Here is a 72,089-nt window from a genome sequence, read left to right as displayed (position 1 = left end):
TCCTACAATCCATACAATACCCTTCAGTATTGCATAGAGTAGCACAAAGAACTTGCGTATACAGTCCCCTTTTATACACAACAGAGGGGCTCATAAGTGGGTGGATACAGCATGAGGCAAGGAATGTTACCTTTTATGGACATTTTCGATACAAGATCAATATGTGGGCGGAGCTGACATACTCCTTGAGCCCGCGAAAACATGGTCAAGCAAGGGCTAACTGATGACAGATGTGGTCAAGCCTGGGCATGCGCCAGGCGGACAAAGGAACTATTTATAGACTGTTACTAGGCAGATTACAAGAGCAACTAACACGAAGATAGGACTCTTCTCGTGTTGAGCACGTGGAGACATGACAATACAAAATGGAGTCCAGACTTTAGTCAACATCACGGAAAGAGACATGTTCTATGGGAGGAGAATTCATGTCTTTAGTAAATGCTTAATCACATCGTAGTTTCAATTTACAACAACTGGCGCATCCCTGATTATCAGCAGGGATGGGCCAGTTATTGTGCGCCACAGCTCCGCCACCATAGATGTGCCGCATTTACAATGCGGCGCACCATGGGGCAAAAAGAGCACAGATGCGTGACGCATCTGTGCCGTAAAAGTGGCGCATTGCTGGAGTTGCGTCGCAAGCACGACGCAGCTCCAGCAATGCTCTGGGGGGCCCTATCTTGTTAATGCTGCGTCAATCCTTACGCCTGCTTCAGGCAGGCGCAGGGTTTTGACGCAGCATGGGCCTAAAAGTGACTGAGTGAAATCTTGTAGATTTCAATCAGCCACTTTTAGGAGGCGTTCCTGCACCGGAACACTCCCCTCGCGCAGGAACGCCTACATGTGGCGCAGGGCTTTACAATGTGACGCATCTCCCAGATGCGCCACGTTGTAAGTACCCCCCACCATGGCGCAGGATTTGCGCCGCCGCAGCGTGACTAAAGTGACGCAACGGTGGCGTAAATGAGGCGCAAGGGGCTTATAAATCTGCCCCTATATTTCTCCAGTGACGCAGCTCGATGGTGACGCGTATGCACAGTGGGCCTTGCCTACGGTCCTTCTAACTTTGATAAATAGACTAGCATTGCATTTGCCAAGCTCGACACCTTGGGCGGAGTGTGCAGTGTCCACCAGTGTAAAGGATAATTCTGGATTACTGAGATCGCACTAATGCTGGGTAGTTTTGGAACAGCTTTGCACTGACATTTGAACTGATTTTATTTTTACACTGGTCATTTGGTGAAAATGTCCTAATTGCACCGATTCAATTGTGCAAATATTGGCGCAAAATGGTATCAGCAGTAGAGCAGCACTCTCTGTAATCTGGAAATGTGGATGCTAAATGACACGGTATATAGGGCCATATGTAGATAATTTCTATTCACCGATTCATAAATACCGAATTTTACCGATCCGGTATTTATGAACCGGTAAATAGAATGTAGGTAAACATTCGGTAATTATTACCGAATCGGTAATATTCGGAACTACTGATTTGGTATTTACCGAATCGGTAATAATGCATCCCTTCCAATTCATTCCTATGGGCCTGGAGGCCCATAGGAATGAATGGGAAGCCATTCGCTATTACCGATTCGGTAAATACCGAATCGGTAATAGGGGGAACATATTCATGGGTGGCAGGGTGTCACATTGACACCCTGTTGCACCCCTGAATCGTGCATGTGTGCACATGTGGCGCACATACATGCCCTAAGGGCATGTATGTCTGCCACATGGCACTTTTCAAACAGCACAAAATTGCTTTTTAAAAGGTATTCGTTATTTACCATCAACTTGTAGTTGGTGGTAAATAACGAATCCAGAAACCAAAAATGCGCTCACTTGAGTGCCCCCTACATAGGATTTCAGGATTCGGTAATTTACCGAATCGGTATTTTACCGATTTCTTAAAATTCCGATTCGGTAAATTACCGAATCCTGAAATCAAGCCACCTACATCTCAATTGCCTAAATACCGGTCGGTAACGGGATATTTACCGATTTTCGGCCGTTACCGACCGGTATTTAGGTACCTACATATGGCCCATAGTGTGCTGCACTTGCAGCAAGCACAATACAACAAGCGATGCTAGTATCCATTCGCTGTTCTACAAAATGATGTGATTCTAGCACACTTACATCCGAAGATTTAAACCAGCAGTATTGAAAACGTGTATTGCCAGTGCTTAATAGCTTTAGCAAGGAAAGATTTGACTCCATACATGAAGACGTTGCTTTGAGCTAAGTCTGCCCCCTAGTGATTCTTGGAGCTCCAGTGTGCTGTTGTCTCGGAGTTAAAAGCGAGCGAGCTTTTAACTGGAGCGGCAGGCAGCGTGCCAAACCTTACACGCAATAACCCGTGCGCATGTGCTCATGTGGTGGGAATGGCAAACTGCCGTTAACGCCATACAGAAAAGAATACCCACAAAAAGCACTTCTGTTGTCTTTGGTCTTCAGGCATTAAAGCGAAACAATGTGTTAGTCCCGCTGTATACGTAGAACAACAGTGCAAGAACACTACCTGGCCCACAATAACGTTTTAAAGACTGGAAACAGAAAGAAGACGAAGATGCAGGCAGCAAAGTCGAAATAAAACAAAAGCAAGAGGATTTTAGATTGGTTTATAGAAGATATTATTCCCCGAAATGGAAGAAGCAATGGTATTTCGATGTTAAATAGGAATAGGTATCACAGAGAATAGATAAGCACTAGCAAAGCCAATAAGTCTGGAGCTGGCTGCTAGCCTTTTGTCTTTGTCAACGCTTGTTTGGTTTTAACATTTTTTTTCCATACGATGCTGTTGGCAGAGCTGCCAGGCCCTCACGAATATAAAAAAGAAAAACATTGACTTCATTACAAAAATATTTTGGGGTCTCAGCAAGCACAAATTGCGTGGTTGTCCCTAGAGGGAACTCATTTGTGTGTGGATGTGCTCCTTTGGAAAGGTACACGGTGAAGCCACTGCACACAGTGAGGTTAGTCAGTGGCTGAAGTGTGCTGATCCATTGCCCCATATTGGATGCACTACAACATTTTGACCGTAACTAAGGGCGAATTAAATTAACGTCTCTAACTTGACGAATGACTGTACTATTTGATGAAATACCAGAGCCCCAGCTTGGAAGCACCCCCTCCAGTTCTACCATGGAATGGGCTTTACAGTCCATACCGTGCTGGACCGCGGTGTGGTAATTCACAAGATTATGTAAGCACCCCTCAGCTTGGCACTTGTGAAAGTCTTCATCTTTTTATATGTGTTCTTATCACCTAATGTACAAAGCATAAAACATGCAGAAATGTATGCATCTATTGGGCTCTGTGTGTGTATGTGTGTGTTTGCACGTAGCATGCACAATTTCTCATGTATTCATTACACACATGCAGTGTGGAAAGTATATTAGCACATGTGCCATTTCCCATTTCCCCCTTTCGGTGCTCATGATGGAATGGTTCCATCATGAGCATCAGTGCTCGTTTGCTCATTACAGAACCATTCCGTCATGTGCACAAGCGCACTGAATCCGTCTGCTATAAACAGCAGAGGGACTTCCTTATTTTTTGGCTTCAGGAGGGGGGGTAGAGCTTCCCTAACCTCCTGAGGCATTTTTTTCTTTCAATGTAATGAGGATCAGCGCATGGCGCGCTGACATCATTGCATTAAAATTGAAACGGGAAAAGTTTCAGTTTCACTGTTTTGGTGCTATCTTAGCCTCCCCCGAGCAACGAAACACAAGGGAGAGGTATCATTTGAAAGGAGAGACTCTCCCCTTTCCAACGATACCCCTGCCTAGTGGATCCCTGGTTGGGGATCGCCCCAGGAGGCTGATTCCCGAGCAGGGATCTACCCACTAGGCGTCAGGGAGGGGGGAGCAGCCCCTTGGGCAAGACCCTCTGCTCTACCCATTTCTAATGGACAAATTCAGTATCTCTGCCCCTCCCTGGGGGCAGATGGGACAGTACCAATAGTCTGCCCCTCGGGGGGGGGAGAATGCACCCCAGACACCAGAGATTTCTTTTATAGTTCAGGGGTGGGGGCTGACCAGAATGGGCATGCTAATGACCCCACCCATCCTTCTGAAAAAATGCCAAAATCTTTCTGCCCACGAGGAGGCAGGACAGATGGGGGCCATAGCCCCTGATCTGCCCCCCGTGGGGGTCAAAAAGCCCACTAGGCACCAGGAATTAGGTTATTTTTAATACGTAGGGGTGGGGGCTGCCCAGAATCGGCATGCCAATGCCTCCACCCCCAAAAAAATTGCCAGTCTTTCCGCAGATGGGGGCAATAGTCCCTTATCTGCCCCCAGGGGCAGAAAGCCCACTAGGCACCAGGGATTTTTTCAAAGTTCAGAGGTGGGGCTGCATAGAATGGGCATGCCAATGCCCTTTAAAAAAAGCCACAGTCTGTCTCCCCCCCCAGGAGGCAGATGGGGTCAATAGCCCCAGATCTGCCCCCGATGGGACAGAAAGCCCACCAGGCATCAGGGATTAATATTTTTTTATATGTAGGCGTGGGGGCTGCCCAGAATGGGAATGCTAATGCCTCCACGCCAACAAATATTTGCCAAAGTCTTTCTACGTCCCCTCTGTAGGCAGATGGAGGCAATAGCCCCTTACCTGTATCCCTGGGGGGGGGGGCAGAAAGCTCACTAGGACCAGGGAGTTTTTTTATAATAGGTAGGGGTGGGGTCTTCCCAGAATGGGAATACCAATGCCCCCACCACCCAAAAAAATTAGCCACAGTCTTTATGCCTCCCCTGGCTGTTTAGCTGCTTTTATGGCTGTACAGCCAAAATAAAGTTTTCTTGACTGACTGACTGATTGACAAAAAGAACAATTGACGGACAGAATGCAGAACAATGTCATACATTCATCCCAGTACAGAGATCTGGGCCTAAATCCATAGTTTTTTTGCTCACCATGCCCTTCCAGTATGGACCCAGCCATATGGAAATCAGTCTTGACCCTGCGCCCAATGGGAACAGTCCAGCCCAAACTGCCAGGCCAGGTTTTCCCTGGACTGGAAACAAGCATCCTAGGACCGGTTTGGGGCTTTCAGTCCTCATCAGCCAGGATAGCTTGACTCCAGTGGCATGGAGAGCACGGGACCCACGTCTGGGTATACCCATCCCACTCGGGGTGACAAATGCAAAAAGAACAATTGATGGACAGAATGCAGAACAATGTCATACATTCACCCCAGTACAGTGATCTGGGCCTAAATCCATCGATTTTTTGCTCACCATGCCATTCCAGTTTGGACCCAGCCATATAGAACAGCGGGGCCAGCATCGGCCACGCCAAAGGTATGGCGGTCGAGCCGGCCCCCTCCTCTACAACAGGGGGCGTGCCTCTCGCGCATCTCTGTGACGTGGCAGGCACGCGCCCTACCCCCATAGGTCCCGGTCTTGAGGCACGACCGGAAGTGATTGGAATCACTTCCGGGTCGCGCCGATTGGCAAACGTCCGGCCAGTAGCTCCGGCCGGGCTATCTAGGGTAGAAAGGGCTGGGGAGCCCAGGAATCTGCCTCTTTGTTCCTGGCTACCCAGCTTGCCCCCAAGCCTCGCTAGGAGGCTTTAACTTTTTGCTTTTTGCTTTTTCTTTCAGGTCGGCTTAGATCCCAAGCTTCCATTGTTGTAATCAGAGTCGAGGGTTCAATCCCCAGGGTCAGCTGTTTTGTTGGTATACAGCACATGTTAAATACGCTGATGTCATTCAATAGGGGCCAAATAATAGGGTGATCGATAGAACAAGTAGAACACAGTACAATCGGCTTTCAAGGGCAATTATTTGCTTTATTGAATTGCTAATACGTTGCCTCGTTTATTAGTTTGTGTGGGGTCTCAGTACTTCGTTGTGTCTTTAATGTGATTATCAGCCTGCTTAGCCTGTTATCTCATTCATCTTACAGTAAAGGCCATTAAATACAAAGTACCCTCCATTCACATCGTTGCTATCGCTGTAAGATGAAGGTTGGGGCAAGGGTTGTATTTAGTGGACGTTTTTGTGGTTTTATTAGGTTCTATCGCATAATGGCGGGGAAGGCTAAGAGGGGAGAGCAGGGCTCTCGTATGGAGAGGCTGATGGAGGATATGATGAGGAAAGTGACTGAGATGGGGCAGGATCTTGCTAACCTCAGGGAGAAAGATGAGGTGCAGGAGGGACAGGGTGAGAAGGCTAAGCGCCCCAATGTGCCCCCCAAGGCTGCTTTTCCACCAATCCCTAAAAGGGTGAGTACTAAGAAGTGCGTGGCGAAGGGACTAGCTCCACCCACTCCCCAGATCCCTAGTGGTAACGACCCTGTGCCACCTACCCCAGTGACTGTCCCACCTACCACAGTGCCTGTCCCAGTACCAGGACCAGTGAGCCCATTGTCACCAGTCCCGGCAACAGCCCCACCAGTACTTGCACCACCAGTGGCACCACAGACCCCACCTCTGCATCCAGAGCCACCAGCGATCCCTGTGGTCCCAGTGCCACAAACCGCCCCCCTAGGGGCGCCAGTCACGGTTATCCCGGTCACCGTTCCTTTACCAACACCCGCTGGGGAGACACCGCCGGGGGTCCCTGAAGATATAGGGTCACATTTGGCGGCAATTTTGCCCTGGTTGGTGAAGGCAGGCATTCTCGCTCCGGCGGTGGGGGTAAAAGAGTTGGGTACCAATGCTTTAGCAGAAGCAACGCAAATTATGTCTCAGTTTAATGCAGGGCCCCAGGAACAAACCACTGCTGGGCCAGTTGCATCGTTACCTATCATTTCAGGGGGTGGTACCGGCACTCTGGAGAACAAGGGGGTGTCAGTCCCCAGTGCGGCAGCAGGGATTCTGCAGGAGGCACCTGGGACCGCGTCAACAGGTAAACTGCCAACATTACCAATGTTGGGCGTGGGCGAGTCCTGCTCTGAGTGGGAGTTTTTAGGCAGGCATGTGTCTCAGGAGTTGAAAAACAGAATATGGGCTGGTGAATATATTAACATGTTTTCGTTACTGATCTGCGAAAGGGAGAGGGAGGAGGCAAGGAAGAACAAAGATTATATGCTTCCCAGGGAATGGGCTAGTGAAATGTTGAAGTACAGGGTGGAAGAAAACTTACTCAACTGGATCAGAGCCTTTTCCATATTCATGGCAGTCACAGCGGAGTGTTTCCCAAATTTGCAGGCGCAGATGGCTTGCTACCAGAACAGGATAGTGCTGGCCCATGATAAACTTGCAGGCGGAGGGTGGTTAGAGTATGACAGGAATTTTAGGGTGGCGAAGGCATCCGACCCATCGCTGTCAAGGGACCAAATTTACACAATATCTTGGTTGGATCTTTTTGGGGGCGAGGGGCATGGTATCACAAAGAGTCAGTCCCCGCAGTCAGCTCAGCCCTTTCAGCCCTTTCGGTCACAGGGTAATACAAGTTACACCACTAGTACAAACGGTATTGGGGGGAGGAAAGGGATGTGCTGGGAATTCAACAGGCAGACTTGCACCAGACCACAGGGTCAGTGCAGATTCAAGCATGCGTGTTCCATCTGCGCCAACCCATCCCACCCCGAATCCAAATGCCTCAAAAGAAATACAGGGAAATACAGAATAGTAGAACAGATGTTATTATTTTTTGCATTTCTGCCTTCCAAATGTAAGACCCAGTGTAAAAAACAAGACAAAAGTTAAAAAAGAAGTCATTTTGAAAGATGCCGCCTAATTCACATGCTTGTATGGGTACCCCCAATTTCGGAGATGTGCAAATAACGACTGCTTCTAAACTCTATATGCTGTTCCCATTTTGGTAATAAATTGTTTCCTTGGTAACTATTTTTCACTCTTTATATTTTACCAAATGAATTACTATATTCCGGTACACAATAAAAAACTATAGCAAGATGCAGCTCAGTTAATGGCTCTGGGTACCTCGGGTTCTTGGTGAACCTATAAGTCCTATATATGCCCACAACCAGAACCGTCCAGCAGACATAACGGTATAATGCTCTAAGAAATCTGCCATAGTTAGAAGAAGTTTACAGGTGAAAATGTTGGCACATATGGCACAACTAAATTTCAATATTTTCAATTATTATTTTCGATAGAAAAACCTTAAAGGGTCTACACAAATGACCCCTTGCTGAATTCAGAATTTTGTCTACTTTTCCTAAATGTATAGTTCTCCAGGACCCATTATTGCTTTTATACCCATTTTTTACCACTAAACGGAAGGAGCTTGAAAGAACAGGAAATAGGAAAAATAGGCTATGCCCAAGTAAAATGCCAAAACTGTGTAGAAAATGTGGGTTTCTGATATAAGTCTGCCTGTTCCTGAAAGCTGGGAAGATGGTGATTTTAGCACTACGATTGCCTTATTTTGGCCAATTTTTAGATCCCCTCCAGGGGAATACACAAACCCTGGGTACCTGTAGAATCCTCAAGATATTGGAAGAAAAGGATGATTATTTGGCGTGGATACCCTATCTTGACAGAGGAGGGGTCATGGACCCGCAAATTAATATGGGATGAACACACAAATATTCATAAATGTTGTGGTCAGTTAAAGTCTGGTGCGAAACGGGGCACACAGCACAAAACACATTTGTACCAGGTGTTTTTCTAAGTCTGACTCCCTTTTTACTTACCATCATAAAACATAGGGAATAATGTGCCAGTTCTTTTTGCTGCTATTTTGCAAGCATTCCTTCTACATTTTTTACAAATAACTGGTGTACACAGCTGTAAGAGGCCAATAGTGCTTAAGTAGGTGCAAATATTGTTTGTCTCTTTTAGCAGAAGTGCCAGTGTCCAAATTACACCATTAGTGCCTCGGTCTCAGAACGAGACTGAAGACAATCAGCTTTATTTTACCCGTAATTTCAGCCTCTCCCTTTTCAATTCCATAACACACTGCACTTCCCCATTGGAACATTTAATGAAACACAGCTTGTAAAATCAAAATACAATCAAAACTGAAGTCATTCCAGAGGTCTAAATGGATGCTTGATTATTTCTGCTAGGGCATATTACCACCACTACACAATGGATATTTTATGGCTTGAAAAAGTAATCACAATCATGGTAATCCAAATTCTTTGGTAGACTTCTTTCCAAAGGAAGGACTAACTGAAGTCAGTATTAACAATCACAGCCTCCGGTGTTTGAATAGCTGACTGCAGACTGAGAACTGTTCTCTTTCGCCTGTGTTTCATATCGATCAACTTTTACATATGGGTTCTTGTGATGCACCATTCCAGGGCTACCGGAGCCCTAAGGTTCTATTGACCATCTACAGGAATTACATGAGAAATTGTGGAAGAATAAATAATAAATCATGGAATATTTCCAACTTTACCAGCAGTGCTAAAGAAGGCCTGGCCTCTTCTCTTGGCTTTGCAAAACTTAGGAACAACAAGGGGAGTTTGGCAGAGCTGGAGAGAAGCTACCTTCTGGACTGGTAACAAGTAAACACAGACCCAGAATTTATGTGCAATTGGGAAGAAGAATTCAGGGCTTTTTTGCAAAGGCAGAGGGTCATTTTTACAAGCCCCTATCACCACAGAAACGTCACTTTTAAAGACTTATCTGTGTCGATTGGGTCTTTGCCCTAATTACAAGGCAGCGTTAAGCCATTAAAATAAGGCAGCGTTAAGCCATTAAAACAAGGCAGCGTTAAGCCATCAAATGTGGCTTAACGCCACCTTGTAAATCAGGCACCCTTTCACGTTATACTTAGCGTTAAAGGGGTGGGCAATGGGCCCAGAATGTATTCTTTTTGTGATTTGGTGTAAATTCGTTCTGTTGTCTGAAATTAAGGTTAAAAATACTTGTATATCTGGATGGTTGGGTTTGCGAGACACTCGCTTGGGACTCAACTTAAAAAAATAGAGTATATATTGCAAGGGGGCTTTTTTTCCCATGGGCCACCTCGCACCCACGGAAGTGAGGGCCCCTCAGGAGCAAGCGCTCTGATAGGCTGGTCACAACATGGAAACAAATGTTGCAGTACCATAACAGGGACATCAGTCCTGAAAATGATTCTTAAAAACACAATATAAGAGGGCAGGGTAGCGATGCTCTATCCCCCTAACTATTGAATTGGGGATTCGAAATTAAATCAAAAGCTTTTTTGCCGCTATCCTGCTGGGTATCACGGAAAAAAGGAAAATGGCGTGTGCTATTGACCCCTGGGATAGGGGGAACATGGCGGCCGGCTAAGCGGCTAGGTCGCGAGCTCCGCAGTTAGGACTCTGAGTGGAATGCTGAAAACGTCTCCCGGATGATGCAATGAGGAGCACTTTCCATCGGTAAAAACTTTGTGAATACGTTTTTTTAAAAAAAGGAACTTACGTGGAACAGTCTCCGAGTGGTTCGAGTCTCCGAGGCTCCAGGGGTCTGGGGTTTTTCCTGATCTGAGCCACGGCCGCGAGAGTGTCTCTCGGCACAGGCGGAGCGGAGGCAGCGTTCAAGGCTACTGAATGCAGCACAGCGGCCTGGAGGCAGCAACCAGAGGGTCACACAGTGCTAGAAACACAGAAGAGGACAGGAAGCTTTTGGGAAACCGCTGCTGCAGAATTCCAACACCAGTGTGGGGTTGTCCTGAGAGTAAGTTTTAGAGGCCCCTTGTGTAACTCCTCTCTCTCTTCTCTACAACTGCTTACTGTATTAGAATTACCCAGGTGAGTTAGAGGAGACACACACTAACATTCACAGAGGAAGTTCAGAAAGGGGAGCCAAGCACTGGGAAGCGGCTCTCATGCTACAGACGATACAGATTGTAAAGACAGTGCAGGACTAAATGTCTTTAATTCCATCTGTATGAGTTCCACAAAGAATGAGGGCAGAGGTAGGGGAGCCTCTACCTCGGGTATAGCCTTAGGGGCACCCTGCCAAGATAAATTAGTACCATCGGCACCATTGTCCCACGCCTCCACAGACATCAAGATAATTGAGGATAGTACTAATGAGCCCAAAGAACCAGTATGCGCTTTAAGAAATAAGCGTCTGATCGGGGCCCCCCCCTCCAGCATTAACCTCCCAACAGAAACTACACTACAAGAACAGGAGCTGGACTACTTGGGTGGGAAGGAAATTGCGATACAGGTCAGTGGTACAGAAAGACCCACGAACAGACCCACGAACAGAAGACAGAGAAGTCAGAAAACTAAAGGGAAAACGACAGCAGTAATCTCCACAAGAGCAGCAAAGACGGACAAAAAAGAACAGCTAAAGAAAGGATCCTATCTGAAAGTGACTCCTTCACTACGCTCTTTTTTAAAGTGCAGGAGAAACCAGTCCTGAGATACGGGTCACCTGAACCCGGGAGAGTCACAGAGAACGAGAACGGGACAGTGAGTAGTCAACCGAGAAAGTCCCTTCTAACACCAGCAATAATGGAATCCCCTAATAGATACCAGGTACTCTTGAATTTAGATGCAGGGCCAAACGAGGAAAACTACACTGGAGTTACCGAAGTCGAAGAGACGCCAGAGAGAGTAGGATACCAGTCACAGGGCACTAAAATGAAGGGTCAAGATCAAGAAGTATCTACGCAGGCAGGAGTCAGCGATTTGGTAGGGTCATTGTTTAAGGAAATGAAGCTCAGTTTCGCTAAATCTGAAAAGAACCAAGAAAAAATTCAGGCCACCTGCGAAGCCCTGCAATGCCCTGGAATCTAAGGTCAACGGTCTAGGTGATAGAGTCGTGGCAGTTGAAACCGCCGTGGAACAGACCAGGGAGGAATTGAAACTCTGCCAGATAGGCATGGACAAGCTCTCGCAAGCTGAGAAAGAACTTAGGGACAAAGTTGAGACCCTAGAAAATTTCTCCAGAAGAAATAATCTATGCCTGTTGAATATCCCGGAAGGACAAGAAGGACAGAACATAAGGGGTTTCATAGTCAATTTGCTAAAGGAGTTTACCCCAGGCCTAGACGAAAAAGCCCTGGACGAAGCTATACAAAGGGTACATAGAGACCCCTTTAGGCTAAATAAGGATAGGAAAAACCCTCGAAGAGTGCTTGTTAACTTTAAATCCTATTCCTTAAAGGAACAAATCTTGAATAAGGCCCTGAAATCTGGCACTCTCTCAAAAGATGGTTTCAACTATAAAATCCGTTCACATATTTTCAAAGTCACGGCCGACAGGCAATGGGCCATAGGTAAATACACGCAAGACCTGAGGGCGGAAGGTGCAACTGTCCAATTGAAATTTCCAGCTCTCTTACGAATAATGTGGAACAACAAAACTCATAACATCAGAGAACCGATGGAAGTAGAGTCGCTCCTGGGGCAAATGAGAATACATAGTAAAAAATAGCAAATTGTAAAATTCATAGAGCCATGACGGGTAATTTGTAGGAAAATAGTCCCAAACTGCGGACCTCTAATAGGGCAACCAATCTTGCCCAAATGATGTTAGGGAGGGTTCTCCAGGGAAGGGGTTGGGGTTGGGGTAGGGGTGGTCTTAGGGGTGGTTATAGGGGTTTCACTTTTTCTTGTGCAATTTAAACACTTTTTTGGGTGGGGTGGGGTGGGGAGCTTTTGGAAAAAATCAAAAAAATCAAATAAAAGTCCGATATAAAAAAAGTATTAGTAACCAGGGTCAAGGTGTAAGGGGGAGCAATAAACCATTTAGCTAGATGAGTAATCTCAGGTTAGTAACATGGAATTTAAACAGGCTAAGAACAAGGGCTAGGCGACAAAAGATTTTTGAGTATCTAAAGTTAAAAAATTGCGACATAATTATATTACAAGAAACTCATCTTATTAAAGAAGATGGTTCAAAATTATAAAACAAGAAAAATGGGTTGGAGGGAGCGTTTGTACAAACCAAACCTGTAACATCAAAGGAGTAGCAATTAATTTAAAAAAGACCGCAAATTTAAGATTATTAGGGGAAGGGTGGACTCAAAAGTTAGGTGGGCCATAGCCAACATAAAGTCGGCCAACATCTCTTTATCGGTGGTTGGGTACTATGGTCCACTACCTCTATGGTAGCTTGATACCTTTGTCTTACCCAATTATACTAGGTAGAGATTTTAACATCTTAATAGACCCCAAAAAGAATAGAGATCCCCCTGGTAGGGCCCTAAACGTCCCAAAAAGGAGAGAATGTCAGAATAGACTCAAAGATGACCTGGGGTTAACTGACATCTGGAGAGTTAAAGGAGACATGATTAATAATTTTACTTATAGAAACTAAAAATACGGTCATGCATCAAGGATTGATTTCTTCCTAATTGATAAGATCTTAAGTAACAATGTTAATAAGGCATCTCATATGCCTGCTCAACTTTCAGACCATTACCTAGTATATCTTGAATTAGTCACAAACCACATGCAGGGAGAGAAAAGATGGACTTTGGACTGTACATTATTACTGGACCATCAAGTAATAGATAAGTTAAGTGCTATCACGTTAAATAACTTTATAGAAAATATCGACGGGGAACTCTCTAAGATGGTAACTTGGGACGCATTTAAAAGAGTTCTCAGAGGAGCCTTAATTAGCCTCGCAGCATTTAAGAAAAAAGAGAAAAAACTTAAACTAGCACAGCCAGAGGCTGATATATTAGGGAAACAAGGGAGGTTGGAGGTCACTCGCAATGAGGAAGACCAGAATAAAATAAAGGAAGGTATATTAAAAAAGAAACAAGAATTAGCTTCTTATCTGGAGGATAGGGTATGGAAGAGATGGCAGGCCAGTTCCCTATCGAATTACAAATTTGGAGAAAAGAGTGGTAAACATTTAGGTGCCGATTACGATCCGGTAAAAACCGGGTACGAACCGTCGGTCGGAGCGTATTCTCCGTCCGACTCGTACCCGGTTGTAAAACATTACAAACATGGAATTACGATTCGCACGGAAACACCATTTCCTTACGAATCGTAAAAAACACAGACCGACGAAAATATGCATACGAATGTGATCCGGGAATGCTGCGACGTGACGTCGGGACGCTTCCAGGCAGCGTTTCACGACCCAGGAAGTACGATTCGAACCGACAGCAGTGCGGACGGCAATATTTTTACGGCACCCAAAAAGTGCCGGAAATGCGAAGTACAGCGCGAAACGACCAGAGTAGGTGGCCCGGTAAGCGCCGTACCCCCCCCCAGCCCCCGCATGTATGCGCCGTACCCCCCCCAGCCCCCGCATGTACGCGCCGTACCCCCCCAACCCCCGCATGTACGCGCCGTACCCCCCCAGCCCCCGCATGTATGCGCCGTACCCCCCCAGCCCCCGCATGTACGCGCCGTACCCCCCGTGTATGTACACCCGAGTACGTGTCGAACCCCCCCGTGTATGTACACCCGAGTACGTGTCGAACCCCCGTGTATGTACACCCGTGTACGTGTCAAACCCCCGTGTGTATGTACACCCGAGTATGTGTCGAACCCCCCGTGTATGTACACCCGAGTACGTGTCGAACCCCCCGTGTATGTACACCCGAGTACGTGTCGAACTGTACGTGTTGAACCCCCCCGTGTATGTACACCCGTGTACGTGTCGAACCCCCCGTGTATGTACACCCGAGTACGTGTCGAACCCCCCCGTGTATGTACACCCGAGTACGTGTCGAACTGTATATGTACGGTGTATGTGTATGTACGGTGCGTACCCCCAGCTACGCGCTGGGGGTACGCACCGTACATACACGGGTGGGGGTACGACTCGAACATACATGGGTGTACATACACGGGGGGTTCGACACGTACAGTTCGACACGTACTCGGGTGTACATACACGGGGGTTCGACACGTACTCGGGTGTACATACACGGGGGGGTTCGACACGTACTCGGGTGTACATACATGGGGGTTCGACACGTACAGTTCGACACGTACTCGGGTGTACATACACGGGGGTACGGCGCGTACATGCGGGGGCTGGGGGGGGTACGGCGTGTACATGCGGGGGCTGGGGGGGGTATGGCGCGTACATGCGGGGGCTGGGGGGGGTACGGCACGTACTTGCGGGGGCTGGGGGGGGTACGGCGCGTACATGCGTGGGGGGTACGGCGCGTACCGGGCACCTGTTTGGACGTCTCCATGGTTGCTATAGGAGTTCGGTGCGGACGGTCTTTTAACCATACGGTTGTACATTCGGACGCCCGGGATGGATTGTGATTCCCCGGTCGGACTTCGCTTTTCACGTTTGTACGGTAAATCGTCCGAGGACGTGTCGGACACTTTTTCCGACCCGAGGACGTGTGGGGAATTATTCCCAATGCGACTCGTATGGGCTTTTTACCATGCGAATCGTGATTGCCAGTTTGTACGGCATTTGTACGATTCGTACGGTAAAAAGACCGGATACGAGTCGTACGGAATTTTTTTTACCGGATCGTAATTGGCACCTGAGCGTGGAAGCTCAAAACTGAGTCCAACAGAAACAATATTATGCCAATATATGAGGCTAATGGGAAGGAAAAGGTAGAAGACAGGGCTGATATAGAAGAAGCTTTTGTTGACTTTTTCCAACTTTTGTATGATGAAGATCTCTCCCCTTCACCCTCCCTGGTAGACTCATATTTAAAGAAGTCACAACCTCCGAAGCTGGACTTCGATTCTCTTGAATCCTTATACGCTGCAATCATGGTGGAGGAGGTCTTGCAAGTAATTAAGTGCTTGAAAAGGGGAAGAGTGGCTGGGCCTGATGCAATTCCAAATGAGATCTCCCTAGTTTTGAAGGAAGCACTGGCCCCTAAATTAGCTGACCTTTTTAACTCTATTTACCTAGAGGGATCTCTGATCCCAAAAACCTGGAATGAGGCAACCATCAGTTTGATTTTAAAACCTGGGAATGACCCTTTAAAATGCGAATCTTACAGGCCCACATCACTTCTCAACAACGATTATAAAATATTCACCCAGATTCTGGCACAAAGGCTAGGGTCTCTCTCTAAAAATCTAATCCACCAAGATCAAAAGGGCTTCATGAGAGGGAGACAGTTACACGAGCTTACGCACCAACTCATTGGAGCTATTCATATTGCAACTCAGGCAAAAGTCCCCCTTGCGGTCTGTACATTTGACGCAGCAAAAGCGCTTGACCGCGTAAACTGGTCATACCTGCAGAAGGTTATCCATCATTTTGATCTAGGGAGGAATTTCTTAAGGGTCATCGCGAATATATACTAAGCCCCGGTGGGGAAAATACTTGTAAATTGTAGAGTATCAAAAGGTTTTCAAATTAGACGAGGCACTAGGCAGGGTTGCCCACTCTCCCCACATCTCTTTAACCTATATATAGAACCTTTAGCCAACATGATAAGGTCTTCCGAAGATATTATACCTTCTAGTTGTAATGGTTGGGTCTTGAAAATGGCGTTATACGCCGACGATTTAATGATCTACACGAGTAGTCTGAATTAATCTCTTGCTAGCATAAACAGCTCATTATCAGAATTCGGGAAGATTTCCAGCTACCAGATTAACCATCAAAAAACTTAAGTCATGCACTGGAATATAATGACCCCTCTGATAGAATTTAAAAATAAAGTCAAATACTTGGGGATAGAAATCCTAAGAAATATCGAAGAAACTGCTCAAGTTAATCTCGACCTTAAAACTAAAGAAATGAGGAAATTGTTAAAATCATGGAGCTGCCTACATCTTACCTTCATGGGGAGAGCACATGTCATCAAAATGACCATTCTACAACAATTCACAGTCATATTTATTGCTATTCCCCTAGAGTTCAATTTAATGGGTGTAAGAAAGATACAGAGTGAAATCGATACCTTTATTTGGGCATCTAAAGGGCTAAGAATAGTTTGGAGAAAGCTCTGCCAAAAGAAGAACCGGGGGTGATCGCTAGCCCAGACTTAACCATGTACTACAAAGCCTTTCAACTAAAAAATATTAGGATTCTTTTTCGTGCCCATGAGTTCCATCCCACCTACTGGAAAGCTGTAACTGACCATGACCAATGTCTTTACAAGTTAGGCCACCCTAAATACTTCAAAAAGATCAGACTGAAGGTTTTAAGATCAGCATATAAAACCTGGTTTGAGATACGGAAAATATGGAAGTTTCCATATTATAGTCCTCTGGCTCCGATATGGAACTCGCCGGGTGCACCAGAATGTCTGAAAAACTCCCTAGCAGGCCATCTGAAAAAAGCAGGAATAGAGAAGTGGGGTGACCTTCTCGAAAATGGATATCTTAAGCACTGGGACATTTTAACGGAAAAAACTAATAATTAAGTTATATTACCGGATCCTTGCAGGAAGCTGGAGGAAGATATACAGAAAAATCCAACTCGAAAAGAAGTATCGCTGTGGTATTGGCACCTGATCGAAGGAAACAAGGCCGATTTTGACATACGCCTTAAGGGCGAATGGAAGAAAACCTTTCCGGATCAAGACTTGCAACACTTTTGACAAGTATCTTGCACTTTTTTATGACACATTATTGTTTCTGCACCTCTCAGGAGAAATCATCTCACAGGTCGTACTGGATACCCGAAAAATTGTCCAAGATGAATACACAGGAGATGAAAAAGTGTCCCACATGCGGAGAGATGAAAACTAACGTTTACACATGTTTTACTCATGCGTTTACCTTGACGCCTATTGGCATGCAGTTGGTAAGATCATTGGCAAAGTTCCAGATATTAATATCAAGGTAAGCTCTCTCACTATTATATTTGGCACTTTAGACAACGATGATTCTAGCATTAATCTAAATAAAAATCTGAATTATTTTCTATTTACTGCTATGTTACTAGCAAGACATGAGGTGTGTAAAAATTGGATTCTTCCATCACCTCCTACAGTAGAGGGTTGGGTCAGAGCAATAAAAAAGTTTAGAAACTTGGACGAACTATTGGCATGCAGTTGGTAAGATCATTGGCAAAGTTCCAGATATTAATATCAAGGTAAGCTCTCTCACTATTATATTTGGCACTTTAGACAACGATGATTCTAGCATTAATCTAAATAAAAATCTGAATTATTTTCTATTTACTGCTATGTTACTAGCAAGACATGAGGTGTGTAAAAATTGGATTCTTCCATCACCTCCTACAGTAGAGGATTGGGTCAGAGCAATAAAAAAGTTTAGAAACTTGGACGAATTGAGAGGTAATAGCAAACGCACTAAATATTGGGAACTCTGGGATAAAGCTAAGTGGCAGGGTAGGGAGGGGCGTCCAATGATTTAAAACAACACGATCAAGCAAGTTCTCGAGTTTCTTCATGACGGTACACTGTGGTTTCAAAACTCAATGGAACTTGCTGGTTTTTTATGACTTGGCCTCATCTTGTCTCCAAGGGCGTTCACTCCGTGCACGATTATGAGACGACTCAGTTGCCATAATCATAAAGATCGTATAAATGAGGACAACAACAAAAATATGATCCATGGTGTGGGCCAGAGCCAGAGTGTCATAATATATTAAATTATACCGGGAGGTGGGTGCACCTGGGGCCTCCCTCCCTGATCTGATTTCGGCCCTAGACTCCCCATCCCCTGGGACCCTCCAAATTTTGCAAAGGGGATGGGAGCATGTAACCCTCCTCCTTGAGTCTCTTAAGGCCCTGGGCACCCCCGTCGCTATTTCTCAACATCTGAAATCACATCATTGATGACAAGCTTGTGTATCGCAATGGCTTGAGTTATAATTTTTTTAGGGCATGAGGTGCAGTTAATTGAGCTTACTATAACTCGTGAATTTTTTGGTTTTGCTTGTTTAAACTATAAATATAAAATATATGTTTTAGCTGACGTTTCTCTCTCTCTCGTCCTTTTTTTAATGTAAATAAAAAAACTGATTACATATATTTTTCAATCACTTCTAAATTGTGTAGGGGAGATTAGTCTTATTAAGTGTTCTTGGTGCAAGAACTAGGTACCCATGTCAATGGTTTGGTATATGTGCATAATGGATGTTGTGTAATATGTGTTAGTTGTTTGTTTGCAGCCAGATTTGTGTTTTTATAATGTGTTGGACATTTAATCAAAAATTCTGAGCAAGAAAAATATGCATGCTAATTCTTCCTAAGAAGGTGATTAAAAAAATTCTATAACCCTGAAACACGTCAACGAGCAAAGCAAGCGCATTTCTCACCACATTGGATTTTTTAGCGTCTTTTTAATATTCACGGATCTAATATCAGATGATGTCTGATAGAATATGCTAATAATTTATTATTTATCTGTATTTTTAATTGATGGATTGATTTGGAGTGTAGTTGTTTGTATATTTTTTGCGGGGTACTACGATGTGCATATAAACCTTGTTTTACTATGAGTCTATAATTTTTTATTCTATATTTCATAAATTATATATTTTTGTATATCTGTTTGCGGTCTATGTGGTTTTGCACAGTTTGCACTTCTAGGGATTTATTTTCTACCCAAGGCAATTTTGTTTGTTTGTTTTTAACTGGCATTTCACCTAAAAATAATGTCCCTTTAACTTTTGTTTATTTCAGTCAAAATATATATATACATATATTGTATATTTATTATTTACTTTCAGCCACCAGTAGTTAGTTATAGTTAGGACCATGTTTCCATAGGGTAGTTATAGTTAGGACCATGTTTCCATAGAAAAAACACTTTTTTTGACTTACCTATGTCTTTGGTGCCGTTTGATGAATCTTCACAAAAGTTTCCAAAAAGGTGTCATAATGAGTCTTGTTGTGCATGGAAAGTTCCAGGGTGATCTGTAAAGCTGGGGCTGAGAAAAAGGGGGGGGGGGGGGTGAAAAAAAGTGCATTTCCCATGTTAATTCTCATAGGGAATTTAATTTAGACACAGCTACAGCCCAAACCGCTGAACGGAATTACACCACATTTGGCAGAAAGCTAACCTTTGGTCCCCAGACTGTGCTTTTTATTACTTGGTGTCAATACAGTCAGTAATTTGCGAGATATTAAAGAAAATTCAAATTTGTAAATCTGCAATCATGGCCAATTGATGAAATAATAAGGAGCTTGTGCTAAGAATTGCAGAGCTCTGATTGGCTGTGAGCACTTCAACGAGGAAGTCTTGGCAGCCCACTGGAAATGGAGGTTTCATCCCTTTCCATGCCCACAGACACGCAGGCAAGTCAAAAGATGAAACTATTGCTCCTGCATGGAGGGAGCTGTATTTCCAGCAACTCCCTTCAGGCAGCAGCAATGCCGGCTCCCGCAGGAGGCTGGGAGCTTGCTGAGACTGCCATGGACTCAGGAGAAAAGACCAGGAAGAGGCAAAATGAAGGTGAGAAAGGAGCAGAAAGAGGCAGAATAAAGGTCAGCAACAAGCAGAAAAAGGCAATATAAAGGTGAGAAATGAGCTGCAAGATGCAGAATAAAGGTCAGAAACAAGCAGAAAGAGGCAGAATAAAGGCCAGCAATGAGCAGAAAGAGGCAAAATAAAGGTGAGAAATGGACAGAAAGAGTCAAAATAAATGTCAGAAATAAGCAGAAAGAGGCACAATAAGGTCGGCAATGAGCAGAAAGAGGTAAAGTGGAGAAACAAGCAAAAAGTGGCAAGATAGAGGTCAGAAACCAGCAGCAAGAGGCAAAATAAAGGTCAGAAAGGAGCAGCAAGAGTCAAACCAAAGGTGATAAACCTGCAGAAAGAGGCAAAATAAAGGTGAGAGACGAGCTGAAAGAGACCAAATAGTGGTCAGAAACCAGCAGCAAGAGGCAAAATAAAGTTGAGAAACGAACAGGAATGGGCAAAATGAAGGTCAGCAACAAGCAGAAAGAGGCAAAATAAAGGTGAGATATGAACAGAAAAGGCAAAATAAAGGTCAGCAATGAGCAGAAAGAGGCAACATAAGGGTGAGAAACAAGCAGAAAGAGGCAGAATAAAGGTGAGAAACAAGCAGAAAGAGGCAAATTATGGGTCAAAAGGTGAGCAGCAAGCAGAAGAATAAAGGTCAGTAACGATTAGAACGAGGCAAGAAACATGCAGAAAGAGGTAAAATAAATGTCAGAAATCAGCAGAAAGAGGCAAGATAATGGTCAGTAGCGAGCAGAAAGAGGCAAAATAACCAGCAAAAAAAAGGCAAAATAGAGGTGAGAAACAAGCAGCAAGAGGCAAAATAGAGGTCAGTAATGAGCGCAAGAGGCAGAATTAAGCTCAAGAGCAAGCAGAAAGAGGCAACATAGAGGGCAGGTGTGAGCAGAAAAGAGGCAGAAAAATAAGCAGAAAGTGAGCAGAGGAAGCACAATACTGAAGGCAGCAGAGGGTAGTGGACTGCAAGAAAACCGGACAGAAGCACTGTCACAAGGGGAGGTGGCATGAGTATTTGCTCCTGTGTGCCCTCTACTTTTTGTACCAAGCACCCAATGACAGACACTCTAAGACACTCATGCACGCTAGACCTCCTCCCGGTGATATTTCTCAAAGCTGCCTATCGAGTAGAATGTTTATTGAAGCGCCATAAAGCAGCAGTGCCATTCTTGCTGATTTTACAGTGCAGGACAAACTATCGGCGACACAAATCAGTGCGAGCCTCACAACTTAACAGACTCTGCCACTGGTGGAGCTCCGTGGAGTGTGGCAGAGTTTTTTCGGCCCTTCGCACAGTTCTGCAGAGTAGAACTCTGCAAACTCTGGCCAGGCCTACCAAAATGGTCATCACTGTTGCAAGTCTCAAGACAGCCCAGTGGCAGCCAGGGATATGTAATTTGTCTTGATTACAATACCGTGTTTTATGTACTGTAAACATTACAGCCATAAAGCCTCACACCAAGTGGCACCCACACTCTGCATGCACCACTGATCTCTTCCACAGTGGAAGACAAGAGCAACTTCGAAATTGAGAGGAATGCATCTCTGCACTCATTCAACATACTCATGTGAACGTGGCCCTTAGATTATGAAAGCTGCCTTTCTCAATCTTAATAAAAGGTATGATTTAGATGTGGGTGTTAATGACCCACCAAATGTAGCAATAGATCCATTAAGCCCACTTTTCTATTTCTCCTCTCAGGTTCAAGGACAGTGAAAAATTACCACTGCTAATTAGTCTAATGGGAATGCCACCAGCCAGTCCTAATGGAACTTGTCACTATAGTTATGCATTTTTACCTTCCAGCTCTCTGGAGGCGTCTCCTCCATGGAACACCACCACATAAAACATGGTGTTCTGGCTAACCACTAGTCCCACACTGTCACTCCTCTATTTGCCTGCCACTTTAGAAGGGTTGAGGAATGTTGCCTCACCCAGTTCAAAAACAACTAACAAATATTAGGGGGTCTAAGGGAACATCCTAGACCTTCCTCAGGACCACAATGAAGTATTGCTACTTGCTCTGAGCCGTATACGGCTCAGACCAGAGAAAGAATGACTGTGACAGCTAAGAAAGCTCAGAGTACCATTGGCACCAAGAAAGTGTGAAGGCTCCTGTGACAGAAATATCATATCTAGGCATCAAAACTGACAGAAAGGCAGAAATCAAGGTTGCCAACAGACAAGATCACAGCCTTCAGAATGGCTGCTTCTTCTTAGCAGGTAGCCTAAAGGAAACATTGAAATCATTTCAGTCCCTTCCAGTCAGCTAAAGGTTGCCACCAAAGTGACACCTCTAACCAGGCCTTTTTCTTGTCATTTGGTAAAAGTAACCGTGGGTCTGAAGCACATTATCAATTTTACTCACTGAATAAAGACACTAAATAGGTACTGATGGTGTTGGTTGAGGTCCAAAAGAACATTAGTGAGAGCTCAGTTTGCAAGGGTAGAAGGGGAGTAGCTGTGAGATGTAGCTATGCAAAAATGCTGCTGATTTTAGAGCAATTTTAGGGAGGAAATTATGTAATATGAAGTGTCCTGATTGATGAAAGAACAGTGAGATGGGCATTGTGGAGCTATGACAATCCCTGGTAGTGGTAGGCACTTTGGAGCGAATCATTGTGAGTCAAGACATTGGATGCCATTTACAGAATAGTTGGCTGAATGGCAAGCGGCTGAGCTGGTGGAGGTGCTGTCTCTGTCTAATTCACAGAATCCCAACCACTATATAAAGACTTCAAAGCTGCTCTGAAAAATGTAATGGTAAGAAAGCCCTTATGGAATGGCAGTTGGCTTGACAATTCTTTTTGCTGTATAGAAGCAAAAATAAAGCTGAGGTTTGTTCTGTAAAACAGCTGGTCCATTATGAAAGGTGTTCAATACCCACCGAACATGATATTGTAGAGGTTACTGCTAGTTATGTGATAAACCAGAACATCAGATATTTTACACAAGAATGCAGAAATTGACTTGCAGATGCCCTTTCTTGCCTCAAGATGGATATCTTAGAATGCTTTGTGCCAGAGACTGATGCAGAGGAGACACTGTTCCCACAAGACCTTTGAAGTTTTGGGCGTTCATTTAAACAGTTTGGCTATTAAATCCCTTAAACCCTATGATCTCGGGCAGTACAAGGTTAGCATATGCATGTACACTGGTTGGCCAAGGCAAACTGGTCATGGGTTTTGCTAAATTATATTTTTGTGTGAGGAAATACAAATCTTGAGTGGAGATGAGAATGGCAGTGTTAATGACTAAGGCCACGGGAAGGGGTGAGAGTCCTGTGGGTGTCAAACATTTTTTAGTTGGCTTGGGAAGAATGAGGACTGTGGTACCAAATAGGTGGGGATTATCTCAATATGCTGGACAAACTAGAAGAGGTATGGTCCTCCACTTACGAATAAGCCCATTTTAATGTTGTAACTGTGACCGATTACACTGCATTGAGTATCAGAGGCTGTTGGTGCATTGGAAGGGTGGGGACAACCACACTGTAATCCAAGTAATGCTACGTGGAGGATGTGAGGATGGATTTAAAAATTCCAAGGTTTAGGGCTTATCAATCCAGTAAAGATCTACAGGTAATATTGGAAGCAAATACGAAGGAAGTACGCTGCTTCATATAGAGTAGTGGGTTTTTCTGGGAGAGAAGGGCAAGCATCCATGAGGGCTAGTAGTGCATAAAGTTGGACCTTGTCTTTTAGCAATTTCTCAATTTAGGACCTTGATGAAGGCTGCCATGGAAAATGTTGTTTGGGTCACATACAATATTCAACTGACTACTTTTGAATGGGTGACTTCAGATGTGGTGTCAGCAACAAAAGTGATAATGTAATTAATTGAAGTGCATCACCTAAGGAGAGTAACGAGCAGCAATCAAAAATTGTTACCGTTAAGTGTGGCTGACAAAAGATTTGTTTTTTATAACAGCATCAAGCTTTACCAGGGTGATACACAACTCTACTTGAAATGTTTCTCTGCTTTGGACATTCAACACCTCAAATATTGCATGCAGACCTCAATGTCCAGTGCCTACCTGAAGTTCAACCCAACAGAACTCATGTTATTTGCCAAGAACAATAAGCAAGATACAGTACAAACCTGGCTCAATGACATAAACCTTGATGATTTTGAAGCCGAACTTTCACCAAATGCCAAGTCTTCAAACTCAGGAAGCGACATCATAGCTTTTATTCAAGCCCTCATATTGTCACATGGGGATGGTGGTAAAGTCCTACTTAATGGTTTGCCAAATTCTAGACTGTAACCCCTTAGGCACTTCTTATGCTTCACAGCACATCCCATCCAGAGCCTGAAGAAATATCATGACATCACTCCCATCATGATGCAACTCCATTGGCTACCTTTTCCAACCCCTACCATCTTCAAAACTACCTGAATCATTTACAAAGCCATTACAACTAGGCCTGGGTGTAATGTTGCTTATGTCAGCGTAATTAGAGTAATTCAGAAATTTTGCATTACTCTTGTGACATGTAATTACCAATTTTACAGACATAATACCATTTTCCGTAACCGATTCTCCAATTTGGGGAAAATCGGATAATGAGAAGCACTGAAACAACGCAATAGCATGAACACTCACATACGTCTCCTTTTGAAGAACATGATCAGAATGTTCATAGGTCATTTTGATCATGAGCATCAGTTCTTTAATGCGGACAGTTACCAGTCAGCATTTAAGCTAGATTTTTTTACTCAAGCTGCTGGAAAATCAACTCGAAATGCATTTTTGAGTTCATATTTACCCAAATGGAATGTTTGAGTATTTTTTTAAAACAAAATAGAATTTTTTTATTTTATGTTTCTTTTTAAACAGGAAGGAAGTGCCATAGATACTTGGAGGCTAATCTATCTACGGTAGCAACGTCTTTTTTTTGTCCTGAGGACTCCTCCCTCTGCTTTGTCCTGCCCTGGGTCACTTTAGATTTGGATTTTGGAGGAAAAGTATAATTCTCCCTCTTTGTTAGCAATTTCTGCTGCATGCACAGCACTGGAGTATCAGCTTTGTTAGAAAAATCAAGTAAGTTCAATGCAGCACTTTAGAACAAGTTCGCTATTGAGGAAGGGCATGCACATGTATTTTTGTTCCTTTTTTACTTTGTATCTTTGTTGATGGGTTGCCTTGAATTTGGTCTGAAGTAGGGGGCCATGTGGGATTAACATTTTATAAGGGATAAAGCTTTCAACATTTGTATGGTGACGGCCTAGGGTTACATTTATTTCTCCTTCATTTTCTTGTGTAGGTTTCATGGATTTGTATTGGTTTGTTTCTCAATTTACTGTGATGTAGTTCTACTGTTTGGATCCTAGTCTGTCCTGCACTAGGTCTCGAGTGTATGTTTGATTTATTTTTTCACTTTCTGACTGCTGCTGTGCTATATGTCTTATAAAAACGTTAATGGGGTTGTGGTGGATGATCTTGGGTTAAATGCCAAATGTGTGTTATTTTGTGTCTGCATATACCTGTTAGCTGCTAAGGTTAAGGTGGCTCCCAGAGTCCAGGCCCTTGTTGCCAGACAGCTTCCTTATTTCTCAGCTACCTTCCTCTAGCCCATCATTTTATTGTGAGTTTGCGTATATGTGACATGGCCAATATTGTGATAGGGGAATTTTAAACTTAATTTAATTTTCATTTTTGGCATTGGTCGGTAAAGGGCAGTTGCAAGTGTGGGCCAAGACACATTGTGTAAATAACATATTCACAGTTCTTTCTCTGCAATTCTATAAGATGTTTTTTTCGGGGGAGGTGAAGGTGCTCCAGGCAGGACAGGGCCAGTGTGTGTGTTTGCCATAGTTTGTCATGTATTCCTTTTTCTCCATGCCTCCTTCTTGCTGGCCATGTGGCAGTAGCCATTTTGTGCAACCAATGTTTTTGTTTGCCATAGGCTGCCATGTGCTCTCTACTCTCCATGCCTACTTCTTTGCTGGCTATTGTGCGGTTGCCATTTTGTGTAGCCAGTGTGTGTTTGTGTTTGTCATAGGCTGCCTTGTGATCTTTGTTTTCTAGGACTCTTTCGGTGCTGGTCATGTCGCAGTGAACATTTTGTGTAACCAGAGTGTGTGTGTGCGTGTGTGCGTGTGTGTGTGTGTGGTGGTAACCATTTTGTCTTTGCTCTTTACACCTCATTCTTTGCTGGCCATGGGGCAACCACCATTTTGGGGAGCCAGTGTGTGTGTTTTGTAACCATTTTGTCTTTGTTTTCTATGCCCCCTTCAGCAGCCATGTGGTGGATGAGCTAGCTTCCCCCATTTTGTGCAGACAGTGTGTGCTTCAATTCTTTTATTCCACTTTTAAGAGCCATTTTCTAGGATTATTGATAGAAGAGGCCTAGGACATTTATGTTTTTTTCTTTGTTTCTGACATATTCATTTCTGCTTGTGGTTGATTGTAGTAAAGTGTTGCTGTTTTCTATTCATTTTTTTTTATTTTTACCAACCTCCCATAATGTGCCCATGGACCCAGGTGGAGCACCAGCAATTATTTTTATTTTTATTTTTGATTAACTCCAATAGAGTTCCTATGGGCCTTAATGGGTCACCAACAATCATATAATGTATTTATTTTCACATTTTCTGTGACTCCCCCTGCCTCCCATAGAGTCCTTAGGGGCCCTGGTGGGGCACCAGCTACTATGTAATGTATTTTTAAAAATGTTGCCTGACCCCTATGGAGTACCCATGGGCCATGATGGGGCACCAGCAATATTTATTTGGTTTTTATCTGACTCTAATAGGGGGTCCCATCCATTGGCCCTCGATGAACACCAACAAATTATTAATTTATGTATTATATTTTTGTCACTACATCCCTGACTCCTATAGGGAGTCCCTAGCCTTCTACAGACACAGACAAACCTTTTCTGTGTAATGTTGTCATTGGAAAATAGTTTATGGCTAGATTCTGATTTCTGACCTTTTTTCATTACTATGCTTGCAGGTGCCAAAGACATCATACACGGTGCTGATGCAGAGAGAAAAGTCTGCAAATTAGCTGGCAGTGACACCTGAGTCCTCCTCTGCTAAGTGCTTCAGCTCGTTGTGCTAATTGCCAACTGCTATTGCTAAGAAGATGGCCCCATTGAAGAAGGTTCCTGCCAAGAAAGTGGCCAGTGGAGAGAAGCAGAAGAACCCGGTTGCCACCACTATCATCAAGCCCTCATCCATATTCAGGAAAAAAGATGTACAGGCTGCACCCTCCTCTAGGCAGAAAGAGGCTGAGAGGATCACTTCTTCATCAACGGACCACCAAACCAAAGCCTAAGGCCAAGTCTCCAAGTGCTGCAATGACGGCAAATTCTTGCAGGAAAGTCAACAACAGGTGTCGCAGTCAGAAACAGATCTTCCAGAGGTAGGAGCAACACAGGAGGTTAAGGTTTCTGTGGAGCAAACTATTGTTGATAATGCTGCTCTTCCTCCATCAGCTGCACGATCTATAGCAAGGACATAAAAGAGTTCTCCCCCATCTTCTCCAATCCCCCTTCTGATGATCTGGACATGGACTGGACCTGTAAAAACCATCCTACAGGTGATGCCAACACATTGGAACTCAACCTACCACATACTGCAATGCCTGTTTAGGCAATACAAGTCTATCAACAATTATGGAACTAAAAGGAGAGGGAATGCACTTCACAAAGCCATGACAAGGGAGAAGGGGGCTAGTGGAGTGTCTGAAGTAAATGCTCCTTACTTTCGAGATTATGACACCTGAAGTCAGGAATGAGGTATGTACCATGAGCCGAGCAATCCCATTGTTGTAATTGCTACAGGATCCTTTGAAAAAGGTGGAAAAAATATTCACCAATGTAAATGAAGAAGCAGCATCTTTGATGGGTAGCTTCAGTGGTTAATTTGTAAACAAAAAAAGGGCCGGGGCTCTCGTCAGGAAGCAGCTTGCACCAGCCCACTTCTTCTGTAAGCACTGCCTAAAACAGAACTCCTGTGTCTACCAAAAATGAATGTGTCTGTGCTCCAATACCTTTGCCGATGTTCATGATTAAGTGCCGTTGCTGAGCACCGAAAACCACTGGCTCAAATTAAGCACTGGATAGCTCAATCCTATGCTTGTACACTTATCAAAAGCTTCAAAAAGACATTATGTCCTCCGATGTCAACCACAATAGTGGACGATATTTACAAAAAAAGCGCTGGCCACTTTCATTCCTTCTACTGAAAAAGATCTCTTAGTTTGAAAGGCTTGGATCATCAGTAAAGAAAGTGTTCAAGAAGAATAACAACTGCAAATTCAAGGCTGGGGAGGATGCTCTGAAGTGCAATCTTAAACCTAAACACAGGGCGGTGCTGCTGGTTCTGCAGCAGCAGCCAATACCATCGTCAGCTGCTTCAAAACCCACAGCAACAACTGCTTCAAGCTCAGTGCCATCCTCTGCAATGGGTTGGTTTCATTCAGAAGGAATTAAGTCAAGTGCAGACATCGGCAATGTAGGCACAGCAAGTGGCAGCACCAATGTCAATTCAGATGATAGTCTTTCTGGATGACCCAACAGAGATGTGCCTGGATCAACAACCATTGAACTATTTGTTCTGCGAAGATGGCACAGTGGCCAGGGCTCAGAAGGCTGGCAGTAAAGTATCTTGCATGTCCGGTAGCCAGTGTGTCTTCATAATGTGCTTGTATAAATATATACACGCGCGCACGGAACGAACTGCGTTAACTGGGCGCGCACGCCACGAATGGCGTAAAGTAACTTAGCATTTAAAAAACCGTACAAATTCACTGAAAAAACCATAGGTTTCACACACGTTATAGTTAGGAATTAGCATTTAAAAAACCTTGCAAATTCACTGAAAAAACCATAGGTTTCACACAAGTTATAGTTAGCTGTACATTTAACTCGTAAAAAACCAATGAAATTCCCCCGTTATAGTTAGTGCAGGCAACTATAACTCACGCGACCGCAATCCTCTGCTGATGACATATGTGTCTTTATGAAAAAAAAATATTTGTAATATATGTATAGCTAAAATTTAATGGAAGAAGACATGGGCAAATAAGTGTCTAAATACAGTATTAGCATCAGCAGAGGATTGCGGTCGCGTGAGTTATAGTTGCCTGCACTAACTATAACGGGGGGATTTCATTGGTTTTTTACGAGTGAAATGTACAGCTAACTATAACTTGTGTGAAACCTATGGTTTTTTCAGTGAATATAGATATAGATATAGATATAGATATAGATATAGATATATATATTCACTGAAAAGACCATTGGTTTTAGGGAAAGTTATAGTTAGTTGGACATTTCACTCGTTCAAAACCAGAGAAATTCCCCCATTATAGTTCGTTCAGCTAAGTGTAACTCGCGCCCCCGCAATGCACTGCTGATAACATCACATATTACATCACTCACGACATGGTCAGTGACATCACTGATGACATCACTGATGATATCTCAAATGACATCACTGATGACATCACTGATGACATCATCCAGTGACAGTGTGTTTCTGTAAAGTTTAAATATGTTTCATATATATAGGGAAAGGCATATTGAAGAATGAGTGGGTGTATAAGTGTCTGAATGGATGATTTAGTAGGTGCGTGACTGACTCTATAAGTGAGTGATTAAACGTATGTTACTGAATGCATGGGTTAGTGACTAAAGTGTGTGAATGTCTGTATCCGTCTGTCTGTTGGTGTGTAAGCAGCTGCATGGGTTTGCAAATAGCTACATGAGTGTCTATATGGGTTATAGATTGGTTGTCTGAGCATCTGTATGGGTGCCTGAGTGTTTGTGTGGGTGGGGTGTGGGTGATTCACTGGGTGCATGGTTTCAAGAGTGCATCTGTGATGGACTGTATGGGTGGGTGAGTGTGTGAATGGGTGTGTTAGTGAGTGAATGTATATTTCAGTGGTACATGTGTGAGTAACTACATATATGAAAGGCAGTATATATGTGTGTTGGAGTATATAAATGGCTATAAGTGAGAGTGTGTGATTGTGAGAGTGGCTGTATGGATGAGTGTGTGCTTGTATCATTGATTGTATAACAGCGTAAGAATGTGCTAGTATTTGTATGAGTAATTAAGCTGGTTTGTGTACAACTCTATAGGTGAATAAATGGCAGTGTGATTAATTATTTGCTGAGTAGGTGTGTAAGTACCTCTATGGATGAGTGGCGGTGTGTGTGTGTCTATATAGGTGTATGAGTGCATATGATAGTCCTGTACTGAGTGACCATAAGTATGACTGACTGTACGTGTGAGTGAGTATATGGGTGTGTAGACCTAAGAATCAGTGAGTGGGTATGTAGTTATTGGTGTTTGAGTGTCTGTGGTTTTGAGAATGGCAGTCTGTAATTTAGAGTGGGTGTATCAAAGGTTATATTAGGGTGTGAAAAGATGCATCAAATTATCACATGGGTGATGTCATCAGTGATGTCATTTGAGATGTCATCAGTGATGTCACTGACCATGTCATGAGGGATGTAATATGTGACGTCATCAGCAGTGCATTGCGGGGGCGCGAGTTATAGTTAGCTGAACTAACTATAACGGGGGAATTTTTCGGGTTTGAGTGAAATGTCCAACTAACTAAAGTTTCCTTAAAACCTATGTTTTTTCAGTGAATTTCTAAGGTTTTTTAAATGCAAATTTCTAACTATACCATGCCTGAAACCTATGTTTTTTTCAGTGAATTTCTAAGGTTTTTAAATGCTAATTCCTAACTATGACGTGCCTGAAACCTATGGTTTTTTCAGTGAATTTCAAAGGTTTTTTTAAATGCTAATTTCTAACTATGCCTACAGAGGTAGGACATGTGAAGAAAGAAGAAAAAATGCACAGAAAGAAAAAAAAGAAATGCAGAAAGAAGCAACAGAAGTCCTCAAAGACAAAGAAAAGTGCAGGAAGAATGAAAACATGCAGAAAGAACAAACAGAAGAGCAGAAAGAAGACATGTTGCAAAATAATCCTGTACCCTCAGCTTTTTCAGACGAATACTGGTGGTAACTGAGTCTAACTAACCAGGCCTAGAGCCTGTGCTATTCTAAAAGACACTTAGAATACAGTGAAAACACCTATATACACTAGGGAACACTATGCGTTGGGGTTCCCCTGTGATTAGCATGACCTCCTCTGTAAGCCCCTAGTATATAAGAGGGCATGGGGATTAAAACCATCTCTTAAAATGCGCCACGGGGTGCGTTTGCACACTGGTGAAGAGAGGGGGGGCCTGAGATGACATGTGTGCACACACGACCTGTGGCCTTTTTAATTTGGGAGAGTAAGTCCCCTTGAATCCTGAGGGTCCCTAAGGTTCAACAAGCCCACTAGGTACCTCCAGTAAGCGCCACAGAGCTGCGTTGCGGAGAGATGTAAAAAAGGGGCACGGCCTAGTTCACCTCTCTGCAACGCAGCGCAGTGGTGCTTGCTGGAAGCACCTGGTGGACTAGTAGGCCCCCAGGGACCCTCAGGATTGAAGAGGAATTATTTCCCCAACTTAAAACGCGCCACCGGGCATGTATGCACACGTCACCTCAGGCCCCGTCCCCTCCCTTCCCCACTGTTTAAACGCGCCCTGTGGCTGTTTTAAGTTGGGAGATTAAGTCCCCTTAAATCCTGAGGGTCCGTACGGTCCAACTAGCCCAGTAGGTACCTCCAGTAAGCGCCACAGAGCTGTATTGCAGAGAGGTGTAAAAAGGGGCATGGCCTCAGAACACCTGTCTGCAACGCTGCTCCCTGGTGTATACTGGAGATACCTGTTGGGCTAGTTGGCCCTCAGGGACCCTCAATATTGAAGGGGAATTAATTCCCCAACTTACAACTCGCCAGAGGGCACGTTTGCACAATGGTGAAGGAAGGGGGCGCGGCCTGAGGTGACATGTCTGCAAACACGCCCGTGGCCTGAGGTGACATGTCTGCAAACATGCCTAGTGGCGCGTTTTAAGTTGGAGAATTAATTACTCCTCAATCCTGAGGGTCCCTGATCCTGAGGGTCCCTGGGGTGCAACTAGCCCACCAGCTACCTTCATTAAGCTCCACAGAGCTGCGTTGCAGAGACTTATAAAAGGGCGTGGCCTTAGAACACCTCTCTGCAACGCAGCTCCCTGGAGGTTCCTGGTGGGCTAGTTGGCCCCCAGGGACCCCCAGTATTCAGGGGGAATTTGTTCCCCATCTGCAAATGTGCCAGGAGGCGCATTAGCAGAGTGCTGCAATGAGGAGGCGCGGCCTACAGCGCAATGCCGGTCTTTTATTTATTTATTTTTGTAAGAAGGGGGCTGTGTGGCCCCCCTTCTATTTCATATTTCTTGGCCCTGGGGACCCCATCCCCCAGGGCCAGCCCCCAAAGTTTTTTTTTTAATCTAAAAATTGGGAAGGTGGCCGCGTGGCCCCCCTCCTGAGGCCATAACCTGCCCTGGGAACCCATCCCCCGGGGCCGGCCTGTTGTTTTTATTTTTTTATAATTTTTAATATTTGAGGAGGGGGGTACGCATTGCCCCCTCCCAGGCCACTAATAGCCCTGGGGACCCCATCCCCCGGGTCTGGCCTTCTCCGTTGGGGACCGTGGGGGGTCCCCAATCCCCCCACGGTCCCGCCGGCTCCCCGCATCTCTCGGGAGCCGGCATTGCTTTTTCACATGGGGAGCTGCTAAGATGCAGCTCCCCATGCTGAAAAGCAATTTGGTTTGCATTTTGAAAGAGAGAGCAGGTTTCCCTGCTCTCTCTTTCAAAATCCAAACCAAGTTTGCTATGGCAGGACGGGAGCCGCGAGGCTCCCGCCCTGCCATAGCAAACTACAGTGTCCCAGGGGTGGGCACCCTGGGACACTGCAGGAGCTGGCCCAGGGGGGTGGCGGTCCCCTGGGCCATCAAGGGCTCCAGGAGGGGGGCCGCGCTGCCCCCCTCCCAACATTTTCAAAGCCCCGGGGGGTGGTGGTCCCTGGGGCAGAGGGATCCGTCACAGACCCCCCCAATGTTAATATTTAGAGCCCCGGGGAGGTGGCGGCCCAGGGGCATGTGGGGGGGCTTGAGCCCCCAGACAGGTTATTTTTTATTTAATAAAAAGCCCCGGAGGTGGCGGTCCCTGGGGCTGCGGGGGGACATTGTGCCCCCCCTCAATCCAAATTAAGTAGAGACCCGGGGGGTGGCGGTCCCCGGAGCTTGGGGGTCCTTAGAGGCCCCCCAACATTAAAGTAAGAAGACCCAGGGGGTGGCAGTCCCCGGGGCTGCGGGGGGGCAGTGTGCCCCCTGCAATCAAACTTAAGTGGAGCCCCGGGGGTGGTGGTCCCCGGGGCTGTTACATTATCAATATTGCCACAGGGATTTGGCCTTCTGGGACCCCCTAAGCAGGCCGAAGGGGTCAGGGTATTTCTACCCTGCCCCCTTTCTGCGTTTTGCGCATTTGTTTTACTGTTTTCTTGTGCCTCGGTTCTACCGAGGCACAAGATGGCTGCCAACACTTCCTGGTTTGAAGTGTTGACAGCCAATTAGCATACAGCTTGTCATTGGGAGGGCGCACATACCCAGCGCGGCCATAGATATATATATGATTTTACTTTTGATTTTCTCAGCAACTACTGAACGAATTCACACCATTTAACAAAAAAGCACGAGTCTGAACCAAGGGCTACCTCTTTGCCAAATTTGGTGTAATTCCGTTCAGCAATTCGGGCTGTAGCTGCGAGTAAAGGTTCCTATGGAAAATTGCATGGGGAAAACACGTTTTGGGACCCCCCTTTTTTCTCGGCCCCCGCTTGATGAATCACCCCAAGACTTTCAGGATAGGAGCGGACCGGAGCGCCCCATGAGTTTTGAAAATTTCGCGAAGATTCGTCAACCGGCGCCAAGGTGATTGCAAATAGAATGTTGTGGATTTCCTATGGAAAATAGGTCCTAACTATAACTACCTACTGGCGACCGCCAGTAGGTAATATATATATATATGGCCGACTAAGCAAAGAATAAATGAATTTGCACTAAATTGTGGTCCGTGCCTGCTTTTGGTATCCCGGAGACTGGGGAGAGAAGTAAGCAGCAGAATTGCATATATATATATATATATATATTCACTGAAAAAACCATAGGTTTCAGGGGTGTTATAGTTAGCTGGACTTTTCACTTGTACAAAACCATTGAAATTCCTCCGTTATAGTTAGTTCAGCTAACTATAACTCGCGCGCCCGCAATGCACTGCTGATGACGTCACATATTACATCACTCATGACATGGTCAGTGACATCACTGATGACATCACTGATGACATCTCAAATGACATCACTGATGACATCACTGATGACATCATCCAGTGAATGTGTGTTATTCTGAAAATTAAATATGTTTTATATATGTATATCTCAAGGTCGATGGAAGAATAAATGGGTATATAAGTGTCTAAATGGATGATTTGTTTTTGAAAAATTGATTGTGTAACTGACTGATTAAGTGTATCATAGTGAATACATGGCTTAGTGAGTAATGTTTAAATATGTAAATATCTGTATCAGTCTCTCACTTTGTGTATAAGTGGCTGCATGGGTTGGTGAGTAGCTACATGGGTGTCTATATAGGTTATTAGTTGGTTTTTTGAGTATCAGTCTGAGTGTCTGCATGGTTCGGTGGGGGGTATTACGTAGTGCATAGGTGCATGAATGAGTGACTCACTGTTTGTATGTGTTGAACACAGTATGTGTGCAGGACTGTATGGGTGGATGAGTGTGTGTATGGGTGTGTTAGTGAGTGAATGACTGTCTCAATAGTGTCTTTATGAGTAACTACATATGTTTTAAACTAGTATATGTGACTATTGGTGTATATATGTGAGTATATGTGAGAGTGAGAGATTGAAAGAGTTCCTGTATGAATAAGTATGTGTTTCTATAAGTGATTGTTTAAAAGACTAAGTATGTGTAAGTTTCCGTAGAAGTAAGTGTGGTGGTGTGTGTATAACTGTATATGCAAGTAAATGCATGTTTGATTCTTTATTAGCATGAGTGACTATGTGTGTGAGTAACTCTATGGATGAGTGGCATTGTGTAACAGGATGTATGGGTGTATGAGTACATATGATGAGTGAGTACATGTATGAGTGACTGTATTGGACTGTTGGTGAATGAGTGGATGTGTATGTGGATCTTAGAATTACTGAAGAGGTTGTTGTAACTGGTATTGGTATGTCCATTGTTTTGAAAATGTTAGTCTCTATTTTTGAATGTGTGTATCAAAGGTTATATTAGGGTGAGAGGAGGTCTGCCACTCTATCACAAGGATGATGTCATCAGTGATGTCATCAGTGATGTCATTTGAGATGTCATCAGTGATGTCATGAGTGATGTCACTGACCATGTCATGAGTGATGTAATATGTGACGTCATCAGCAGTGCATTGCGGGCGCGCGAGTTATAGTTAGCTGAACTAACTATAACGGAGGAATTTCAATGGTTTTGTACAAGTGAAAAGTCCAGCTAACTATAACACCCCTGAAACCTATGGTTTTTTCAGTGAATTTCTGAGGTTTTTTAAATGCTAATTCCTAACTATAACGTGCCTGAAACCTATGGTTTTTTCTGTTAATTTCAAAGGTTTTTTAAATGCTAATTTCTAACTATGCCTACAGAGATAGGACATGTGAAGAAAGAAGAAAAAATGCACAGAAAGAAACAAAAGAAGTGCAGAAAGAAGCAACAGAAGTCCTCAAATACGAAGATAAGTGCAGGAAGAAGGATAACGTGCAGAAAGAACAAAAAGAAGATCAGAAAGAAGCCTTGTTGCAAAATCATCCTGTACCCTCAACTTTTTCAGACGGATACTGGTGGTAACTGAGTCTGACTAACCAGTCCTAGAGCCAGTGCTATGTTAAAAGACACTTAGAATACAGTGAAAACACCTACATACACTAGGGAACATTATGCGTTGGGGTCCCCCTGTGATTAGCCTTACCTCCTCTATAAGCCCCTAGTATATAATAGGGCATGGGGATTAAAACTACCTCTTAAAACAGGCCACAGGGCGTTTTTGCACACGTTAACTCAGAGCCCGTCCCCTCCTTTCACCATTGTGTAAACACGCCCTGTGTCCGTTTTTAGTTGGGAGATTAAGTTCATTTGAGTCCTGAGGGTCCCTAGGGTCCAACTAGCCCACTAGGTACCTCCAGTAAGTGCCACAGAGCTGCGTTGCAGAGAGGTGTAAAAAGTGGCACGGCCTGGACCACCTCTCTGCAATGCAGCTCAGTGGCGCTTACTGGAAGCACTTGGTGGGCTAGTTAGCCCCCAGGGGCCCTCAGTATTGAAGGGAAATTATATCCCCAATTTAAAACGTGCCATGGTGCGTGTTTGCACACGTCACCTCAGGCCCCGTCCCCTCCCTTCACCACTGTGTAAACGCGCCCTGTGGCTGTTCTAAGTTGAGAGATTAAGTCCCCTTGAATCCTAAGGGTCCCTAGGGTCACACTAGACCACTAGGTACCTCCAGTAAGCGCCACAGAGCTGCGTTGCAGAGAGGTGTAAAAAGGGGCTTGGCCTCAGAACACCTGTCTGCAGCGCAGCTCCCTGGCGCATACTGGAGATGCCTGTTGGGGGCGCGTTTGCAGAGTGCTGCATGGAGGGGGCATGGCCTCCGGCACGATGCCAGTCTTTTATTTATTTTATTTTTTTAAGAAGGGGGGCTGTGTGGTTCCCCTTCTTATTCTAATTTATTGGCCCTGATGACCCCATCCCCCAGGGCCTGTCTCCTAATTATATTTTTTTGACCCCAATCCCCAGGGCCGGCCACTGTTTTTTATTATTTTTAAAAAATATATATTTATAGACACACCTAGGACATGCTGGACAAACCGTACGTACCTATCACCATGACGATTTGCGTGATATTCATTAAAAGGCGACTATGCATGCAATTAATCCACGTGGAATGTATTTACACCACTAGTGAAGCTCTGACATGTCTGATGCTCTACCGTGCCTAATCCCGGTAGACACCCTTGTCGTTTATTTATACAAACATGGGTAGCTATTGACGGGCACATTTAATACACATGCACACCAAGCCATTCAAAGGGGATTCGACAAAAATTCGACCAAAACTATGCAAGAAACCCCCCTCACAGTTAATAAAACACACATCCACTGCCGGATGTGTAATACTATTTATTTTACTCTCTGGAAAGGGGACGAACATCACTTGCGAGTCACAGCGCGCTCCTGACAGAGCCCAATGCTGTGTTACACCCACCATTGCCTGCCGAGTGCCACACACCTCTGTATTGTATTCCACTAGCTAGTGCATATGCTATGACACTCTCTAGCCCATGTGCACTGTAACACCACCCCGTGAAAATGTCATGCCACACTTGTCTTCGCACGGGTTATATTGCCCCATCTAACGTGCCTTCCTCGATGCCTATGTTATAACGCACAGTGCTATGCCATACATATTACAATTTGGGATCCATATCTTTGTCACAGTGCATATGCAACGTTACACTCCCCAGCACATATTTTATATTACAACTTTAGAGACTAGTTAGGTTACACAACACTGCCCTGTGCATATTACACTCCAAGGCGCATATCGCATAGCACGCGCTAGTGCCTGTGCTATCTCGCGCTCTCCAATGAATCTGTCATTGCGCACAATGTATTGCATATTATATTTCACGCCTGGTTCATCTTATATCACACTTTTTGGTGCATAGTTTATACCATACACTATATCTAGTTTTCATTTTCAATCGTGCTCTCAGGACTATGTTCTATATAACACTGTGTTCACCTACCCTTTTCACGGGCATTACATTTTGCGATAGGGGGTGGAGGGTCAGGGGGTGTTTTTGCCAAGTGAGCCCGGAGTCACAGTCACTAACGTCTTCTTCTTCCTGAATAAAAGTGAGATTATGCTGCATACTTGTTCATATTTTAAGTAGTTTGCACAGACAAAATGTTTTAAAAACAATAAAGTTTCTAATACCCGCCTTCTCTGAACAGTTAGCTTGCTGCCCCATCCCCCTCCTCCCTATCCTCTGTTGTGTGAATCCATGGACTAGCCTCCTCCCTCCTGCCATGCATGGTCTGATGTGCTGCCACTGCCCTCAATTTAGTGTGATGTACCAGTCCACTCCTCCTGCCCTCCATTGCCCAATTCTATGCCCCATCATTGACCTCCTGCTTAAACTCTGTGCTTAGCTTGCTGCCCCTATTCTCCTTCCCCCTGCCCTCCGATGTCTTTGTGCATGCCCCTGCTCCATCCTTTTTGCCCACCATGTCCCATGGACCTGCCACTCCTATCTACTCTGAATGTTCTGTTGAGCTGCCACTCCCCTCCCACCTGCCTAGCATTGTCAGATGACTGTAACCTGTCCCTGCCACCTCCACCCTGCCTGTCCACATGCCATGCCTCTATCCTCTTCCTCCTGTCCTACATGGTCCATTGTACTGCCACACCCTTCTGCCCTCCCTGGTCTGTTGTGCTGCAACTGCTCCTCCTGCCTGCCCGTGTGGTCTGTTGTGAGGCCCCTTCCCCTGAACTTTCTTGTCTGTGCACAGGTCCTGACCCTCCCTTCTATCCTCCATCGTCCTTTGTGCATGCCCCTGCACCCTCCTTCTTGCCCATCATAGCCATTGTGCTGCCACTAACCCTCCCACTTGCCATGCATGGTCTTCTGTGCTGCCATGGCCCCTCCCACCTTCCCTGTGTGGTCAGTTAGCTGCCCCTGACCCCCTCCCACCTTCCCTCCATGGTCTGTGTGTATGCCATCACAGTCTCACTGTTGCTCTTCATGTTGTGTCTTGCTTCTAGTGCCCATCCTGCCTGACCTCCATGGCTATCTTGCTGCTCCTGCCCTGCCCCCTTGCCCCCAGCCCTCTGTTTACATGTGCAGACCCCTACTCCCTCCCTCCTGGCTTGTCTGTTCCATTGTAATGCCCCTGATCCGTCCCTCCTGCCCTTTATGGTCTGTTATGCTGCAGCCTTCTCTCCTGTCTGTCCATTATGGTCAGCTAGCTACCATTGCCTCTTGCCCCTCTGTTCTCTGTTGTCCATGTGCATGGTCCTGTCCCCTCCCTCTTGCTTTCTATGGATTGTTGTGCTGCACTCCCGTCCTGCATGCCCTGTGTGGTGTATTGTGCTGCTGCAAACCCTGATGCCTGCCCTGCAGGGTCAGTTTGGTGCACCTCTCCATGTCTCTCCTGTCCTCTGTTATCCAAGTCCATGTCCCTATCCCATTTCCTTCCATGATCCAATGTACCAAACTTGCGAACATTTTGAACTTGGTAAGAGGGAGATTTTGAAAAAAAACTGGGGTATTGATTTTCCCCTTTGAGTTACATTGAAAAAGAGGATATTGTAGACAGGAGACAGATCAAATAAAGCCCATTTGAGCTTAAAAACATTGGACGTTTCCTGGCTGAATCGGGTCTGTTGGCATGTATGGTTGTACTACCATTGCCTCTTCCTTCTGCCCACAATGGTCTATTACATTGCCACAGCCTTGAAGGAGGGTAGATTTTGTATCACAGGGGGCCCCTGGCCCGTTCTGTCCACACCTGAAGTATGAGACCCTTGTCCTTGCCCTGCCAGCCGCATTTGTAGGCCGTATTAAATTGACCAGCGGGTCCTGTGTTGCTATATAATTATCCTGAGACATCCTTACCACTCAGCCAGCATAAAACCCCTGTGTAGGCCCTTCTGTTCAATATGTAGGCCTCTTTGTTAAATTGACCATAGCTCTGCAATTTTAGTGTATAGCAGTCTGAAGGCAGGTCTGCGAGGCCTTCTGCTCCAAACTAGTAGCCCCCACCCTACCCGAGTGCTCCGTGCTCGGTATCAAAGTTCAACATCCCCCTGAAGCTGTCGACATACAGTAGGCTGCATCCTGGACTGGTACTTGCTTCCTGGGCAGGTTTCCCGCTTTTAAGGAAGTGGCAACCGCAGAGCGTCAAGTTAGGAGAACTGAGGAGATTTTATACATGAATATATTGAATTCCTGTACAATACCCATTATTTTCTGCTTGCTTTATGGAACTTACGATAAGCGATTGGCCTGAGAGACTGACCTTTTCACCCAGTCCATTGTCAGCATTAAGTGGGTAAATGACGAAATGTCTGGTAAAATCTGCAGACGAAGCTTTTGGGTAGCATACGTAGGTAGATGTAGCGTGCAAAGGAGCCCACAAAATGATATAAAAAGGGAGCACCCACAGATATCGACGGACAACCTCGCCGTCTGTATGTAGGTTAACAGGCTGTGCAGGTTTTCCCCAAGAACTGGGAGCTCTTGTCTTCCTTTGCTTAAATTGTCTTGCTCTGCTTTGCTTGAAGTATCTTATTCTATTTTACCTATATGAAATGTCATGTTATGTTTAACCATTGTTCTCTTTACTTTTGCATTTAAAAGATGTTGTATTGTAATTGCAGGAATGCTTGCTCTAAGAGTAAATGTGAGTGTCCCTAGGTAACATTTTCCTTGGTGTAACTTGTTTCTCATGATGCATTTATAGATGTGTTTTCTCTCTCTCTCTGTCAGTCCATTAATTGAGATACAGAGAATATCATGACAGCTGTATGATTATCTGGATTCTGTATTTTGTACTTTATGTCTCTATTCTGCGGTTTCTTTGAAGTTGCATCTTCTCATTAAACTGCCATTGTATTCTGCCTCCAATTCCATGTCTCATATGTCTGTTTTCTTCATTTTTGGAGCAAGCGTTCCTAGGCACCCCGGCTCAAATTAAGGTGCCCCTTTTGTCCCTGACTCACTCTCCTGCTCAGTTCTGTGGTGGCTCCCGGGGCTCTGGGGACCGCCCCTAGCTTCCTTGACCCGTAATAGATCTTCCCTCCAACAGCCTCTCTTGCAAGTCCTGTATTGTTGGTTTGTTGCCCCTGCCCCCCTTTCCACTGCCCTCCATAGTCTGTTGTGCTTCCACGGCCCTTCCTGCCTGCTCAGTGTGGTTAAATTGTTGCCTTTGCACCCTCCTACCTGCCTTCAATTTTCAGAGTCCGTGCCCCTGGCCTCTGCCTCTCAACAGTATCCTAATGAACAACTAGATCGCTAACATTCTATATTTATTACAAAAGTGTGGAACGCCTGACATCATCTTGATGTAATCAAAACTGTAATACCTAGAGCATTCCTTTAGAAATTACATATATGAGAGGGTCTTATTGGCATCAAAATTATGGTTAGTGCTCTAAAAGACTAAAATAAGGACATATTTTCTGAGTTTTCAAATAGCGACAAAGCACTTTTAAATTATTTGTTAACTTTATGTTTTTTTATCTAGTTGACAACTTGATTAAATGTTGCACTTAGGGGAGAGGATGTGGTGTTACTTCCAGAACTGCAGACTTTGCAACTGGGGAACCAGGTTGAAGTTTCTGCTTCAGCTCGACATTCTGTGATTCTGGTCAAATCACTTAGTCTCCCCATGTCTACAACCAAAATGAATTTGTTCTTGTGTGATGTAACCAATGCTCATGTAAAGCACTCCAATACCTGACAAGTCTGCACTATATAACACTGCAAAAACACAAAATAATAAGTGTTTTGCACACTTCTGTCATTGGGCTATATTTGGGCTATATCTGGGTGATTTTGGGCTACATTTGGGCTCTTTTGTCTCCGGTGGCCATCTTGGGAGATTCATTTGTTATGAAGTTTCCTAATTTCCTCATGTACGGCAGTCTCCTCAGTCGGAAATGCTTTCAGTTTTTTACTTTGATTCCATCATGAAGGTATTCAGATATGTCACACATTTGCCATAAATTCTGAATGTTAGCACTCTAGTTGCTCATTAGATCACTGTAGTAAAACTACTGTTCACCATGGAAGTCTGCTCCTGGTATTAAAAGTGCATGTTTCAGTCTGCATGTCAGAATTTTTTAATGAAATAGAAGAGGATTTGAGAAGTCACTCAAAATGTGCCCTCATTTTCTTTCTTCAGCATTAATCATAATTTCTATGGCAAAATGAACCCCCTCATTGTGTTCCTTTTTAAATTAAATGTTTTAAGTGTTACCAGTTTATTCCAATCATGATGGCTTCAGGTGTGCCATACTTTTGTCATAATGAAGACAGTAAGTGCTCTAGTTGTTTTTAAGAACATTCTTGGACATTCTGTCATTGGGCTATACTTGGGCTACATCTGGGTGATATTTGGGCTACATTTGGGCTCTTTTGTCTCTGGTGGCCATCTTGGGAGACTTATTTGTTATGAAGTTTCCTAATTTCCTCATTTACTGCAGTCTCCTCAGTAGGAAATACTTTCAGTTTTTTACTTTGATTCCATCAAGAAGGCATTCAAATGTGTCACACATTTGCCATAAAATCAGAATGTTAGCACTCTTTTTGCTCATTAGATCACTGTAGTAAAGCTACTGCTCACCAGGGAAAACTGCTGCTGGTATTGAAAGTGCATGTTTCAGTCTGCATGTCAGAATTTTTTAATGAAATAGAAGAGGATTTGAGAAGTCACTCAAAATGTGCCCTAATTTTTCTTTCTGCAGCACTAATCATACTTTTTATGGAAAAATGAACCCCCTCATTTTGTTCCTTTTTAAATTAAATGTTTTAAGAGTTACCACTTTAATCCAAGCAAGATGGCTTCAGGTGTGCCATACATTTATCATAAGTAGGACGGTTAGCGCTCTAGTAGTTCTTTGGAACACCCTGGAAAGCTGCAGTAGAACACAAAGGAATCAACTGACAGTCTCTGCCCTTGTTGGATGTACATGTTTTACTGAGAATGTCAGACTTCATTCTCACATGACTGAGAAAGATAATGTGAATTTACAGAAAATAAGCTCTCAGTTTAGCTTATAGATCACCTTCCAAACCTCTGTGGTAAAAGCATGAGAAAATATTTTTCTCTCAATCATGATATCCCAGCAGAAGGCTTTTTCACATGGTGAAATCACCTTAGAACATACCACAATTCCTAAAATGAGTATGGTACCATCAACAAATGATTTATAATGTAACTAAAGTCTTAAAACCTTCTATTAACTGCAATGCTTTTTAATGAGGTGCTATCATGTATATTGGTCCCAAGATGGCTGACAACACTACTTGGATGAAGTGCTGACAGCCAATCAGATCTCAGGATGAGATGTGTGGTTAGGCTCCGCCCACATATATATATTGATTTAAATGCTATTTTCTCAGGAACTACTGAACAGATTTACACCAGACCTACAAAAGGCACTTCCTTGACCTGAGGACTACCTCTCTGCCAAATTTCAAGTAACTCTGTTCAGCCGTTCGGGCTGTAGCTGTGTCTAAAGGTCTTATGGAAAAATGCATGGGAAAAACGCGTTTTGGGACCCCCCTTTTTTCTCAGTCCCCGCTTGACGAATCCCCCCGAGACTTTCAGGGTAGGAGCGGAGCGGAGCGCCCCACCTATTTTGAAAATTTCGCAAGGATTCATCGACCGGCGCCAAAGTTATTCCAAATAGAATGTTGCGGATTTCCTATGGAAACAGGGTCCTAACTATAACTATCTACTGGCGACCGCCAGTAGATAATATATATATATATATATATATATATATAATTTTTTTTCTTTTCATGTACGGCTTACGTCACCTATTGTTAATAATGAACTGAAAGGGACAGGACCAGTGTGTTTGGCACAGACAGTCAATCAAGGAGGACACAGCAATTATTTTGCCATGGTTGGATGGACAGTGAGAGCTGAGAAAGACTAATTCAACTATCTGTTTAACTGTATACTTGAGCAAATGGTTTCAGTCTGCTGCAATAGAAAGCCTCTATTTACTAAAAAGAAGTTAAAAAACAAGAAGATGTTTCCCATCCCTGTCCTTTGTTCATTCCTTTACTGGGCTGCCAGTGAAAGACTACCCTATATTGTGTATCACTTCCATGGCGAAGACAGACCTTACTTGCGAAAATGAGTATTACCAAATAAATGATTCATGTTGTGGTTCCTGAGAGGGTCTGGTAAACTAAACCAAATAATGTAATGTTAGGGGAGCTCATTCTGTTTCAGTGCTTCGCTTTCACACTGTACTGGGTAATATACTTTCAGTAAATCGCTCAACACTATGTTGCTAGTTGTTGTTGTGTTGTCATGGTGGTCTCAGTCTTGGAGTGTTTTTTTTAGAATTCCTTGGGAAGGAGAGATTTTTTTTTGTGTATGTTGACAGACATTATTGGTCACTAGTTACAGAGGGTAGGGCAAGGGCAATGAGTAAGTAGCATATAGCTATTACTGATGGGAGGATGAGTGCAGCTCAGCCTTATCAAGCCATAAAGGGTGGGAGGCTTGTGTATTGATAATCATAGTCAATTTTGTGTTTTGGCCTTCTGGATGTACACTTTGTGACAATTGCCTTGAAATGGATAGGTGCAGAGTAGAGACTCTCATCACTACTTTGGTTATGCTTCCTGTTAAATTACCAGTGATGTTCCACTAGAAATGCAAAGTAAGATATTCAAGTAAAAACGTAACCCACATATATAAAAAAAATTAACTCTTGCCCTAGCCTCCCATAACTGGCCCTCCCCCTCACCAAAGAAACTAAAAAAACAAGTACGCTGTCCCTAGTTTCCAATTGTCCTTATCAGCCTCTGCTCCCACAATGGGCCCACCACACACCCTATAAAAACATAAAAGTCTAACTTCGCTGTTCCTAAGTGTTTCCCCTACCTATCACAACCATAGTCCCACCCTCTCTTCCTATACAAAATAGGCCCCATAGCCTCCAGTATCTTAGCATAGTCCTGCTGGCCTTCTTCAGGTTCTCTAGATCCAGTGCAATTTTATGGAGGAAGGCAGTAAATTGTGGTGGTGGTATTGCTACATGGGAGGAGGCTGTGATCCTTGGCTGCCTGCAGTGGTGACATTGCTGGGCTTGCTCTTGCTGGCTGCCCAAGGCAATGGTGGCTGCTGACGCCTCCTCCTCCTTCTTCTTGAGGACCACCAGAATGTGTTACTCCATTTTCTTGGGGAGCAGCCGAGCACTTATCTCCAGCTGGGAATGGGCCTAGGGGCTGATCCTCCAGCAGGAGTAGCTAAATGACTCAAAGAAAGAAGAAAAGAACATGAATTGTAGTACTCAAGCAAGCACTTGTTTATATAACAGATATCCAGTGGCAGACCATTTCTCATCACCCAGGGTCGTTGGAAATGTTTTAGGTGTCCCTTTTGGTCACAAGGCCAACATTTTTCTAATACATACTTCATGTAGAAGACTAGTCGTGAGTGGTATGAATTCATGACCACCACAGTAATCAAAAATATATATTTTTTATTTAAAAAAAGATGAAATGTTGTATTAATAACAATAGATGAATTAGCTGCCAATTATTATTGCCATTGTTAAGGCACATTACATTTCTGCTGTACTATGTATGTGCAACATAAATGAAGCCATCATGGTGGGACAACATGTTTTATTTTGGGACAGCTAATAGCATGTCATCATAAACATCAATGGCCTTGTTATCATCCCACTCCCTTCTAAGTACCACACAGAGTCCATCACTTCACCCTCCTCCCCAAGTCATGTTTTTCAAAAACGTTTTTTCTTGGCAATAGGGCAAAGAGGTGTAAGCTAATTTAAGTTATAAATATTACTGGGCTTAGGCTTGGTAAAGGTTTGTCTATGGACTTGTTGTGTGTCAGACTCATTATGTACTAGTAGGCTTACTCTCAAGGTTACTGAAGGTAGAAGATAGAACAGTAATGGAAGCCCTGAAAAGTAGTCACTTTTGTAGAAAAAGTGGGAAAAGCATGGCACATGCTGAGTTAAGATTTTAATTTTTGGGCTGGTTGAGACAGAAATTATGGAGGAAGTGGGTGGTGAATGGGCGCAAGGCACCAATTCATGAGAGGATGAGAGAGGAACATAGGAGGCTGGATAATTTATAAAAGGATCCATTACTGCACGTAGAAGAAAGGAAAGAATACCTTAACAAATGCAGTAGTTGTCATTGAGAAAGGAAAGTGACTTACCACTTGTCCAAGCTGTCACTTACACACCCTGCACAGGATATTGGTGGTCTCCTCTGCCCTCCTGCTCAAGATCCTGGAGTACTTCCGGATCTAGAAAAAACAAAGCTCACATATTTAGATATTTGTAACCACAGATTAGAAATATCACTAATGTAAGGTTATCCTTGTCTATCTTCTATCTAAAGAGTATCACTTTGAAAGGTTTACTTGACCTTTTAAAAAGTAGTCAAGCATTGAATGGTATAATACATTTTTGCATATTTGAGGGACATGGCCTCCGAACGGATCTGGAAAACAATAAAGGGGTGGAAGGGAAAGAACATATTGCATTGGCGATATCCTGCCATGCTGTATTGTCACAACATCATGGAAACTTGTATAACATCCAGTTAGGGCCCAGATGACTAACTTTGTTTCTGCACTCTTGACTTTTTGCTCAATAAAGCCTTCTGTCAACCTACATGCTGTGAATACATTAGCCTGCATTCGCCTTTACGTTACCAACAAGCTTCTGTTAACAACACAAGAGATGGAAATTAGGAGCAAGGAAAATGTTACTAAACAAAGTGAGTGGAAAGCGGCTACAGACAGGAGGAAGTTAGCTGCAGAAAATGATGGAATATAAAAGAAAACAGTACAGAGAGATACAGGTGTGCATGGGAAAATGAAGATGGAGAAAATAGAAAATACAGAAGACCATTAAGCATACTATTTGAAAAGTAGTAAATATTAAACATGACTTATCAGTAGCACCAGCATGAATGGGTGAAGAGGCTGCGTCTGGCAATGGTGGACTTTTCTGAAACATGAAAAGATAAAGAAGAGACCAAATAGTTTTTTATAGGTACTCTTTAAAAAAAGACACTTTTACAGGCAAACAAATTTGCTAACTAAGCAATCCTTTCCCACCCTTTGCTTCAACCCGAAACATGAAGCAGGTCCATCTTACACACAGTTTCCTATAAATGGTATTGCTCCATCACTCAATTCCCTTCAAACAGTTTTGCTATTTTGTCTAGGCTTAATTTAGTCACTCTGAAAGCTATGGGCAAAGTAAAACTCTCTTTAAGTACTGCTCTGCCCAGAGATGGAGAGGAGATATGTACAAGAAGGGGCGGAAAAAGGTTTCTGCCACTTTACGAAAAAGTGGTGGATAAAGAAAGCTATAGACAGAACGAAGTCAGATATAGAAACTGGGAATAAAAAAAGGACAACTATGCAGGGATAATGAACGTCAGACCAAGGGAAGTTAGGAAAATTATACCAAAGGCACTAAATGGGAATAGTTAAGAGTAAAAAATAGTTAATAAACATGGTGACTAACTAGCACTAGCTAGAACGCCCTCTGCAGCTAGGCATTTCCCACAACGCCTACTGCCTGGCTCTCTTCGATTCTTTATATATGGAGAAAGATAAAAAATAACAATGATTAAATTAGTAGTACTCTCTACAAAAGGCATTTTCATTTACAGGCATAACATTATAAAATAATGTCTGACAAACCAATCCTGTTCCTCCCCTTAAACGCACTGCATACAGCACTACGCAGCAAAACTGACTATGTTCAATTCTGCAAATCCTTGAAGACGCGGCTTTTTGACAAATGACCTGCTAGCATGTTTTCATCTATGTCTCGAATCTGTTTTTCTGCGCCAGGAAACTCTCTTTAGGTAGCTGCTGTGCATTACAAATTTAATAAATAAATACATATCCTAAAATGAGCTCTCTTTCCTACTCATCGTTTGCTTCCTTCATATGATTTGCTACTCCCCACAATTCATACTTTTTTGCTATTGCTGGGCAAAGTCCATCTCCCTTCACATACTGCATCTTACAGAGATGGAGGCTCTATTAGCGGCATAAAGTCATAGAAGAATGGCAACACCCTTGATATCAGACTAGCCTACTGGCATCCATTAAATCAGCCCAAGCAAGCACCTGGCTCAGCCTGGAACAGAATCCAGGCAGCATGATTCATTTGTCATCCACTCCCAATCCTCCAGTCCTACTCCCTCCTTGCCAGGTTGCCAGTGTCAGCATGGCCAACTAGTCTGCATCATATGAACTGTACTCTAAATGTGTATAGAGAAACCCTAATGTATTACATACCTGCTCATTCGAAATAAAGACAGTGGATGCAGGCACTCTCTGATGCAAAATTACTGAGTACATTAATGTATTTTTTGTGCCAGAGGGCACTCGTATCCACAATCATTGCTGCACAGGAGTGGTAAAATAAATATATTACTATATTTATATATATTAATTTATGTAATGTATGATATGAGATATAATGCATACATATACATGCATAATACATGTATAATTACACATTGATATATTAAATATATAGATATAGAATCTCAAATTATGTAGTTTTATTTATATCAAGGTGTGCATATATGTATGTGTGATCTTTGGATTTTATAGCATAACATACATAAATACAATTTTATACATATACTTTATTATATAAATGGATATTATAAATAAACACATTCATATTTATATATAAAATATATTGTGTGTGTATATATATATATATATATATATATATATATATATATAAATATATATATAATATAGTGAATGCTATTCATGTTTAGTATCTATATATAAAAAAACCTATTAAAACACTGCCTTTGGCGAATAATTTAAATACGCGTTGCCAAATGCGCTACGGAGGCACCCATTCATGAAGAGTTCGACAGCAGTCAGTGGCAATTTGGTGAATCTTATTTTTGTAGTCTGTCAGAACCACCACAACCCCAATTGTGAGCTACCCCAGCCAAATGGGTTGGGACAGTACACAATGGACAGGTGCTTGGATCATGATGATGAGCGTCTGAGGGTAGGTGGTAAAGGAAGGGGAACACGCGGCCGAATGAGGGTCACTACGTGATGTTACTTGTGCAGCAACTAACTAACATCATAGTTTTTAATGTTTGTCCAAAACCATTGTAGAGAAACACCTACCAAAGGTAATAGATAATTGGGGGCAACAAAACGCATTGTTTTCAACTACATGCAAAGATAGCAGAGACTAATATAGACAATTTATTCTGAACTAATAGTCCTTCTTCTATGATTTCACCCAATAGGAGAGAGACAAGCTGCTTTTAAATTGAATTGTGACATCAGCAAGCCATAGAAACATTGATAAAGGCAAGGATGCGAAATGCATCTGTTTGGGCTAATAAATCTATACCTGTAACCCGCTGAGTGCTCCGCCTTTGGTGAATAATTTGAATACGTGTTGCCACATGTGCTACGAAGGCACCCATTCTCGAAGAGTTCGACAGCAGTCAGTGGCAATTTGGTGAATCTTATTTTTGCAGTCTGTCAGAACCGCCGCAACCCCAATAGTGAGCCACCCCCGCCAACTGGATTGGGAATTACAAAATGGACAGGCACTTGGATCACGATGACGAACGTCTGCAGGTAGGTGGTAAAGGAAGGGGAACACACGCCCGAATGAGGGTCACTAAGTGATGTTACTTGTGCAGCAACTAACTGTCATCATAATTTTTATTGTTTGCCCAAAACCATTGTGGAGAAACACCTACCAAAGGTAATAGACTATCGGGGGCAACATACATGCAAAGATGGCAGAGACTAATATAGATAATTTATTGTTAACTAATAGTCCTTCTTCTATGATTTCACCCAATAGGAGAGAGGCAAGCTATTTTTAAATTGAAATGTGACATCAGCAAGCCATACAAACATAGATGAAGGCAAGGATGCGGAAACACGTCTGTTTGGGCTAATAAATCTGTACTTGGAACCCACTGAGTGCTCCCCCTTGTGCAGCAACAAACTGTCATCATCATTTTTAATGTTTGCCAAAAACCATTGTGGAGAAACGCCTACCACAGGTAATAGAATATCGGGGAAACAAATGCATTGTTTTCAACTACATGCAAAGATTGCAGAGACTAATATAGACTATTTATTGTGAACTAATAGTCCTTCTTCTATGATTTCACCCAATAGGAGAGAGGTAAGCTGCATTTAAATTGAAACATTGATAAAGGCAAGGAAAGAGAAAATGTAACAACTCTGTTTGGGCTAATAAATCTATACTTGGAACCCGCTGAGTGCTCCGCCTTTGGTGAATGATTTAAATACACGTTGCCACACCCGCTACGGAGGCACCCATTCACGAAGAGTTCGACAGCAGTCAGTGGCAACTTGGTGAATCATATATATATATTTGTTTATATATATATATATATTCACTGAAAAAACCATAGGTTTCACACACGTTATAGTTAGGAATCAGCATTTAAAAAACCTTGCAAATTCACTGAAAAAACCATAGGTTTCACACATGTTATAGTTAGCGGAAATTTTACTGATAAAAAACCAATGAAATTCCCCCGTTATAGTTAGTGCAGGCAACTATAACTCACGCGACCGCAATCCTCTGCTGATGCTAATACTGTATTTAGACACTTATTTGCCCATGTCTTCTTCCATACATTTTTAGCTATACATATATTACAAATATTTTTTTTTCATAAAGACACATATGTCATCAGCAGAAGATTGCGGTCGCGTTCATTTTGCCATAGAAATTATGTTTAATGCTGAAGAAAGAAAATGAGGGCACATTTTGACTTCTCAAATCCTCTTCTATTTCAGGCTGAAACATGCACTTTTAATACCAGTAGCAGTTTTCCCTGGTGAGCAGTAGTTTTACTACAGTGATCTAATGAACAACTAGAGTGCTAACATTCAGAATTCATGGCAAATGTGTGACATATCTGAATACCTTCATGATGGAATCAAAGTAAAAAACTGAAAGCATTTCCTACTGAGGAGACTGCAGTACATGAGGAAATTAGGAAACTTCATAACAAATACATCTCCCAAGATGGACACCGGAGACAAAAGAGCCCAAATGTAGCCCAAAATCACCCAGATGTAGCCCAAATATAGCCCAATGACAGAAGTGTGCAAAACACTTATTATTTTGTGTTTTTGCAGTGTTATATAGTGCAGACTTGTCAGGTATTGGAGTGCTTTACATGAGCATTGGTTACATCACACAAGAACAAATTCATTTTGGTTGTAGACATGGGGAGACTAAGTGATTTGACCAGAATCACAGAATGTCGAGCTGAAGCAGAAACTCCAACCTGGTTCCGCAGTTGCAAAGTCTGCAGTTCTGGAAGTAACACCACATCCTCTCCCCTAAGTGCAACATTTAATCAAGTGGTCAACTGGTTAAAAAAACCTAAAGAGAACAAATAATTTAAAAATGCTTTGTCGCTATTTGAAAACTCAGAAAATATGTCCTTATTTTAGTCTTTTAGAGCACTAACCGTAATTTTGATGCCAATAAGACCCTCTCATATATGTAATTTCTAAAGGAAATGCTCTAGGTATTACAGTTTTGATTACATCAAGATGACTTCAGGCGTTCCACACTTTTGTAATAAATATAGAATGTTAGCAATCTAGTTGTTCATACTGTTGAGAAGCAGAGGCCAGGGGCACGGACTCTGAAAATTGAAGGCAGGTAGGAGGGTGCAAAGGCAACAATTTAACCACACTGAGCAGGCAGGAAGGGCTGTGGCAGACTATGGAGGGCAGTGGAAAGGGGGGCAGGGGCAACAAACCAACAATACAGGACTTGCAAGAGAGGCTGTGGCAATGTAATAGACCATTGTGGGCAGAAGGAAGAGGCAATGGTAGTGTCACGTGGATTAAGGCCACTCCCTATTTACAGTGCTAAGTTAGCTTAATCGCGTTAGCTGTTAGAAAGCCATCTTGTTGCTTTTGCTGACTTTGCACCCGACACTGTTGTTACATGTTATTAATTTGAGAAATGCAGACTCGCTCTTGTCTCAAGGTAATGTTATTTATACATCCTTAACAGTTGCTAGTGCCCTTGGTCTGTACATCGAGTAAAGAACTGTTCTAGGACACTAGACGGTGCCGGCTGATTGTGTTCAGGGTGATCGTACCACTGTTTAGTCACAACATGCACGTAGCTGCAAATACCAGAAAGTCTTGTGCTTTAATATCACAGCGCAGCATATTGTTAGGGCATTCGATAGAAGAGCTGTTGCAGAGAACACTGAGCTGATCCTGTGATGTGATACATCTGAGCTGATCTATACGGTATGGGGTCCCCTATGCAAGCCTATGAGACCTTCTAATAGTCTAATAATATTTTATTAGTAACTAGAGAAAGGAGGGTGGTTATTTTCCACTGTCATTATAATATGATCGCTCCTTTTATATTCTATGGTATTGTAACAATGTTAATGGTAATGATCTTAACCATTTGTCTACTTATGTTAGCCAAAGTATTGTTTAACAGGACTCGAGGTTTATGAATAAATTCTTTAAACTTTACTGTGTCTTAGTTATTCTGTTGTGGACTGATATATATGTGCAAACGGGTATTTCGGGTTCCCACCATTCCTGAGAATAACTAAGTCGCTTGTTCTGGGTTGTCTATACATTGGGACCGCCGAGCTAAATCTCGGATAACGAATGTGACACTAAGCTAGTCGGATAAGGGGTTCTTAGTTCTGAGGGGAGTTTCTGGTACACCACAATTCTCTAAGGTTCTGGTTTCCTGCGCATAGTTCTGAGCATACGCAGAATCCCTACAACATGGCGCACCTAACGTTTGGTCTTAATATCTGAGATGCCTTAGTAGTGCTTTTTATTAGTCCACAACGCCCTCACTCTGGTTTCCGGATAACGGGAGTGACGGCTTAACCTACCTAGGTTTTAGGCTATAGGTTCTTTCAAGCTTGATAATAAAAAAGGTTATACTAATATAAGCCCAAGTGCTACTAAAGATCTCGTTGTATCTTTTATTTTATGTCCTTATGGCGGTAGAAATTCCCGCTCATAGTAGGGTGTCTCTACGTGCTCATTTGAGGACGTACGGGGTACCCGATGACGGGCTGGCAGTGGTATTTGTCGTAAGTGCAAGGGCTACTTACCCTTATGAGTTGTTTTACTCTTGGGTTACCTTTGAGGCTGTGGAAGACGTTGATAAAACGTTCCACAAATACACTGCTACTCAGGTGCCTCTACATTATACCCCATATATGGCATTAGAAATTCCTATTTCTACCTGGCAACACACTATTTGGTTTAATGGCGCCCTCCCCCACACGGTCGCCCCGGCGAGACTGGGTCCTTTGTCTATTGAAGGAGCTACTTGGCCGGTGCTGGCCGGACATACACCTCATCCACGCTACCTGACGGTAGGAGTGGATAGCTTACGTGTACTGCACACGACCCTGATTACGGTCCATAGGGCGTTAGTGCAGTATGTGTCGCGCACTGTACAGGTGGGGGCACCTACAGTGGCGGGACACGGGGCTGATCACCATCATGCGGTTGTGATCAGTCCTGTAATGGTAAACGCGGTTGTTGGCAAGCGCCCCCAGAATAAGGATGAGTATCCTTATTGGCTTGCAGAGAAATTCGATCAACTAGAAGCCGTGTTTCCTAACACTAGTCCTGTGGATAAACACAGGATACTCACTATTACTTTGCCAAAAGAACTAGGCCCAGACATTGTCGACTGTGACAATTGGGGCAAGGTCTTTGCAGCGACCTATTCGAAGTGCTTCGGCACTACGTCTATGTCGGTACTACCTTCCGTTATCAAGAAAGTCCAGGAGGACCATGGGGCGGAAGCAGCTATTGAGTTGGGAATGCGGCTTATCGACAGCTTCGATGTAGTATGTTCCATGATCATGGGAAATCTCAAAGGAGATGCCATGCAGTTTCAAGTAGGAAACATGATGGAGCTTATTGCGGATGAAGATAAGCCGAGGGAGTTTGCAAAAGTTATTGCAAAAGCCTATAGGATGGTTGGACGTAGTGCCCTAGGCGTGAAACCCGTCATCAAGATTCCTGATGTAGTACAGCATACTAAAGTGAGTTCGTCTACAAAAGATGATAAACCCAACTTTCCAAAACAAAATTGGAGAAATAAAAAACAAGATAAACAGCAACAGAAACAGGAGACTCGTTCCGCGTCCCCAGTTCAGGCGTATGTTGAACGCACTTATGATTTGCGTGATCGTTCTCGTATTAAATCACCTGAAAGGTTTCAGGTTCCTGACCAGCGCTCTCCTCGTTCTTCACAGGAAACAGCGGCTTCACACTTTGGTGGAGGAGACCGTGGGAGAGGCCGGAGTGCTCAAGGACGTGAGCAACCCAGACAAGCGGACGTAAAAAGCAAGCAGGAGGATTCTGCACGTCCGCGTCCTCCGTTTCAGAAAAAGAAAGTTGCTGCTATCTCAGCGAAGTATGCCTCAGATGGTGCGGACGCAACTTCTGAACATGAAATGGGCTTTGACGCTGCTAGACAGCGCGGCGGAAGTTACAGTAGTGCGGGGAGCACTGCGTCCATTTCTGGAGGCGACAGCAACTAAAATCTATGTAACAGTAGAAACTGCTGATACTCGCGTAGCCCCCCCTGAGAGATTATTTGACGTAGTTCTAAATATTGAGGGTGACATACAACGAAAAATTAACGCGGTATTTTGGGATAATCTAACGACCACCTATGATATACTTTTGGCGGAGAAAGATTGGCCCCCGGCTTTCGTTCTAAACGCTCCAAGGGGGGAAGAAGTTATTCTTCCTTCTTTTGGACACGTAGTGCCCAAGGAGGAGTCTGAGAAGTTAGCCGAGGAGTGGGCGCGGGTGCTTGCACCTGCGTTGTATCGTAATCAGGTGGGGTGGGATAAAAGTTCTACCCTCCACGATTTTCCATTGCGGTCCGACCCCCAGCCACAACCCCAATACCCTATGCGACGTGAGGCTAGGTCTCACGTCGCGGCTATCCTTGAACAATTGGAATATCAGGGTGTAATTGAAACGTGTGTGTCATCCATGAATAATCCTTTATTCACTGTAACGAAGCCTGACGGATCGTACCGCCTAGTTTTGGATTACCGGCACTTAAACTCGCACTGCCGGAATTGTGCGGTGCAAAATACCCATAGTTCGGCTCTCGTTGATAGTCTTGTGAGAAAAAGGTTCAAAACCACACTTGACTTGTCCAATGGTTTTTATTGCCATAACATATCCCCTCATAGTTATGAGTGGACCGCTTTTACTTCGGGTGGTAAACAAAAAGTATTCAAAAGGCTTCCAATGGGCTATAAAAATAGTCCGGGAGTTTTTGCTGCCCGTGTGGTCTCTCTCTTAGAGATGGTAGACCCGGAGGCATACTCGTACGTTGATGACATCTACTTAACAGATGACGAGTTGCTTCCTCACCTTGCTCGCGTGGACAACATAATTTGTATGTTTGCGGACTTTGGTTACAAGTTTAACTTTAAGAAGTCCCACATTGCCGAGTACACAGTTTTATTCTTGGGGTACGAACTCAACAATGAGGGCCGAGGCTTGGCTCCGCAGTTCCTTGAGAAATGCGCACGCCTTCGTATCCCTACGACACTGAAACAACTTCAATCATTGCTGGGCTTTCTGAATTTCGGTCGTACCTACATTCCTGAATATGCCCAGCGTATCAAGACACTATATGCCTTGGTACAACCTACTTTTACCAAATCTTGCTGGCTGCCAGAACATTCGGCTGCATTACACTCTTTGCAGTCTGACCTTCTTACTGCGATATATTTACAAACTCGTGATAACCACAAAAACCTGGTCATTAGAATTGTGCCGGGTGCTGAGGGGTTCACGTACTTAACTTACAATGAAGGCGATACAGTCCCCATTGCTTACAAGTCTCATTTATATACTTCGGCTGAAATGCGTTTCTCCACTGTCGAAAAGGTTTTGACAGCAGTTCAGATGGCAATCCTGAAAGAACGGGCGCTATCACAGGGGAAACGCATGATGGTGGTAACACCATTTCCTGCCCTAGAGGCAGTCACTAAAGCAAGTGTGCCGAATTCTAAAGCTTTGCATCCACGGTGGATACAATGGGCGACCTCCTTAGCCTCACCTGATGTCGAATACATTTTTGATGCAGGACTTCAGACTCAGGAGAGTTTGGAGTATGAATTAGTTCATCCGGCTCCACTTACATTGCGCCCGTTGGAGGACTTCCATTGTGTCATTTACACTGACGGGTCTGCGCAGCCCGCAACTGGATCAAGGCACGCTTATTCAGCGGCTTGCGCAATTGTGGTTGGTACTTTCGTGAATGGAGAATTCGTCCAGGATGCGGTGCATACGCAGACTTTGGGTGATTGTACCGCACAATTGGCGGAGCTTAGAGCTCTGGTGCTTGCACTGGAGTTTGCTGATTATAAAGTCACAACTCTTATAGTGAGTGATTCTTACTATTGTGTACAATCTTACAACGACAATCTGATGTTTTGGATCACGAATGGTTTTCGTGATTCAAAAGGTAGCACAGTAAAGCATAAAACGCTTTGGGCTAGGGTGGCTGAACTAAAAGGCAGTCTACCCCTTGTGAGTGTTATTCACACTCTTGGTCACCAACGAGTTGGTGTCCATGCTGTCGGTAACAGTTTGGCTGACGAGGCAGCTAAAACAGCAGTGGCAACATACTTAGTAGCAGCAGTTACAAGATCCAAAACTAAGATCGATGATGACATCTTGGCAGCTATTGCTGCAACAGAGACTGGGACAAACTTCCCTAGAGGTTTCCCTTCTCGATACCATTATCACTTAAGTCCTGATAACGTCCCGTTAGTGAGGATTAATGAAGTTGGGGATAGGGTTATTCCCAATTCGGACTGCAGACCTGCTTTGGTTCAAGCTGCGCATGAGGGTGTTGCGTCAGCGCACGCCGGAGTGTCCGCAACTGTGTCACTGTTGCAACAGCGTTATTGGTGGTACGGTTTGTACAAACATACACGGACTTATGTCCTAAATTGTGGAATTTGCCAACAAATTAAGCCATCAACGGTGGCAGGTCCACCACAAACGCAGCTGCATATATCTAATCAACCACTTGCGTGTGTTTATTTAGATCACTGCGGTCCTTTTTCCTCAGACACTGCGTACAAGTATATCTTGGTTGCAGTAGATTCGTGCACACGTTTTCTTTGGGTGTGGCCACAAAGGAGTGCTGACGCCAGGACTGTCATCAAAGCATTGCGTGTCTTTATAGGGAGTTTTGCATGTGGCACCCTTCACTCTGATCAGGGCCCTGCGTTTGCCTCTAAGGCTTACAAAGAAGCCATGAAAAGTTTGGGGGTACAAGTCAAATTTTCGTCTCCATATCGGCCTGAGGGCAATAGTGTTGTGGAACGAATGAACCGTGACCTAAAGCAATCATTGACGGCCCGGGTGTTAGGTACTGGCAAAAACTGGCTATCCCATTTGTATGACGTCCAACGTGCACTTAATAATCTCCCTAGAAGGTCTCTGGGTGGGAGGACCCCGTACATGATGCTCTTCGGAGTTCGAATGTTTGTCCCTGACCTGGAGGGTCTCGACATGGCGGCGGCGGCCGCGCCTTTTGACTTAGATGACCACTGTACTGTTTTACAGAATCTTCAAGAAACAAGAGATACTCTAGCAAAAGAGCACGTGTCTTCTGCGACCGAGGCTGGACTGCAGATTCCGGTAGTCGGCTGGCTACCCCGAGTTGGTGATCTGGTCCGTGAGAAGGTGGAGAAGAAGAAGGAGTTTGGACCCTCTTATCGTGCACCAGTGCCGGTGCTTGGAGTTGAGGGTACCCGCACAATTGTTTTGCCTCCCCTTCCTGGTCACAGAGACAACAGGTACATTTCGGTTGACAATGTCAAGCTACACAGGGTGGCCGATACTTCATAGTCTGACACCTTCAGTTTCTTGCCCTTCAATGATGCGCAGTGCTGTTGTGGTGCGACCATCTGACGTAGTACCTGAGGTTGCCATTGAAATGCAAGTACTTTCTGATTCTGCTGTTTCACCTGCGGATAGTGCTTTACCTGATGATGCTGAATATTCATATCCTACTGATGTCCCATTGCCCCTTTTGCATTCAACTGACATTGTCCAGTCTAATTCTTCCTTTGGAACTGAATCATTGACTTCCACTGCCCCTTCCAAATTTTCTAAAATTTTTGCCTGGTTCAAGAGACAATTTTTGGTTCCCCCCTGGATTTACATCTGGTTGGTGCTCATTTGCATTTTTTTGTTCATGTCCATTGGTTTTGTGGTGGTGTTTTTTAGATTGATAAATGGACACTACCTGCATGAACGTTCTACGATTGGATTAATTAATGGAACTTTGGCCCCACATTCATCATCGCACATCATGAAGAGGGACCAGACCTTTGTTAATATCACCGCCTGGCCTGTCCGTGATGGAATAGCATGGGATGCTGTTAAATTTCAAATTCATGGCCCCACGGAAGTGATTAATGTGCCGTCTGTATATCGTGTCTCTATGGGTGATGTGGTAAAGCAAGACATTCGATCTGATGATTGGGATGTTAAAACTATAGAGACACTGTTTTCTGATTTAAAATACTATGCCGCTTTTGATGCTGAGGATTTGTATTTGAATAATGAGAACTATGCAGAGCAATTTTGTTATCAACATTATGGCACACATTTTCTCCATAGGGCAAACTCATTTCGTAGTTTGGTTAACTTTACACAGTGGGAACATTGCCCGGCCCCAAAGATTGGAAGTTCAAAAACATTGATCGCAAAGTTTTCATATTTTTCAGATTTTAGTGTAACTAATAATGCTTCTTTTTATTTTAAGCTTAATAATGACCCTGTTTCAAAGGTGCGTTTGACCCACACTAAATTGTTGTTTTCTAAATCCTTCATGGATGATTTGGCAATTGGTGGGTATGACGTTTGGAAACAGGCTATTGATCTCAAATCAGTTTGGGGTACTAAATCTTGGCAGGTGCAGGGTACAGAAGCTTTACATCGTGCCTGCCTGATCCCTAACCACATGCTGTTTTTAAATTCTACTGTTTTCCAGACAACCTGTTTTGGATTGGCTATCTCTAAAAACTTAAATTCCCCCTCGATCCCGGATCTGGGAGCTTATCCTGGTTGGGAGAATCACACAGATCTGTCCCTTACTATGTTGCAGTCTTTTATTTCCAATTCCACCTTCAATATTAGTGCATTAGACCCTACTGGTTGGTTGATATGGCAGAAAAATTCGGACACCTGTCAACGTAGATTTTTGGGAGTAAATCCTGGGTACATACAGGATAGAGTAGACCCACGTTTTCTGTCATCACATACTGTCACTACCTACTCGGTTGGTAAATTATGTCAGACATGGTTGCAACATTCCACATTAGATTCTGTTAAACTTCACTTGTCACGTTTGCATGACAACATTGATTTGAATGATTTTGTTAAGGGTCCCGCATTAGGAAGATCCAAAAGATGGGTGTATGCTGTTTACAACGAGGTTTGGAAGTTGTCACAAATTGAGGCTGCCTCCAGGCTCCGTGCTATTGACCAAGCCAATATGGAAAAAGTTTTGGCAGTAATAGATAATAGTATTAATACCTTATCTTCAAGAATATATACATTGGATAACATTGTTTCATCTGTTGTAGATATTGTCCAGGACGATGTGTCTGTGTTGTATCATGGTCAAAATCAATTACGATCGATTATGCAATTTGCTTGGACTTTGCAGACGTTAAAGGCGGGGAAAGTACCATGGGATTACATGAATGTTTCGTCTTTATTCCGCCCATTTAATCTGTCAGCAAAACAACAATTCATGTCCATGAAAGATGCTACATATTCTCTATTACGTATAGAAAAGTTAGAACCTTTGCCTTTTTCTGTTGCTGAGTCGGATTATAAAGTTTGGCTCGTACATGGAATGGTAACTTTACCGATTTCTATGTATAAGTTTAGTTCTTGCATGAAACATTATGCATTAGGCAGATTTGAAAAACTTGGTTCTGCGTTTTTGCATGAGGTCTGGTCTCTCCCATTTACATATCGATGTGAGAGAGACGGAAACGAAGTTTATTTGAAGGGTGAGGAGTGTACGACTGCTCCTGATCATTCGGTAGTGTGTAGACATATCCAATTACATGGATCATGTAACATGAATGCCCCTAATTTAGCTTGCGTGTTGAAGGGCATTCCTGTACAAGTTATAACGCCATCATTTACGTTGCTTGCTAATGGTAGTTATCTGCTTTTAAATAGTGAGGCTTGCTGTGGGATGTTAGCTGGAATTCCTTATATTGTTTCAGTTTCACGAAGAGTAGTTTGCTGTAATAACGTGCTTTTCCCACCCCCGCAAGGCCGGCTTGATATATCCATCTGGCCGACGATTCCAACCTTGAAAGCAGAGTTCAATAGGATGAGCAGAATAAGGGCTCTTTTGTCTCAAAAGGAGGTAGCATTGACTTCGTCACGAGAAACATTTCTCCTTCAAGTTGCGAACACTCGCACGGAAGTTCAAGCGCTTTTGAATACTGACCTCCCCCTACATTTTGGCACACTAATACACACTATCTTCAATGCTTCTTCTACGACTGGTCTGGTGCACTTTTTAAAAATTGTAGGCTCTGGCCTTGTGACGTCTTTCCAGTCTATTTTTGGTATAATACCAGCTATTTTTCATTCTATTTTTTCTGGGGTTTTCGGAGGGTTTCCTCTGATACTCGCATTAATTGCTGGCATACTGCTGTTGGTCTGCGCACTACGCTATGGCTGCACGACTTGCGCTTCTCGACCACGGCTTCAACATGTTCCATCTGCGTAGCCGAATGTGGGAAGCCTATGGGACTTTACCACTGGCTACCTTGAGCGTCGCTTATGGATTATCCTTCAGATTCCCGTTTTTCACTTGTGTACAGCCTGTCTTTCACTGCCTCGAATGTCCGTTCCAATGGGCTCTGAATATGTGTCTGTCAAACTTGGTGTCACCGGACCTGGATTTTGATCAACTGATGTATCCCTTAGTGGTACATGAGTTTGACTGTTCTGGAGTCGGGTTTATGGCCTTGGGTGCGGCGCAAGGAGTCCTTGGGTTATGGGATATAGAGAAAGCAGCCATTGACTTCCTGACACGCAGTTACATCGAGATGCCTGCTTCTTGTCCACGTGGAGTGCTGGATGCTCAATTCCCTGTGGAACACGTGTGTTCTTTTTCTTTGCTGGATTGGATGTCAGCCAATTTTGCTGATGACTCAAATGATCTGCTACTGGAAGCTGCAGCCGCATATGCTGCTTATACTTTCCAAAATTAACTGCCTGACGACAAGCTGCATGGAGTTAATTTTTTTACCTTCACACAAACGATGGATTGTGTTTTTATATTTTTTTCCTTCTTTCTCTGATTTACTGAACTCACACTTCAAGCTCTTTAGTCTGCTTCATTGATCTTGAACTCTGCGTTCTGTAGACTTACTCGCCCCTGGTTAAACAGTGGTTCGATCAAAGGGGGATGTCACGTGGATTAAGGCCACTCCCTATTTACAGTGCTAAGTTAGCTTAATCGCGTTAGCTGTTAGAAAGCCATCTTGTTGCTTTTGCTGACTTTGCACCCGACACTGTTGTTACATGTTATTAATTTGAGAAATGCAGACTCCCTCTTGTCTCAAGGGAATGTTATTTATACATCCTTAACAGTTGCTAGTGCCCTTGGTCTGTACATCGAGTAAAGAACTGTTCTAGGACACTAGATGGTGCCGGCTGATTGTGTTCAGGGTGATCGTACCACTGTTTAGTCACAACATGCACGTAGCTGCAAATACCAGAAAGTCTTGTGCTTTAATATCACAGCGCAGCATATTGTTAGGGCATTCGATAGAAGAGCTGTTGCAGAGAACACTGAGCTGATCCTGTGATGTGATACATCTGAGCTGATCTATACGGTATGGGGTCCCCTATGCAAGCCTATGAGACCTTCTAATAGTCTAATAATATTTTATTAGTAACTAGAGAAAGGAGGGTGGTTATTTTCCACTGTCATTATAATATGATCGCTCCTTTTATATTCTATGGTATTGTAACAATGTTAATGGTAATGATCTTAACCATTTGTCTACTTATGTTAGCCAAAGTATTGTTTAACAGGACTCGAGGTTTATGAATAAATTCTTTAAACTTTACTGTGTCTTAGTTATTCTGTTGTGGACTGATATATATGTGCAAACGGGAATTTCGGGTTCCCACCATTCCTGAGAATAACTAAGTCGCTTGTTCTGGGTTGTCTATACATTGGGACCGCCGAGCTAAATCTTGGATAACGAATGTGACACTAAGCTAGTCGGATAAGGGGTTCTTAGTTCTGAGGGGAGTTTCTGGTACACCACAATTCTCTAAGGTTCTGGTTTCCTGCGCATAGTTCTGAGCATACGCAGAATCCCTACAACAGTAGTACAACCATACATGCCAACAGACCCGATTCAGCCAGGAAACGTCCAATGTTTTTAAGCTCAAATGGGCTTTATTTGATCTGTCTCCTGTCTACAATCTCCTCTTTTTCAATGTAACTCAAAGGGGAAAATCAATACCCCAGTTTTTTTTCAAAATCTCCCTCTTACCAAGTTCAAAATGTTCACAAGTATGGTACATTGGATCATGGACGGAAATGGGGTAGGGACATGGACTTGGATAACAGAGGACAGGAGGGACATGGAGAGGTGCACCAAACTGACCCTGCAGAGCAGGCATCAGGGTTTGCAGCAGCACAATACACCACACAGGGCATGCGGGACGGGAGTGCAGCACAACAATCCATAGAAAGCAAGAGGGAGGGGACAGGACCATGCACATGGACAAGAGAGAACAGAGGGGCAAGAGGCAATGGTAGCTAGCTGACCATAATGGACAGACAGGAGAGAAAGCTGCAGCATAACAGACCATAAAGGGCAGGAGGGACGGATCAGGGGCATTACAATGGAACAGACAAGCCAGGAGGGAGGGAGTAGGGGTCTGCACATGTAAACAGAGGGCTGGGGGCAAGGGGGCAGGGCAGGAGCAGGAGCAGCAAGATAGCCATGGAGCTCAGGCAGGATGGGCACTAGAAGCAAGACACACCATGAAGAGCAACAGTGAGACTGTGATGGCATACACACAGACCATGGAGGGAAGGTGGGAGGGGGTCAGGGGCAGCTAACTGACCACACAGGGAAGGTGGGAGGGGCCATGGCAGCACAGAAGACCATGCATGGCAAGTGGGAGGGTTAGTGGCAGCACAATGGCTATGATGGGCAAGAAGGAGGGTGCAGGGGCATGCACAAAGGACGATGGAGGATAGAAGGGAGGGTCAGGACCTGTGCACAGACAAGAACGTTCAGGGGAAGGGGCCTCACAACAGACCGCACGGGGCAGGCAGGAGGAGCAGTTGCAGCACAACAGACCAGGGAGGGCAGAAGGGTGTGGCAGTACAATGGACCATGTAAGACAGGAGGAAGAGGATAGGGGCATGGCATGTGGACAGGCAGGGTGGAGGTGGCAGGGACAGGTTACAGTCATCTGACAATGCTAGGCAGGTGGGAGGGGAGTGGCAGCTCAACAGAACACTCAGAGTAGATAGGAGTGGCAGGTCCATGGAACATGGTGGGCAAAAAGGATGGAGCAGGGGCATGCACAAAGACATCGGAGGGCAGGGGGAAGGAGAATAGGGGCAGCAAGCTAAGCACAGAGTTTAAGCAGGAGGTCAATGATGGGGCATAGAATTGGGCAATGGAGGGCAGGAGGAGTGGACTGGTACATCATACTAAATTGAGGGCAGTGGCAGCACATCAGACCATGCATGGCAGGAGGGAGGAGGCTAGTCCATGGATTCAGACAACAGAGGATAGGGAGGAGGTGGATGGGGCAGCAAGCTAACTGTTCAGAGAAGGCAGGTATTAGGAACTTTAGGGCATATTAACAAGCCAGGCGATACAATTATCGCCGTTTTAGCAGCAGAACACTGCCGCTAAAACGGCGATAATGGGCTTGATAATATGCTCTATGGAATTCCAATTGAAGCCCATATTAGATGTCCTTCACATCTAACATGGGTTTCAATTGGAATTCCATAGAGCATATTATCAAGCCAGTTATCGCCGTTTTAGCAGCAGTTGTCTGCCGCTAAAGCGGCGATAATTTTATCGCCTGGCTTGTTAATATGCCCCGTAATTGTTTTTAAAACGTGTGTCTGTGCGAACTACTTAAAATATGAACAAGTATGTAGCATAATCTCACTTTTATTCAGGAAGAAGAGGACGTTTGTGACTGTGACTCCGGGCTCACTTGGCAGAAACACCCCCTGACCATCCACCCCCTATCGCAAAATGTAGTGCCCGTGAAAAGGGTAGGTGAACACAGTGTTATATAGAACATAGTCCTGAGAGCACAAATGAAAATGAAAACTAGATATAGTGTATGGCATAAACTATGCACCAAAAAGTGTGATATAAGATGAACCGGGCGTGAAATATAATATGCAATACATTGTGCGCAATGACAGATTAATTGGAGAGCGCGAGATAGCACAGGCACTAGCGCGTGCTATGTGATATGCGCCTTGGAGTGTAATATGCACAGGGCAGTGTTGTGTAACCTAACTAGTCTCTAAAGTTGTAATATAAAATATGTGCTGGGGAGTGTAACGTTGCATATGCACTGTGACAAAGATATGGATCCCAGATTGTAATATGTATGGCATAGCACTGTGCGTTATAACATAGGCATCGAGGAAGGCACGTTAGATGGGGCAATATAACCCGTGCGAAGACAAGTGTGGCATGACATATTCAGGGGGTGGTGTTACAGTACACATGGGCTAGAGAGTGTCATAGCATATGCACTAGCTGGTGGAATACAACACAGAGGTGTGAGGCAATCGGCGGGCACTGGTGGGTGTAACACAGCATTGGGCTCTGCCAGGAGCACGCTGTGACTCTCAAGTGATGTTCGTCCCCTTTCCAGAGAGTAAAATAAAAAGTATTACACATCCGGCAGTGGATGTGTGTTTTATTAACCGTGAGGGGGGTTTCTTGCATAGTTTTTGTCGAATTTTTGTCGAATCCCCTCTGAATGGCTTGGTGTGCATGTGTATTAAATGTGCCCGTCAATAGCTACCCATGTTTGTATAAATAAACGACAAGGGTGTCTACCGGGATTAGGCACGGTAGGGCATCAGACATGTCAGAGCTTCACTAGTGGTGTAAATACATTCCACGTGGATTCATTGTATGCATAGTCGCCTTTTAATGAATATCACGCAAATCGTCATGGTGATAGGTACGTACGGTTTGTCCAGCATGTCCTAGGTGTGTCTATAAATATATATTTTTTTAGAATAAGAAAAAACAGTGGCCGGCCCTGGGGATTGGGGTCAAAAAAATATAATTAGGAGACAGACCCTGGGGGATGGGGTCATCAGGGCCAATAAATTAGAATAAGAAGGGGAACCACACACCCCCCCTTCTTAAAAAATTAAAATAAATAAAAGACTGGCATCGTGCTGGAGGCTGCGCCCCCTCCTTGCAGCACTCTGCAAACGCGCCCCCTGGCGAGTTGTAAGTTGGGGAATTAATTCCTCTTCAATACTGAGGGTCCCTGAGGGCCAACTAGCCCAACAGGCATCTCCAGTATGCGCCAGGGAGCTGCGCTGCAGACAGGTGTTCGGAGGCCAAGCCCCTTTTTACAACTCTCTGCAACGCAGCTCTGTGGTGCTTACTGGAGGTACCTAGTGGTCTAGTTTGACCCTAGGGACCCTTAGGATTCAAGGGGACTTAATCTCTCAATTTAGAACAGCCACAGGGCGCGTTTACACAGTGGTGAAGGGAGGGGACGGGGCCTGAGGTGACGTGTGCAAACACACACTATGGCACGTTTTAAATTGGGGATATAATTTCCCTTCAATACTGAGGGCCCCTGGGGGCTAACTAGCCCACCAGGTGCTTCCAGTAAGCGCCACTGAGCTGCATTGCAGAGAGGTGGTCCAGGCCGTGCCACTTTTTACACCTCTCTGCAACGCAGTTCTGTGGCGCATACTGGAGGTACCTAGTGGGCTAGTTGGACCCTCAGGATTCAAATTAACTTAATCTCCCAACTAAAAACGGCCACAGGGCGTGTTTACACAATGGTGAAGGGAGGGGACGGGGCCTCAGTTAACGTGTGCAAAGAAGCCCTGTGGCGCGTTTTAAGTTGGGGAAATAATTCCCCTTCAATCCTGAGGGCCCCTGGGGGCTAACTAGCCCACCAGGTGCTTCCAGTAAGCGCCACTGAGCTGCGTTGCAGAGAGGTGGTCTAGGCCGTGCCACTTTTTACACCTCTCTGCAACGCAGCTCTGTGGCGCATACTGGAGGTACCTAGTGGGCTAGTTGGACCCTAGGGACCCTCAGGAATCAAATGAACTTAATCTCCCAACTAAAAACGGACACAGGGCGTGTTTACACAGTGGTGAAGGGAGGGGACGGGCCTGAGTTAATGTGTGCAAAAACGCCCTGTGGCCTGTTTTAAGAGGTAGTTTTAATCCCCCTGCCGTATTATATACTAGGGGCTTACAGAGGAGGTCATGCTAATCACAGGGGGACCCCAATGAATAATGTTCCCTAGTGTATGTACGTGTTTTCACTGTATTCTAAGTGCCTTTTAACATAGCACTGGCTCTAGGACTGGTTAGTCAGACTCAGTTACCACCAGTATCCATCTGAAAAAGTTGAGGGTACAGGATGATTTTGCAACAAGGCTTCTTTCTGCTCTTCTTTTTGTTCTTTCTGCATGTTATCCTTCTTCCTGCACTTTTCTTCGTCTTTGAGGACTTCTGTTGCTTCTTTCTGCACTTCTTTTTTTTCTTTATGTGCATTTTTTCTTCTTTCTTCACATGTCCTATCTCTGTAGGCATAGTTAGAAATTAGCATTTAAAAAACCTTTGAAATTCACAGAAAAAACCATAGGTTTCAGGCACGTTATAGTTAGGAATTAGCATTTAAAAAACCTCAGAAATTCACTGAAAAAAAACATAGGTTTCAGGGGTGTTATAGTTAGCTGGACTTTTCACTTGTACAAAACCATTGAAATTCCCCCGTTATAGTTAGTTCAGCTAACTATAACTCGCGCGCCCGCAATGCACTGCTGATGACGTCACATATTACATCACTCATGACATGGTCAGTGACATCACTCATGACATCACTGATGACATCTCAAATGACATCACTGATGACATCACTGATGATATCATCCTTGTGATAGAGTGGCAGACCTCCTCTCACCCTAATATAATCTTTGATACACACATTCAAAAATAGAGACTACAATTTTCAAAACAATGGACATACCAATACCAGTTACAACAACCTCTTCAGTAATTCTAAGATCCACATACACATCCACTCATTCACCAACAGTCCTATACAGTCACTCATACATGTACTCACTCATCATATGTACTCATACACCTATACATCCTGTTACATAATGCCACTCATCCATAGAGTTACTCACACACATAGTCACTCATGCTAATAAAGAATCAAACATACATTTACTTGCATATACAGTTATACACACACCACCACACTTACTTCTACGGAAACTTACACATACTTAGTCTTTTAAACAATCACTTATAGAAACACATACTTATTCATACAGGAACTCTTTCAATCTCTCACTCTCACATATACTTACTTATATACACCAATAGTCACATATACTAGTTTAAAACATATGTAGTTACTCATAAAGACACTATTGAGACAGTCATTCACTCACTAACACACCCATACACACACTCATCCACCCATACAGTCCTGCACACATGCTGTCTTCAACACATACAAACAGTGAGTCACTCATTCATGCACCTATGCACTACGTAATACCCCCCACTGAACCATGCAGACACTCAGACTGATACTCAAAAAACCAACTAATAACCTATATAGACACCCATGTAGCTACTCACCAACATGCAGCCACTTATACACAAAGTGAGAGACTGATACAGATATTTACATATTTAAACATTACTCACTAAGCCATGTATTCACTATGATACACTTAATCAGTCAGTTACACAATCAATTTTTCAAAAACAAATCATCCATTTAGACACTTATATACTCATTTATTCTTCCATCGACCTTGAGATATACATATATAAAACATATTTAATTTTCAGAAAAACACACATTCACTGGATGATGTCATCAGTGATGTCATCAGTAATGTCATTTGAGATGTCATGAGTGATGTCATGAGTGATGTCACTGACCATGTCATGAGTGATGTAATATGTGACGTCATCAGCAGTGCATTGCGGGCGCGCGAGTTATAGTTAGCTGAACTAACTATAACGGGGGAATTTCAATGGTTTTGTACAAGTGAAAAGTCCAGCTAACTATAACACCCCTGAAACCTATGTTTTTTTTAGTGAATATATATATATATATATATATATATATTACCTACTGGCGGTCGCCAGTAGGTAGTTATAGTTAGGACCCCTTTTCCATAGGAAATCCGCAACATTCTATTTTGAATAACTTTGGCGCCGGTCGACGAATCCTCGCGAATTTCTCAAAATAGGTGGGGCGCTACGCTCCGCTCCTACCCTGAAAGTCTCGGGGGGATCCGTCAAGCGGGGGCTGAGATAAAAGGGGGGTCCCAAAACGCGTTTTTCCCATGCATTTTTCCATAGGACCTTTAGAACGAGCTACAGCCCGAACGGCTGAACAGAATTACTCGAAATTTGGCAGAGAGGTAGTCCCTAGGTCAAGGAAGTGCCTTTTGTAGGTTTGGTGTAAATCTGTTCAGTAGATTCTGAGAAAATAGCCTTTAAATCAATATATATATCTGAGCCCGCTTACGGTACGCTTACCGTACGCTTACCGTAAGCGTACGGTGGCGTGCGCGAGCGCGATTCTGATTGGCTCTTAGATCTTAGTAAACATTCGAATCGGCCGAAACCAGGAAGCGGCGGCCGCCATTTTGTGTATTTCACTCTGAAAAAAAAGAGTGAAAACAAGAAAAGGGGGCAATGAGGAGAGTTACAGACCCCCTAACATTTGTAAGGGGGTCAAAGAAGGACAGAAAAGTACAAAAAAAACATTTATTGATTTTTAAAAAAATCACGGGGTACGCGTACGGTAAGCTTACGGTAAGCGTACGGTAAAAAAAATAAAAAAAAATAAATGAAAAGCAGATTTAAGAGTTTAGATATTAGGGAGCTCTAAAAAGAGCTGTTGTGTTTATGAAGTAATTTTTTACTGGTACCTACAAGTAAGTACCGATGCAGAGTCTAAGGTTCAAAAGGAAGACTCTGTTCCCTTCATCATTGAAGTGCACACCATCTCCTCTTGCATGTCATAACGCAAGTTGTTGTGGTAAATGGCACCCATACCATAGTCACGGAGGAAAGCAGAAACAGATTTGTTGACGTGCTTTCTTGCTTTGTCAATCTGTGGACAGAAATGATTGGACCAGTTCCATTTTTGCCTTTGGCATATGTTGGAAAACACAAAGGCAGTTTTAGGGAAAAGTGAAAACAGTTGTGCAAAGGTGTCCTTCATAAGCATTTCCAGACCTACCCCAGTCAAAGTGCCTAGGTCATTGCCACCACAGTGCACTATTATGAGGTCAGGGTGTTGGATTTGCATGAAGGATTTCACCAATGGCATCAATTGGTGCCACTTTAACCCTCTCTGACCAATCCATTTAATGTCTACATTTGGCAAAGCAAGGTCTCTCACCATATCTGTTTTCTCTGCAAACTTTTCACTCCAGAAGACATAGCTGTGCCCTACAATCCACACTGTGAACATCTTCAAAGGAGATCTGGATGCACTCAGGAGGTGTCTTTCAGTAGAATGGCAATATGAAAAGAAAGACAGTTTGGAAATGGAGGCATACATATTTTTTTCAAAACAAAAAGAACTGATTGGCTGTTTCATACCATTCTAGAATAAAAACTAGGCTGTATGTGTAAATTAATAGAAGCATGTTTTGTATTGGTACAAAAAAATGTGTAACCAAAGAACAGTACTATGGATTTGCTGTTAGGTTTGAAAAGTCAAGCACTCTTGCTCTGTGGAATTGAAACATTGTTTGGCGAACTTCTGACCTAACTCAACACAGCAGTGTTCCATGAGCTGTTGCTATGGTAGCAGGCAGAAGTCAAGTTGGGGGAAGGGTACTAGGCAGAAGTCAAGTTGGGGGAAGGGTACTTTTGGAAAAGGGTTGGTTTTCAACCAATAGAAATGTGTGATTACATTTGAAAAAAAGGGGGAAGCACTGAGATTTGAAACTTACATGTATATGTGTGGAAAAATAGAGGGAAAGTTTGCCATTATCTGCTTCTGCTGAGAGGAGAGAGGTGAACACAACAGAGATCCTGGCTCTGATAATCTGCTGTTTGAGTGTCACATTTCTTTCACAACTAACTAATTTTAAAGGTGAGTTTACAGTTTGAGAGGGGATGTATGTGGTAACTTAAGAAATGAATAATAGAAATGGAAATTGTTTTTGTTGTAGTTGCGTTTATCATTTTCTGTTTTGGGAGAAATTTAAATGTGAGGAACATGTAAAATAATATGGAGTATGTTTTCACAATAAATTAAGGTGTACTGGAAAAAAAAAGAATAGTTTAAGGGTTTGAGGTTGGACTCAGTAATGCAAATACATTCAGCATCACTAAGGCTGGTTGCCCTTGCTGGAGTGTAGGCAGTCACCGAGAATACACATGGTGGTGGTCTGAAAAAACAGTTTGGACATGTGCATTTAAATAAATCAAAAAAAGTGGTTTCATAATGTGTCAGTCTGTAAAAGTGATTTTCACTTGCCCCGAAAAAAAAAGAGCAGTAAGTGTGCTTTCAAATTGGCAAAGAAATTTCGTTTTGGGACTAATGTGAAAACATGACTCTGTGTGCAGAGAGGAATTATAGGCAGAGATTTATTGCGTATTGCTCTGGTGATTTCACAGTTGCATTAGATGGAAAGGGAGAGCGAATTTTTGGGGGAAGAAGCAGACTCTTAGCACACACCCATGTGCTTGCCATGTATAATCATGCACAGTATTTACAAGCGAGTGGGGTTTTCAGGTTTCAGTCTGTAATGCAAATACATTCAGCATCACTAAGGCTGGTTGCCCTTGCTGGAGTGTAGGCAGTCACCGAGAATACACATGGTGGTGGTCTGAAAAAACAGTTTGGACATGTGCATTTAAATAAATCAAAAAAAGTGGTTTCATAATGTGTCAGTCTGTAAAAGTGATTTTCACTTGCCCCGAAAAAAAAAAGAGCAGTAAGTGTGCTTTCAAATTGGCAAAGAAATGATGTCATTTGAGATGTCATCAGTGATGTCATGAGTGATGTCACTGACCATGTCATGAGTGATGTAATATGTGACGTCATGAGCAGTGCATTGCGGGTGCGCGAGTTATAGTTAGCTGAACTAACTATAACGGGGGAATTTCATTGGTTTTTTACGAGTAAAATGTCCAGCTAACTATAACATGTGTGAAACCTATGGTTTTTTCACTGAATTTCTAAGGTTTTTTAAATGCTAATTCCTAACTATAACGTGTGTGAAACCTATGGTTTTTTCACTGAATATATATATATATATATATATATATATTCACTGAAAAAACCATAGGTTTCAGGGGTGTTATAGTTAGCTGGACTTTTCACTTGTACAAAACCATTGAAATTCCCCCGTTATAGTTAGTTCAGCTAACTATAACTCGCGCGCCCGCAATGCACTGCTGATGACGTCACATATTACATCACTCATGACATGGTCAGTGACATCACTGATGACATCACTGATGACATCTCAAATGACATCACTGATGACATCATCCAGTGAATGTGTGTTATTCTGAAAATTAAATATGTTTTATATATGTATATCTCAAGGTCGATGGAAGAATAAATGGGTATATAAGTGTCTAAATGGATGATTTGTTTTTGAAAAATTGATTGTGTAACTGACTGATTAAGTGTATCATAGTGAATACATGGCTTAGTGAGTAATGTTTAAATATGTAAATATCTGTATCA

Source organism: Triturus cristatus, chromosome 2_1 (genome assembly GCF_964204655.1).
Source record: "Triturus cristatus chromosome 2_1, aTriCri1.1, whole genome shotgun sequence".
Classification (NCBI taxonomy): domain Eukaryota; kingdom Metazoa; phylum Chordata; class Amphibia; order Caudata; family Salamandridae; genus Triturus; species Triturus cristatus.
Note: the sequence above shows the minus strand (reverse complement) of the source record.